Source organism: Apium graveolens, chromosome 3 (assembly GCF_009905375.1).
Source record: "Apium graveolens cultivar Ventura chromosome 3, ASM990537v1, whole genome shotgun sequence".
Taxonomy (NCBI): Eukaryota; Viridiplantae; Streptophyta; class Magnoliopsida; order Apiales; family Apiaceae; genus Apium; species Apium graveolens.
Genome location: NC_133649.1, coordinates 281,221,488 through 281,293,576, shown reverse-complemented (window position 1 = coordinate 281,293,576; position 72,089 = coordinate 281,221,488). Strand labels below are relative to the sequence as shown.

The 72,089-nt window shown below is 33.2% G+C and overlaps 6 protein-coding genes, 1 long non-coding RNA gene and 1 other non-coding gene across 8 annotated transcripts; 4 read left to right on the top strand and 4 right to left on the bottom strand.

Annotated features, from left to right (window-relative positions):
* The first annotated feature begins 15,287 nt into the window (after positions 1-15,287).
* LOC141713459 (la-related protein 1B-like) lies at positions 15,288-21,025 on the top strand. The gene is made up of 6 exons (XM_074516888.1): positions 15,288-15,933; positions 16,247-16,835; positions 16,911-17,064; positions 17,168-17,258; positions 19,048-19,119; positions 20,581-21,025. The coding sequence occupies exons 1-6, from the start codon at positions 15,571-15,573 to the stop codon at positions 20,875-20,877; spliced, it is 1,566 nt and encodes a 521-aa protein (XP_074372989.1). The 5' UTR covers positions 15,288-15,570; the 3' UTR covers positions 20,878-21,025.
* Positions 21,026-22,267: 1,242 nt separating this feature from the next.
* Positions 22,268-22,339, top strand: TRNAE-UUC (transfer RNA glutamic acid (anticodon UUC)). The gene has a single exon. It is a non-coding gene; the product is annotated as a tRNA-Glu (tRNA).
* Positions 22,340-22,379: 40 nt separating this feature from the next.
* On the top strand, positions 22,380-24,217 carry LOC141713458 (uncharacterized). Its single transcript, XM_074516887.1, has 2 exons — positions 22,380-22,487; positions 23,633-24,217. The coding sequence occupies exon 2, from the start codon at positions 23,643-23,645 to the stop codon at positions 24,033-24,035; it is 393 nt and encodes a 130-aa protein (XP_074372988.1). The 5' UTR covers positions 22,380-22,487; positions 23,633-23,642; the 3' UTR covers positions 24,036-24,217.
* Positions 24,218-24,784: 567 nt separating this feature from the next.
* On the bottom strand, positions 24,785-27,765 carry LOC141713457 (uncharacterized). Its single transcript, XM_074516886.1, has 3 exons — positions 27,569-27,765; positions 26,087-26,542; positions 24,785-25,590 (listed from the first exon to the last, which is right to left on the bottom strand). The coding sequence occupies exons 1-3, from the start codon at positions 27,680-27,682 to the stop codon at positions 24,892-24,894; spliced, it is 1,269 nt and encodes a 422-aa protein (XP_074372987.1). The 5' UTR covers positions 27,683-27,765; the 3' UTR covers positions 24,785-24,891.
* Positions 27,766-50,465: 22,700 nt separating this feature from the next.
* On the bottom strand, positions 50,466-51,266 carry LOC141715083 (uncharacterized). Its single transcript, XM_074518567.1, has one exon. The coding sequence runs from the start codon at positions 51,264-51,266 to the stop codon at positions 50,466-50,468; it is 801 nt and encodes a 266-aa protein (XP_074374668.1).
* A 433-nt stretch (positions 51,267-51,699) lies between these two features.
* Positions 51,700-53,994, bottom strand: LOC141711087 (GDSL esterase/lipase EXL3-like). The gene is made up of 5 exons (XM_074513530.1): positions 53,214-53,994; positions 52,936-53,066; positions 52,587-52,820; positions 52,167-52,422; positions 51,700-52,093 (listed from the first exon to the last, which is right to left on the bottom strand). The coding sequence occupies exons 1-5, from the start codon at positions 53,461-53,463 to the stop codon at positions 51,912-51,914; spliced, it is 1,053 nt and encodes a 350-aa protein (XP_074369631.1). The 5' UTR covers positions 53,464-53,994; the 3' UTR covers positions 51,700-51,911.
* LOC141713454 (uncharacterized) lies at positions 52,358-55,344 on the top strand. The gene is made up of 4 exons (XR_012571962.1): positions 52,358-52,491; positions 52,601-52,837; positions 52,921-53,028; positions 54,084-55,344. It is a non-coding gene; the product is annotated as an uncharacterized LOC141713454 (long non-coding RNA).
* Positions 55,345-59,612: 4,268 nt separating this feature from the next.
* On the bottom strand, positions 59,613-62,800 carry LOC141711086 (GDSL esterase/lipase EXL3-like). Its single transcript, XM_074513529.1, has 5 exons — positions 62,367-62,800; positions 60,773-60,903; positions 60,442-60,669; positions 60,083-60,338; positions 59,613-59,997 (listed from the first exon to the last, which is right to left on the bottom strand). Exons 1-5 carry the CDS (start codon positions 62,677-62,679, stop codon positions 59,807-59,809), a joined length of 1,119 nt encoding a protein of 372 aa, XP_074369630.1. The 5' UTR covers positions 62,680-62,800; the 3' UTR covers positions 59,613-59,806.
* Between the last annotated feature and the right edge of the window lie 9,289 nt (positions 62,801-72,089).

Here is a 72,089-nt window from a genome sequence, read left to right as displayed (position 1 = left end):
TATCAAATTGCCTACCTTTCTAACCACTCTTCCACTACCAAAGAAACAGAAAAGAAAACCAAAATCTACACCTCCCATAACCTCTAAGAAATTCACTCAAAAATAAAAACCTAAGCCTAAGTCACCCATTTCTAAAGATGATTATGTTCACATCTGTGACATAAAAGAAATTTCAGACATTGAACTCTATCTGGATGAGCTGGAGGATGTAAGGGGAATAGCTGCCTACAGACAGTTACCAGAGAGATTAGTGTTCAGATATAAAGGAGCTGGGGAAAGAACATGGCCTCTCCACAGGATTCTGGATGAAGGCTACTCTACCTTGATTAGAGTCTATTCAGCTATACAAAAGGATTCTGGCTTTACCAGAACTGCCAAGACTGAAATTCTCAACAAGATAGCCAATATAAGGAAAACTTGGAGGGAGCCCAATGCTTTACCCAGGACTTTACTCATTCAAGAAAGGGAAATGAAAATGCACAAATCACCTCATTGGTTGATGGAATTTAGAGATGATAAAGGAGTCAGAAGATTTTTCAGACTTGAAGACCAACTCAAGATTGCCAGCAATGAAACTCTCAAAGAAATGCAATCTAAGTTGGATGTCAGTGTTGAAGATGAAGCTGAATTCTTCAGACAACTCCAACTCCAAATTGAGGAAAATGACAAAAGGCTAGGAAAGAAAACCAGGGAACAAAGAAGAAAAAGATGATTTGCTCAGACTAAAGGAGTGTCCTTGGAAACACTGTAAATCTTCAATTATCTCCTAGTACATACACTTTTGCAGCATTTTTAAATTTCTACTTAGTTTCAATTCATATATCTGTTAAGTGTTTTGTTATCATCAAGTTAACCCTGAATTTATGCCTACAATTCTTATAGACATAAATAGGGGGAGATTGTTAGGAATGTATGTGCATTAGTTTGATGATATGTTTAACAAAATACTTAAGTAGAAATTTAGTGTCTGTAGCCTCAACGGATAAGACCACTTTGGCTATCCGTTGATGGAGTAGCTTTACTTAGAAATAAGTCTAGTGTTGTAGCATATTTCAGTCTCTGTATTTAAAATGTAATTCTTGGAAGTTGAGAGAAACTATGAGTCATGTTGACTACTAGATGATATGCAGATAGGAAGGCCAATTGTAAATACTTCATGCCTTGTAATTTTGTATAAGTGAAGTGGTATCAACGGAACACTTAAAGACCTTCAACGGATGAGAAGCTAAGCTTCAACGGATGTCTCTAAAGCTTCAACGGATAAAGTCATCAACGGATAACATCCTTCAACGGATGAGTGCATCAACGGATGAAAGCTTCAACGGATAACATCCTTCAACGGATGAGTGCATCAACGGATGAAAGCTTCAACAGATGTTCTGATGATTAGCCGTTGATAAGAGGTAGTTGTACCTACAGACATAGGCACATGGGTTGATAGAGACAACTGAGATGTGGTAGCCGAATTTCAGGAACAACAGAAAAAGCAGCCGTTCTTCTCTAGTACAAAGATGCAATAGTCAACAAAGTACTGGAGTGAACAGGAAAAGAAGCAAGTGAAGATCTTATTTTATTACTGTATTTTATATTGTTCTTCACTTGTACACTTGGTAATATATAAACCAAGTAGAAGCTAGTAATTAGATGAGAGATTTTCCAGAGCTGTTTAGAAAAATATTGAGAGAAAATTCATCTAGTTTGTACTAGGATGCAGCTGTGATCAACATTGTTTAATCACAGATTTTCTAAAATACCATCTCTGGTGGAACAACAAATCCACCAGAAAAGTTTTTAAGGTCTGTTGTGTTCTTTACATTTGTGCTTGAATATATATCTGTCTGTATTAGCTTAAAGCAATTCACACACTTGTTCTTCTTGAACACACAACTTTCATAAACTGCTCAAAACTTGAAAAAGTTTTGAGATTTACATTCAACCCCCCTTCTGTAAATCTCATTGTTAGTCCACTAGGAATAACAGTGTTGCTAAAGGAGATGATTGTCACTTCTGTGAAAATAACTGGATGATTGGAAGTAAAATTACCGAGCTTGTTTGGAAGATCTAAAGAAGAAGACCAACAATGGTCAAGCTTCAAGTATCGAGTTAGAATTGGAGCAAAAGTTGTTGCTCTAGTTGAAAGAACTCGATACCTAATTTTGCCCATAAGGCGAGATTGAGAACTTGATAAATTGTTATTACGTTCCTGCCTTTAGCGGATACATTAAATCAATTTCTTGTCAGGACAAGAAAGGTTTTCATTTTAATTAAATAAATAATAGTTGTTTATTATATTTCAATGGTAAGGCTTATAATGTTGCACAATTAGTTAACAATTTATATGTCCTAAGATGACTCAAATCAAACATTATCTCTAGCATTTTCTTTAAGCCATATTAATGAGAAACGCATTTCTGAGTTATATATAGATGGATACTTGGATAAATTTGATTTTGAATCATACGGAATATGCGAACTTTGTCTCATTGGCAAAATGACTAAAGCTTCTTTTACCTGATCAGGAGAAAGGGCCACCGCACGATTAGGACTTATATGTAATGATGTATGTGGTCGAATGTGTATGATGGCAAGGGGTGGCTTTTACTACTTCATAAAATTTACTGTTGACTTCATTAGGTATGGAAATGTATATCTTATGAAGAACAAATCCGATTCTTTTGAAATGTTCAAAGAATATAAGGCTGAAGTAGAAAAGCAAACAGAGAAAAGTATAAAAGTTCTACGATCAGAGAATACTTAAGCCTCAATTTCAAGAGTTTCTTGAAAGAGTGTGATAGTGTATCATAACTTACTCCTTTTGGAACACCTCAATGGAATAGAGATTTTGAGAGGAGAATTTGTACCTTGTTAGACATAGTGTGATCGATTATGAGTCAAGCGGATCTTCCATTAAGTTTCTGGGGTTATGCTCTAGAAATGGCTGCATATACACTTAACCAAGTTCTGACTAAAGCGGTTCAAAATACTCCGTATGAGATATAGAGTGATAAATATCATAACATGTCATTTATGAAAATTTAGGGACATGAAGCATTTGTAAAACATTTAGCCTCTAACAAGCTTGGACCAAAATTAGATAGATGTTATTTTGTGGGATATCCAAGTGAGACTAGGGTATAATTTTTATAATCCTTCTGAGAACAAAGTGTTTGTTGCTCGGGCCACTGTATTTCTTGAGGGAGAACTACTTTCTAAGAAAATCAGTGGGAGGATAATACATCTCGATGAAGATCGAGAACCACATGATAACATTGAACCAGAGTTGGAAAAAGATCAGGATGTACATTAAAATGTTGAAAGTAATCATGTCCAAGAAACACAGGTTATTCATAGATCTAGTAGGATTCACCATGAGTCTGGGAGAAATAATGGATCTCTTTTTACTCAAAATGGTGATGTGATGCTTACGGATAATGATAAAGCCTCTCACCTACCAAGATGCTATGAACCGTCCAGACTCTGAGAGATGGCTGAAGGCCATGAAATCCGAGATGGAATCCATGTATCAAAATAAAGTATTGACTTTAGTTGATCCACTCGAAGGGATAAAACCTATAGGGTGCAAGTGGGTTTTCAAGAAGAAAACGGACATGGATGGTAAAGTACATACCTATAAGGTGCGACTAGTGGTACAAGGTTTCAAACAAATTCATGGTATAGACTATGATGAGACTTTTCACCAGTTGCTATGGTCAAGTCTATCAGGATTTTGTTAGCAATAGTTGCTTACTTTAACTATGAGATTTGGCAAATGGATGTCAAAGCTGCTCTTAAACGGGAGCCTTGAAGAGGATGTATATATGATACAACCTGAGGGTTTTGTCGATCCAAAGTTTGCTAAGATAGTTTGTAAGTTGCTTCTACCTATTTATAGATTGAAGCAAGCCTCAAGGAGAATGAATATTCATTTTGATGAAACGGTCAAAGAGTTTAGCTTTATTCAAAACGAAGATGATCCATGTGTTTGCAAGAAGGTTAGTGGGAGCCATATGACATTCCTAGTATTATATGTAGATGACATATAACAGATATGAAATGACATACCTTCTCTACAGGCTATTAAGACTTGGTTGAGAAATAGTTTCTCGATGAAAGACTTAGGCGATGCTACCTATATATTAGGGATCAAGATCTATAGAGATAGATTGAAGAGATTAATCGACCTAGTCAGAGTACATACATTGATAAATTATTGCATCATTTATGATGCAAAAGATAAATAAAGGATATGTTTCAATGTCTCATGGGATAGTGATCTCAAAAGAGAATTGCCCCATAAATCGTTAGATGATAAGGGCCGTTTGAGAAAGTTCCAGATGCGTCGGCAATTGGATCTATAATATGTACAATGATATGTATTTATCATGATGTTTCGTATGCTTTGAGCATGACGATCAGATACCAGTCTAATCCAGGTGAGGGTTACTGGATAATTTTCGAGAATATTTTTAGGTACTTAAAGAGGACTAAAGATTTATTTTTGGTGTATGGAGAAGATAGGGAACTAGTTGTAAATGGTTACACTGATGCTAGTTTCTGAACCTAATTTTTGGACAGACAATGATGATTATGTGTTTATGTTTGTTTTGTGTTTTGTCTAAATATAAGTGATGTTAGCTGGAATAGTTTACAGCAAGAACATTGATGATTTTATAATGGAGGCCGAATATATTGATATTTTTAAAACAACCAAGGAGACTATTTAGGCATGTCCTTAGGCGATATCACCTTATTAATAAGATTAATGATCATAGAGATATAAATGTAAAGTGCATAGTAATGATAATGTTGCAGACCCACTGACTAAAAGCTTTGTCACAGCAGAAGCACAATGGTCATACTAGTTCCATGAGTATTAGATACATGGGTGATTGGCTCTAGTGCAAGTGGGAGATTGTTAGTGTTTGTGCTCTAGAGACAACACTATGATGTTTTATTTTAAGATATTTGGATTATTAATGTTTATGTTCTATCAATTATTCCCTTTATAATTTATTAATTCTTAATTTACTGCGATATAAATGTTAGATTAATAAATGTCATTGGAATATGATATGCAATTCTATATCTTTAAGTACGTGACTTATAAATGAGATTATGAGAATAGTATCAATATTCCTAAAGGTCCCTAATCGAATATTATTATTAAGGGACAATAATAATGCATTAAGACTGGTGTGTTTGTTGACTGATGATCACATCTCATTGATCATAGGTATAGTGATATTAAAGTCAAAGACACGGGCATATGTATATGTACATGGTGTTGGACAGACCCGATGTGAGATTCTACATGACTGTTATATCATAAGTAATTCTCACAGTGATAATGATGTAATGGTCCTTAGACCTGAAGTCATTCTATTTCTATACGAGAATTAATATACATTGATTCCATTAAAAGTTATCCTTGACCGGGTAATGATAAAAGTGGACATTGGGTATATTATGAATCGTATGAGAAATATGAATTATCTAGATGGGATTTAACCCTCCTATTTTAGGAGTGATATTATTGGCCTCTTGTGTGAGCTAGATTATGAAATGCGTGGCCACACTCAAATGTTGATTTGATATGATAGTCTACTCATTGATCAAGAAAACTTGGATTAAACTATGATAAGGATGACACATTACATGCCTCTAGTTTAATCTATAATATTTGGTTAACGGGATTATATTACATTGTACATTATTCACGAAAGGTTTAATCGATCACCAATTCAATTATTATTACTTGGGTAGCAATGATGTATTACTAGATGTCGCTCATTGTTTACGATTTTAAATTAGATTTAAAATTCATTGCCAACATAATAATAACCTATAGGGTCACACACTATGAGTGTTTGAAGGATTATTTAATTTAAATTGGATTTAAATTAAATTAAAGAAGTTCGAATTATTTATAATATTAATTAAGTATGACTTAATTAATTAGATAAATAATGATATTTGAATTTACTAATATCAATTATGAAATTCATTTGTTAAATAATTAAGTGTGACTTATTATTATATAAATAGGAATTTTGAATTAATAATAACTCCTAATTAGTTAAGAGTTATAATTCTTTTTCTACTCTCTATATAATATCTCTTGTGTGGCTGATTTTGTATGAAAGACTTTTACTAAAACCCTAGCCACCAAGAGAGAAGATGGAGAGAGCAAGAAGGAACAGATTTGTGCTAGTACACATCCAATCCTTGAGTTCAAGCATTCGTGTGGATACCGATAGAGCATAGATTGCAAGAGCGGGATGCGTGGTGATTGAACAATCTTTGGATCTCCATTATTCAACCAATTTTTATTCAACCAATTTGCAAAGCTTCTTAAGGTAAACAATATGATCTATGAATTAAATATCTATTTTTGCATGGATCCCGCGATGGGTTTCAAAAATACTGGTTTTTCACATTTTTAATTACTATTTCTGTTGTGTTTATGTGCTCAAAACCCAACAGGATCCTCCTCAAAATCAGAACTAATGTAACGTGGCTCCTCAAATAGGGGTAGATGGGTATCCATAAGAGAGCCAGGAGGGCTAAAAGAAAGGGGTCGAATCAACATCACTACCATCGACACCGCTATCTGGGTCCTGAGTTCAAACATAAAACACGCAACCAAGGAACAACATTAGGGTTATCTCAAATCTAAGACCAACTCAACTTCCTAATCTAACTTAACTACTCAACTCTACATGAGTCGAACACTCTCGTATACTATCAATTTAACCTAACACCTTTTTGTCCTAACTTATCTCATGGACTAAATCTTGTAGCTCCGATTCCAACTTGTGACACCCTCAAACTCGGGGTTAGGAATGAGGACTCACGACACCTTTAAAATAACTAAAGTATAATAACATCAATATAATAAAGTTACAAGGACCGATACAGGATAAAATACATATGAGACAAGATTACAACTACCAACCAGAATAATAAATATTATACAACCTTTTTTAGAATATTAGAAATTTCAATTCCGACTTGGAGTTGCCAAATAACCCAATTGTATCTGAACATAAAATATTACATTTCCAAAAGTCTTCCAACGATTCCTCACACCAAACTTCTACCTGAGCTGGCACATGAAATTTAATAATATGGACGGGACCGCTAGGAACACTTTTACGAGCGGTGTGCATAAGTCTGACCATCTTCTTGCATAACTATCAAGGTTAAATCAACACAAATGTTATGAGCTAGAAGGCTCAGCAAGTAACGAATAAAACAGTTCTAAATATCAAGTATGGCAGTAATTTAACGGTAATAAAGTAGATCCCTGTACTAGGGTTTCAAGGGATCAAGGTTATGGTTCTGAACGATTCAGTATTTTAACGAGCAATCTTTCACGAATAAGTTTCTATCAACTCTAGAAATCTTCAATTTACTTGTTTTTAAGAAAAACATTTCACTTTATAATATGTTATAGAAATGGTGCTTAAAGCATGAGTAAAACCTTTACTTTCATTTTTCATAAAAATAGTAACTTCGATTGAAATATCCATCCTTTACACATAATACGAGTGATCAGCCCATACTGGCCTCCATTTCGATCATAATGTACCTAAGGCACTATATTGGTCTTTAATATTGGACTAGCCCCGCTAGCCTCTTACGCACTCATCCAATCTTAAGGAATTCAGTGAAAACCTTTATATTGGAAAACTTTTGTATTTCTGAAACTTAATTTCATTTTAAACATTTACCGTCCTTTGAAATTATTTGGACTCTTTCAAGTTGAAAATCATTCTTAGGTTCTTTTTAGGAATTTAATTAGGGTAAATAAGGGTGTAAGAAAAAGAACATAGACTGGAGAGTGATCAAGGTAAGCATAGGTATAGACAAGATGCATAGAACAAGGCTATTTTGAAACAAGATGTTAACAAGCATATGATCCATCAATGTAAGGATCTAGGTCAATTTAGGTACAAACTGAGAAAAATAAATCATCAGGGCATATAGGGTATATGAATCTTCACAAGGAACATAATATAAAGTATGAAACAGGGTATATAAAAATCTGAAAGAAATTCGGCTAATCACATGGTTTATTTAAAAAGATTAAAAAACAGTATCATCATAATCATTTTTTCTATCATTTCATATCATAACAAATTTTCTTATCATTTCATTCTCATTTAACATTTATAAGAAATGGCAGAGTTACTTGCCTTAAGAGCTTTCCTTTTTAACAGAGATCGAGTTACTACCACCTAAAACTTTTTTTCATTCCCTAGTTCGAATGCCTTTGATTTCCAAATCTATAATATAACAATAGATCTTAATTAAGAATCTTATAAACAATCGACGTTTCTCTAAATGTCTAATTTTCTACCTCATTTGCGTTAATTAATTCAACTCATACCTTCTTATATAGTTCTAACCATATTGAACACATAACACATAGTCACATACTTTCATATGCACCTTATATTTATAATATTCTTATTCTGACTTATAAGGTCAAATTAAATAATCGTATACATACTCGCTTATAGATATAATATATTACCCATGTCACTTAACTCTTATTCATAAGACATATCAATACACAATCATTTCTTATTCGTCACTAACATATAAAAGTTTATAACACAATCATCATAGCATATGCGATTAACCTCTACAATTCTACCAAAAATTCGACATGATTCGTTCATAAACATACTAACCATTTAACCAAATTTAGAAAATCAGCTTCTAGCAATTATCGTATAACTTATAATCAACCTCCAACTATCCACAACACATAGGCATATAATTATCACTACGAACAATCACATGCCCCTTTATTATACAAATACTAATCCAAATTCCTTGAGTGGAAGCCAAGTTTTAAGAAAATAACTTTATAAATTCTAAAAATTAACTAACTTCAACATGCATCGAATCTCAAGCAATCAACCAATTAATAGAATCGTTATACACTATATATAATACGAACCAAGATTATCCAAAAACTGAGACCAAAATCGAATGATTCGATTCCGAAAATCTAAAAATTCAAATTTTGAGACATGCATCATTTTTTAACACACACAATCACATAATCGACTTGTTATATATCGATTCCACATCATTCGAATCAAAACTAATAAATCAAAATCGAAAAATCTCAAAACGGTTAAGAATTTCAACATGAAAGCACATATACTAATTTGTATAGACTTTTAGGGCTCAGTATAAACATCACCGCCCACCACCGGCTCACCGGAGATCACCGCCAGTGGAGGCAAAATCTCGGTGGTCCCCTAAGCTCGGGGTTTCCACCCGAAACTCTACCGATTCATCTTGTAACTGTATAATTATGTTTACATCAAGATTAAATCATAAAACAACCAAACCCATTCAAGTATTCGGAAAACCGAACCAAAAACCCGAATTGGGGTTTGGAGAATTTTCCAAGAACACACATGCTCACACATGTAGTTATAGAGGAAGTAAAACCCAATATATTGGTGGTTACAAATTCGAAAACCACTAAAATTGAGTGAAGAAGAGAGGAGAGAGAGTACTGAGAGATGAGAGAGGGGGAGAGAGAGAGATATGGGATAGATAGATAGATAAATAGAGAGAGAGAGAGAGAGAGAGAGAGAGAGAGAGAGAGAGAAGAGGGGGAGGCTGCTCCTGGATTTATATGCCCAAAGGCAGTTTTGTAATTTCAAAAAAAATCAATTCCAATTACTAATTTCTAATTTTTAACATAACTGGAAATTCGTTTGAAAATATATATTAAATAGGAAAAATGAGACTTACATACAAAATTAAATCCTAGAATATATTTCGTGAAAATATCTGTCTCCGGGTATTTTCAGAATAATATTTGAGCGGGCGGTTTATTTTCTGCGAATTTTGCAAGATAACTCAGAACATAGGAATAACTCTTGAAAAATCATTTTAAAATACCTAGACCTTAAAATAAATCAAAATCAGATTTTAAAAAAATCTCTAGGATCATTCTGGAGATAATAAAATAAATTTCATAATTTGAACATGCTCTGATAATTTTATAAAAATATTTAAAGATCAAATAACCTTTATCTTCCACATAATACATCCTTTAAAAATATTAAAAATTCCACAGTCACAAATTCAAACACATAAGGGTCAAGTAACATATATTTACATATTACAATCAATCAAATTTAATATTGAAGCCCGCAAGGGTTGACTCAGTTAGTTAAAGATGTGATAACTATTCTCTTGGTCACAGATTCGAATCCCACGGGAGGAGAATTTATGATTATGCCTTCTGTGTCAGAGCCTATCACTTAAATGCGGTTTACCTTGGTTCACGTGGTTTGCAGACTATTGTGTGAGCCCGTAGGGTTTACCTAGTGCGCACCCGAAGGGTAGCGGCTACGGGTTACCTACGATAAAAAAAATTTAATATCCGCGCATTTTTCCATTTAAACTCTATTTATAACTATTTTCACATTTATCGAATAATCGTTAGATCAAATAACGATACGATTTCACATACTCTCATCCAATTAATCATGTAAGACTCTTCACATCACGTACTTTTCACATAATCCAAAATTTTTCTTTTTCATTGGTAGCATCAAATCTAATTTTCACATAATTGTCTTTTATGGGTCGTGTCTCAACTGACAGCCTGACGGTTATTCCGACTCGATCATTAATCACATATCATAATTCGAGTCTTATATTGACTCGTCAAACTGGAATAATATATTTTAATATTCTTTTACCGATTCACTTAAATTGCATATAAATCACGTAATTTATATTTTATTCACATAATATAATTCGCGAAAATTCCAGTCTTTACAAATAAGAATTTGCTTCTTATTCTCCCTCACTTCTTCAGTGCCTTCACATAAGACTTCTATGTGATCCCATATAAGCTTGACACTGCCCATATGAGCAATCGTACCAAATATATCCAAATCAATGGAATCACATATTATGAGTTGGATATCCATCCAAGACCACTTTCTCTTTTTCAGCCTTATTCTATTGCGATGAATCTTTTGAAAAAAACCTTACAGGAATAGCAGTAGTTCCTTGAGTATTTTCCGCAATCTCAGTTTGGGGAATGAATGGTCCAAATTTCAAGATTTCAAGATATAGAGGATTTGAGGCCTTGATAAACAACATCATCTTATTCTTCCAAAGAACATAATGCCCCCTGTTAAATTTTGGGATCTTGATGCTACTTAGTTATTGTGAACTCATATTTTTTTAAAGATCTTTTACTGTATATTTGTTTACAACCTGCTCTGATACCACTTGTTAGAAACAAGGAACCAAAAACTAGGTATAGGGTGAATTACTGGTTTGAAACTTTTAAACTCTTTTTCTGACAACTGAAAATATAGGGAAAATGAAATAAGCTATTGCAACTAAAGGCATATATAAAGAACACTGAGATGTAAATCAATTTACTTTATATATATAATACAAAGAAATTGTTGCTACAGCTCCTAAGAAAAACATAAATGTTTTTCTTAGCTTCTTCTCAAGAATAGTTTCTTGAGTTGGCTCAATGTGTTCGCACAACTAAAGACGGGATGTGCACAATATAAATACAACATTGTACTGCTCAGTGTGCACATTCTTTATAGCAATCAATCATATCTTACTAGAGGACACATAATAGCTTTTTGAGGACCACTTCATTCCGTTATTCGCTCCTGATCTTTTGTTGCTTGCTTTGTTTTCTTTCTCTCCAAGTTTGGTTGTAGGCTTGACACATGTCTCTGGACCACCTCCATTTACAATATGATGTAGTGATTTATTTCTTTATTTCGGATAATTTGTACCTTCATTTTTCCTTATGAAGATGTCGAGTGAAGATTTCATGAACTCTATTTGATTTGACTATGCTATCCAGTTTACTTTGGACTTCTCAATGTAGTGTAATTCTGCATTTCATGATTTAGCATTTTTCTTGACTTCTCGGTGTAGTACAAAATTAGACTTCTCAATATAGGTCAAGTTTGGACTTCTCGACATAAGCTAAACTTGAACTTCGTGAAATGGTTGTAGACTGGACTTCACTATATGGCTTGTATTGTCTTCACGATATGACTCTTCTAGACTTCATGATATTGGACATAGAGCCCTTTATGCAACTTTACCGGTTTTATATCTTCAATTTGTTGCTTGAACAATCTTCATTGAACTTCTACCGAATTGATTTATTCTATAACTATTATGTACGAGACTGTTTTATAACAGTATGAGTTGTCTAAGATACAATTAGGACAGTACATTGAAACCTATCACTAAGACAAATTATAGACTCCATATGTTCATGTAAAGTAAACATTGTAACTTGAGTAGGCTTGTGATGATGGTATAGACATATCATATACCTAACAAATAGTTACGAATATATTTAAATTAAAATATAGGTATGCTATTAAAAATTGGTATAAAATGAGTACTAAAATAATAGTAACTGCGTGACATGGGCTAAATGACATGGAAGTGTGCAAAGTGCGTGTGTATCAACAAGACTTTTTTTTCTCTTGATACTACATTAACGGACGTTTAGGATAATAATATATTCAATATGATATAGTTGGCGACTTAGACACAATACTAGAGATATTTGATTTATTTTGGTCTGGTTCGTCTTCGATTCTCCCTTATGTTCATCATTTATTTCCTTTGGTTGATAAACAAAGATTCAAGGAATTACATGAAATACGGAAAAGGTTTCTGGAGTGATCAATTGGTCGTTACCATCTTCATAATTTGGCAATTACTAAAATTAATTCGGTTTTGCGTTCTAGATTTTTGAATTTATAAACTTTGATTTTTAATTTTATGGACATCAAACGATAAAAATTAAGAAATATATAATGGATAAATACGTCCTAAATTCAAGGATTTCGACATACAATTGTGTGAAAACTTTCGAGGAGATATGTACAATTCAATGCAAGTATCATGTGAAAAATGACATGGGCTCATGTACCATATCAATATTATATCTGCAACACACTATTTTATTCTTTATGCATCAAGTCAGAGGTCTTCTCGGGAAAAAAAAACTCTCATGTTTATATCTTACTCTGCTCAGACCCCGCTCTCAACGAGTTATACTAGGTTTGTTTAGGTTTGGTTTTATAGTCAATATTTTAATCAATTTTGATTCTCAAATTCTACAACTATGGTTAAAATATGCAATTATATTATTAAAATAACTTATTTTTATGCAAATTATTTTTTTTATTATTATAAAATTTACTAGACACACAACATGCTTTTAAGTAAATTAACAGAACGCCTAATACATTAATATTTACTTATCACTTATACCATAGCTAGGCCTGATAATTAATTAACCAAACCGACCGAAATCGCCAAATCTAAACCGACCTAACCGAATTTTATGGTTTACTAACGGTTTGGTTCGATTACGGATTGGCATTTTTAAAAACCGAATTTTTTCGGATTTTACCTCCAAATCGATCGAAATAACCGAACCAAACTACATATTTATAATGAAACATTAATGTACATATATTAGTAATGTACAAGTAATAATAAAATTATAATTTATAACATATATGTAAACTAAAATATATAAAAGAGGTAATATTAATATATTTTATTTTAAGATATTAATATATAAGTATGTGATATATTTTCATTATTTTTATTCAATAAATTATGAGAATTGGTCGCATCTTTCTCGTCTTCTTACCTTTTTTTCTTTCTCAAAGTCATAATTTTTATCTATTTTTTTAATATGATTGTAATAGAAAATATAATTCTTTATATGATACAAACTTTCAATTCTTATTAACAAGTTCAAGTTTAATTTAATTACTAACTTTGTTTTATACAAAAAACGGTTTAAACCGAAAACAACCCGAACCGAACCGTTTTTGTCAGAAAATATATTGTAGTCTTGATGATAATTTACCAAAATACCTTAAGTAGATTTATCTATTCTTCAACGGATAGATAATCACAACTATCTATCCGTTGAAGGAGTAGCTTATGTTAATAAGTATGCAGCACATTATGTACACTATAATAGATGGGGGATTTGGTAGTTTTAATAGTTTATAAGTCACGTTGACTACTAGCAAGATATACAAAATAGGTGGACTAAGTGTAAATATAAAATGCCTTGTAATTTTGTATAAGTGAAAGAGTATCAACTGCTAAGGAAATATCTTCAACTGCTAAATTACAAGATTCAACGGATGACTCTACAAGTTTCAACGGATGACTCTACAAGTTTCAACAGATAACTCAATATGCCTTCAACGAATAAGCTAGTCAAGAGGTCTTCAGCGGATATCAGATAGAGCTGTTAATGGATGCTATCAAGAAAGTTTCAACGGATGACACTAATATAGTGTCAACGAATAACATCTGTGAAGCTTCAACGGATAATCAACAAGATAAAAGTTGATAGTGACTTGACAGAAGCTAACAGAGTCACATGAGTTGATAGTGTACAAAAAGAACGTGGCAGCCTGATTGCAAGTTTTATAAGAAAATGAAGCATTTTAATTTTCATGCAAAACAAGCTCGTTCAAAGATGTTGTATCTAACTTGGATTGCATTAGACAGAGAAATGAAGAAGCATGTGCTTGGACCTAACCGATAGGAATATTATTCTTGTCTTATTGCACATGTAAACTTGATGGATATATAAACTAAGTGTAACAAGTATTTTACAACAACTAAGCATAACAAGTAGAACAAGAAAGAACTAGATTTATTTTTTAGAAAGTATTCTAAAGTTTTAAGTTGTAACAAAAAATTGTAAGCAGTTGTGTGCATTTTGCATCACAAAGATTTATTCAAATATACATCTCGGGTGGAAATCCACCAAAAAGTTTTTAAACTTGTGTTTATTTATTTTGTGTTAGTAGAATACTCTAATAGCTTTATTTGTATTCTTGCATATTCACAAACACAATTGTATATTTCCAGAATAGTTTATTAGAAAAGCAAAAAGAAACCAGAACTTTATTCAACCCCTTTCTATAATTTTGTTGTTACATTGTTGGGAAATAACAGTTTTAAATGGATTGGTTTGATTTAAATTTTTCACATAATGATTTAGTTTCGAATTGAATTTTAGAAAACGTGGTAATTTTGATTTGGTTCGGTTTGAACCGCCCAAATCCATCGATTGCTCACCCCTAACCATACTTACCCATTTAAGTCATTAATTAATTTTATTAAGAAACCCCGAACCGGATATTTGGTCATTTAAAACCTACGACCTACCTTTTTGACCAGCAACCAACGACGCCACAAGAGTGAGTCCTCCAAAACCAAACCAAACTCTTTTAAAACGGTAAAAGCGAGAGAGAGATCGAGAGAGATAGGAGAGAGATGAACTAATCGATGCGCGTATGTATTGAATTTGTTGTATCTCTCTCACCCCTTTCATTCATTATTATGACACACACCTTGTCTAATCACACTCTCTGAAACCCTACTCATATTACCCCCCAGTCAATTTTACCCCCCAATTCAGTAAAACTCATAAAACACACCCCATATATATATATTTAGCCCTAATTTTTCACTTCTCTTATGGCCGCCGATTTAACTACTACTACTCCTTCTTCTCCTAAAAGCCCTAATTTTCATCGGAAATTACTCCCCTCTCCCTGGACTCAAGTCGTTCGCGGCGAACCCGACCTGGCTACGTCCCTCCCGCCGGACTTAATTATGAACCCGCCGGCGGTCACCGCCGCCGCCGACGAGATTTCTGATTTTAGTAACGACAATGTCGCGAAGAAGTCTGTGTGGAAAAGCGTAAACGACGTCGTTGAGACTGGTACTGTTATGGGCGGTGTTGCTTGGCCTACTATCAGTGAGTCAACTCGGGCGAGTCCGAAAGTTTCGCCCAGTTTTTCGAAGCCTTTACCTGATGGCTTAATCTCTCTTCCTCAGGTTCATTACTTTAAATTATTTATTTATTTATTTATGGTTTCTGCATTTTTTTTATGATTAAAATGTATAAGATTGTTTCTTTATGTTTTTTGGTATGTTTTGTGATAGTTTAAATTTATATGTAAATTTACTTGTGTTTTTCGAGAGTGAGTTTGTTTCGTTTATGAATGCGTGTTGCTTTTGAAGTTTTATACGTAGGTGGTGGATATTAAGTTTGAGGAATGTTGGTTTGTTTTAATTGGATGGTGTGATGGTAGAAGTATTCGTGTTTTACTTGAATTTGATTGTCGTCGTTTTATTGTTTTTAATACAGGAACCAGTAATATCTCCCGTGCCTCGGAAAGAAGTGACTGCTAATGGACACCATAGTTCCAATCATACTCACAAACAGAATCATCGCAAAAAAAATAATAGGAAAAATGGGAATGCCGGGGTTGGATCAGGGCAGGGATCAGGGCAGGGTAACTTCAGTCGCCCCCCAGGCCCACCACCCCCTCCCCCTCCACCTCCATTTCCGATTCCTTTTGGGAATCTACCACCACCTGGGATGGAGTTGCCTATTAGAGAACCTTCTCCGTTCCTGGGTAATAACCTGGATACTAGACCAATTGGAGGCGGTGTTGGGTATCATCCAAATGATCATTCTTCGCAACGACATCCTTCTAGAAGGAGTAATTTTGGTCCCCGACCCCGTGGAGATGGAGGATATAACAATGGGTATGGAATCAGGCGTGACCAAGACCGCGATTGGAACGCTTCTGGAAGAGACATGCATATAAATCCGATGGTTCCACCACCACCACCACCCCCTCCTCGGGGTTTGACAAGACCACCATTGCCAGGACCTATGCCTTTCATCCCTTCCCGGCATGTGAGACCATTTGGGAATCCTATGCCTTTTGGTAAGTTTAAAGGGCTTGATATTACACCACATTTTTTCATTGGAGCTAATCAGCTAATGTTTATTTTTTTTGTAGATATGGTCCCTCCATTTTTATATGTTCCACCAATGCCTCCGGACTCTTACAGGGGTGTCCCGCTAGTTCTTCCACCACCACCTCATTTATATTTTCCTGTTATTGATCCGAATCTGCGGATTTTGCTACTCAATCAGATTGATTATTATTTCAGGTAAATTAAGTAGTTGAAGTATAGTCCTTAGATAGTTAGATGACATCAAATATGTAATCCTGTTATATCGGGATTAAGCTTGTATTATATTTGTTTGGTACAGTGATGCTAATTTGGTCAAGGATGACTTCTTGAGGTCAAATATGGACGATCAGGGATGGGTATCTATCAATTTAATAGCAAACTTTCGTCGAGTAAGTATTATTATTATTATTATTAGTATTATTATTATTATTATTATTATTAATATTATTATTATACATGTCAAAATTCTCCTTGAATTAATTGAACTTCGCCGAGTCGAGAAAAACCTGGGTATCTATCACTTCTATAGCAAGCTTTCGTCGAGTAAGTAATATTTTTTATACATGCCATTCTAATTGACTTGACTGAATTTGTCGGAGTCAAGATAAGTGTGCCTCCCCACATGTTTGTTTGTAGAGGTGCAGAGGTTTGCTGTGCTATGATTATTTTACATGTATTGAATAAAGAAGTAAAACCAGGCTTCCCGAGTAATTTAGTATCTTCTATTTTGTTTTTCATACTTATTATGTTAGTGAACAGTCGCAATCAATAGAGGAAAAATCCCGTCCTTTTCTTTGCACTTCATATTTATATAATCTCATGCAGTTGAAATATTAATAGTGACAGAAGAAGGCCTTTACTGAATCTTAAAGTTTCAACTTATATTAACTGGGGGTAGAGGTGTATGTGATAGACTATGAAACAAGGGATTTTTGGTTTAAATTTATATGTGTGTGTTTTCTATCTTTCATAGATATGAGTAAACAAACTAGGTGTATTGGTTTCAATTTCAAACTGATTTTTTTATATGTTTGAAAGTTCCTTTCTATAACGTTATATGTTTTCTTGTTTTCTTTTCCTTTAAGTGTATATGTAAATTTATCTTGAGCTTGACTTTCTCGTTGCTCTTCCAGCCTCAAAAAGGGTCATTAAAAGAACACACACAAATATATCCTTTTTGGTAGGTAATATTGTTTTCTACTTGTCTGGCAAGTTAGCACCTTGCAAAGTAAAGATCTGTCTCTTAATTTTTCATTCTGCGTTTACATTATTAAATTACATTCTTCCATGTTAACTGAAAGATCTACAAATGTGATTATGTTTGCCGTAAAAATTTTGGTGATGAGCATGTAGGAAGATTTTTTTATTGAGTAATTTGTTTTATATACTGTGTAGTGAGTGTTTTCGTAAATGAACAGAAAACTAATTATTTTACAGAAATATAAACCAACCTTACAAATTGCAAGACATTCTAAAATTTGCTTAATATTGGAACACTTTTTTGTTCTGAATGGTTTCTTTATTTAATTTAGAAAAAGAGAATGAAAAATGATTAAGAAACAAAAAATAAAATGTGAAAGGCTATTGTGCCTTGCTCTTTCAGGTTGCGGTACATTGTAGTTTTATATCTGCGTGTGGATTCTAAGTGTTCTATGTAAGACAAGGTAATTTGTAGATTTTGTTTCAGAAAAGGACAAGAATATTAAGATCTTTTCTTTTAGTAAAATAATGATTTGAAATGAGAAGAAACGGGCAAGGCACATCCGGAACAGATGAACAGTTGCTCGCCAATAAGAAGTTACCTCTAGATGCCTTCTCTTTCCTCAAATTGTAGTAGTCAGATTCGTATCGAAGTTGAAATAATTTAAAAGTTTGTGTATTTTTATTTAAATTTCTCTTGTAAGGCCAGAAAGTTCTGGTCAAGGCAATTGATTTAGCTAGCAAGATGTTGGCGTTGTTCTAGTCATATTACCTTCAAACTAAGAGTTTGTTTCGCTTGATATTTTTCTAGATTCATGTTAATACTACCACTTTGATATCAGATGACGGTGACGAAGTCATTTTTAGTTACTTGAACTTTGAATCCTTCAAATATATCACTCGCTACAAACTGGCCATCTTCATCAATGTTTGTTTTTATTGGCTGTAAACACGTTAAACTTTTTTGTGGTATGTCAGGTTTCAAAATTGACAACCGATGTTCAGTTGATTCTAGATACTTTGGCAGCATCAACTGTGGTGGAAGTACAGGTAAAGTTTTACATGAGGTTTCAGATAAGATATTACCTGATTGAATGTTCTCATTGACATTCATAAGTCTTGTGATGTGCTAATATATTGTTAATTTGTGATACCTTTGTGTAGAGTGTATATTGCAGACTGTTTGTATTTATTTAGTATGTGTGGATAGCTTATAACTTTTTAAAGTATTATTTAGTTGTGTTCACAAGCTCTTAAGTGTTGGCTGTTCCCAAGTAATTTTTTTTTAGTTGTGGCTTGTGAGATAATTCAACCGTGTGTATGGGTTACTTCTACATGTTCTCAAATCCGGCACGGCATGCCGCGACCAATACCACTATCATGTCCACATTACTCGCCAACAAACGACCTTAAAAAGCAAGAAAAGTACATGTAATTTTTCCAATCACAAGGGACCTCCAATATGATCACAAATAACAAAATAGAAAATTTCTAATTATGACTGGAGAGTGAGAAGATGGATTGCTGAAAATGCCTCATATCCTTTGTATGTGTGGGCAGTGTCTCCAAGGGAAGCATTGGGGATTAAGACAATAGTAAAGGAACAAAAGGGGGACTTTTGTGTTTTAACTTTTGTGACCTAATATGTTATTTGGCTGCCTGCATAATTTACTCCATATGCAGCAGAGTGTATTATTTCTTTACATTTAAAAAATTAACACTTGAAGAAGTTGTTTGGGGTTGCAACTTACAATTTATGATCTGATCGGCAGTAGTGCAAGTTATCCTTTTATGTATTTCACATAATAGTGAAACTGCACATGTGAATTAATTCAAGTGTTTTTGTTATTTAAACTTTTTAAAACCTGGGAATAGAATATGAAGTGCTGCAATTGGAGTAAACTACACAGGCAGGTTAAAGAGATGTAAAAATAGCAAAAGTCCCCCTTTCGTTTCTTTCTAAATTTATATCTTAGCCCTAAATCCCCTTCGATGCCTTACTTTTCAATATCACCATTGCAGTCACTGACCAGACTTCATGGATTTTGGTGTCTTTACTGTAATCTACATTTTTTAAAAACTCTGATCATAATTTTTAAATTTTTCTACTAGTTATTATCGTGCAGGCATATAATTTGGACCGGGTCATCCATTTCTCTTGTTTGATATGACTGTCCGCCCCTACCCATGGAATTAATATGAATGTTAACATGCTTTGGTGCATGTGTAGTTGTGATATGGTGAACTACGTACATATTGTTGTTTAAAGGTGACGGAGGTCTTCGGGATACTCTACATATGATGTTATTAGTTGGTATGGTGATGCAGCAAAATATGTACATGTATACAATTTGTGCAGCATTTTACCAGTGGAAGTGGGTATGATAGCAGTCAAGTGATTTTACATATAGCAGTGACCCCCTCTTTTGTGTTGGGTTATAAAATGTATTTTCCCAATTTCAGTACAAGCGCTCTTCAGTGTGTATGTTCTCAATCTGTTTCGTGATGCAGGGGGACAAGATTAGGAGACGTGAAAATTGGAGCAAATGGATTCCCTCGGTTGGTCAGGCTTCCCCAGACATTGGCTTGCAATCTCAAAGTCCGTCAACTGATGTCATGCTGGCAACTTCCATTCAAGAAGTCCAGTTGGACAAGGTTACATCTAACAATGTCACTAGTACGGACAAGACCGTAGAACACTCAGATGCAGAACCACGTAGAGTTACATCATCTGATGAACCGATTACTCAGTCAGAATCGGTCGAAGGGTTGATATTAGCTGAAACATCCAGTGAAGGATGTACCTGAGCAACAGCCATCTTGAGTGATGCCATCTTCAAAGATGGAATTTTGAGAATTATAATAATTATGTAGAGCTATGTTGGGTTAAAGTTGAATATTGATTGGGAGTTCTCTACTTTGTTATGATTCTTTTGGAAAACCTTTACATCTTATATTTAATACTTGCTTTTGTTGGGTTTTCCAGATAGAGATTTTGGTTGATTTTGAATGGCCTTTTTACCAGGATTGTAAGACCATATCCAAAGAGTGTGTTGGATCTTGTTTGGATAGGTTTGAAATTAGTTACGTGTAACTTTAAAGTTCATTTATAGTACTAAGTAGTTAAAAGTTGAAAAGTGGAGGAAAAGAAGGGTTACTTGAGAGTAACTTGAGATTTTTGAGCTGACTTTTTAAAAAACAAAGGTTTGTTATACTTGTGATTCTGGTAATATGGTTTTTCGGTACATTTTTGCAGGTATATATACAAATATGATGGAAGTAAACAGATTTTCAAATGGAGTACACGTTCTATACTATAAAAGAGTCATAATAATTTCTGCTGGTGATACGAATATGTATTATCGATTCTGTAGTAACTTACTTTGTGGACACTCTAGCAGGGTGAACAAAAAATCGATCAGATAGTGAAATTGACCCAACTCATTTCTTATTTCAATTGAATAAATTGAGCCGTGAAATCAGAAATATAGTTGAGTTTATAATTTATATTAACCCGAATATATTGGGTTTGGTTAGGATTTATTAAATTTTAACCCTTATTCGACCCAAACCAAAGTCCAATAAATTAAAATTATAGAAGTGTCCATAAGTTGGAGTCAATTTTGCACTTCAGTGATTGTTATAGTGTTGTAATAGATGATGCTTACAATAAGGTTGGTAACTAATTATTTTAGTCTACTAATAATATTCGAACTTTAAATTATAAATATTTTCTCTCGGATGACTTGCAAGTGTGGTAAATATGGTAAACTATTATTATTTGAACAATATAATACGTTTATCAAGGTACTGAGTCTTGTGCGTTCCTCGTCAAATAATTATTATATAGAACGATTCATGTACATCCGTATGTATGTTATGTGAAGACAATTCAAAGTTGATTACAATGTTTTAAATTGTACAACTTTCGTTTCTCAAATTACTTTGTGATTTAGACAAGATAATAACCTGATCCCCGACACGACACAGTCCAATGTATAAATTTTAAGGTTGAATTAGATATATTTTTTAGGGTTAACTGAATATAATAAATTGGGTTAATTTATTTGGTCTAACCCAGCCAACCTGAACTGAAGAACGAAATAAAGAGGGTGAGTGAGGTAAGATAAGAAAGCTACATTGTTAAAGCTAAAATTTTAAAAGTATTTATTAAAAACGTTCTTGATTTCAACAAGCATCCGTTGTCGTCCAGCGGTTAGGATATCTGGCTTTCACCCAGGAGACCCGGGTTCGATTCCCGGCAACGGAACTTTTTTTTTTCTTTTTTCTTTTTGGTTTTAAATTATTTTATTTTATTCTGTTTTGTTTTGTATTTTATAGACAGAATAATCGTAGCTAGGTTCTCTCAGCCCCTCAAAGACAGAAGCACTGGTTAGGCGCATCTGAAGTGAAGAAAGGTTAGTCCAAAAATTTATATATTATTATATGTATCTATCTATTTATGTATTGTATGTATTCACATAATCACATCTAACAGACTCGCATCTCCGTTTAAATTCAACTCCGAAACAAAATTCGATATTGTAGCTATGCTGTTTGTTAAAATGCCCAGCTCATTTTTCTACACCTATTGATTTTTTTAATAAATGAATTTAAGTTGATTGGAAATCCGAAATGCTCACTTTAAATCTAAATATGTTATTCGTGTCTTGTTTTGAGATTTTAGGATTACTCGACTAGTCTTTTATTGTCGAATCTGTTTATATAAATCATAAATCCTACTGGTATCGTTAGAGAGGGGAAATGTGAACAAGTGATTTATTGCATCCTTCTAGGCAGAAATGTGATACACGTTAGTGAGGCGTTTATCGGGAAGTTTGAGGCGTTGATCTTTTTATAAGTTAGGTAGGATATTTGTGATACTAGTAGTTGTTTTGTTTTAATATATTAGTGAGGTCAAATATCAGTAATTTGCATTGTGTAGTCTGTTAGAGTTTGAGTCTTGAATAGCCTTGATTTGGTATAACATTTCGGTTGGTTTAACATTTGTTTCCTTGTATCTATAGAATTGTAGGATGCAAGCTGGTTTTTTTGACATTGTAAGATACATTGAGACTAAATTAAGAAAATGAAAGCAACAGGGAGAGAATTGAGACTTGGTGATTGCTCTCACCCTAAACAATGAAAAAAATATCGTAGTTGAAATAAAAATCTACTTTTGTTATGTTGTTATGGAGTTTACCTTCAAACATAAGAAACTCACTTTCCAAATTCCTAACAGTTAAAAATCTGTAGATAAAATAGAAACGGGGAAACTTGTACATTCTTATTAAAGAATTCTAATGCTCTATATGGTCTTTATTGTGATATTTTTCTCATGGTTTTAGTTTGATCTCCAATATTATATCACCGCCTTGGCTTAAGACTTGACAGTCTTTCACATTAAAAGTTCTCATGTATGAGATAAATGATAAAGAAAGTGATATAAAGAATATGGCCTTTAAAAAGAACTGTAGCTTCTTGTTTCTGTTCAGTTGAAATAAATTCATAATTTTCACTTTTTTCAGACCTTTAACTATTTGAAAATACTTCTTGATGTTAGGATTCTGAGAATGGCTGGTAAAGCGATAAAATTTGTAGCAAAATCAGTGGGAGATTTCCAGTATCCTTGGAGAGAGAAGCTTCTGAAACACCAGGAAGATCTTTCAAAGGGAGTTTGGGGTTATTGGCACCTTGGGGCTTGGAAACATAGTAGTATTAGTGCCCGCCATCGAGCCCGAGTCCGCAAAGAAGCTCTGCTTGCTGGAGAAGACTGGCCATATGATCCAAAAAGAAAAGAAATGAGAACAAAGAGGAAAGGACACAAGTGTGATAGGATATCTGCAGAGAAGCGAGCCAATACTGCTGAATTGATGCAGAAAATGCCACAAATGTTGGCAGATTTCAAAAAGCGCAAGTGGGAAAGGAAGATGAATGAAGAGGATGCCGAGGCCAAGAAAACTTAAAGACAGAATCCTGTTTTTAGAAGCATCTAGTCCTAGCTGAATGATATCATGATTAAAGCTTTGGTTCTAAATGTTGAATTTTAACTAATAATTAATGGAGACACAAGTACGGAGACTCTTGATTGTATTATAACAGTGTTGCAGTATTTCGGTTTTTTTCAATCATATCCCTGTTGCTTTCATACTTTAGAATTTTCCCTCGATTTGCAATGCACCTAATGAACAATTCCCATCCCCTGTGGTTGGCACAGTATGTGACCGAGATAAGAGGTTGCACTTGCACATTCTCATTTCTTTTATTGCATCATCGTATGCTGTACATATTTTTGTATAATATATGATAAGGTTTATGTCATGGAACACGAAAGTATATGATAATGTTCATATTGTACCTCACCCGACTATAGATTAAACATGCACAATATCATTTTGAGCTGTTTCAATTTCAATGGAAGTTGATCAACTCTGAATTATTCTCACTGGGTTGTTTGAATTTTAACTCATTTTAGTATGTGGTCCAGCATTCAGTACACATGTAACATAACATATATTGCCTACTTGCCTGATATTGTTTGAGTTTTCTATTCTCTCCGTGTCGTGGTCATACATCATTTTGTAATCTTGATGTAACAAAGTAAATTTACACAAGAACCACCAACACATGAAAGAAACTACAAGTAATAGGTAGTTCCCTTCCTCTTTTTTTCTTTTTCTTTTTTTAATTAAAAAAAGCCTAGTATCAAGTTTGAGGAACACAAGTATAAAATGTGCATTAATCAATCATTCATCGAGTCTGAGACTAAGATATATCATAAAAATATCAATATGCCCGTCTACTATTCACAAAGTCGAAATTTTACAGTGACCATGTAGAACGCAATGTAGCGACAGGAAATCGAGTAGTCCCGTCGACAACATAAGCAAGACCCGGTTGCAAGCTAAATCTTTCACTCAAATTCATTTTGAGAAAGGCTTCCACCTTGAAGTGGTCCCAACTTTTTGGACCTTGGACCAATCCACCTAGGCTTAAACCCCATCCAAAGTCATCATCTGGTGTATCAGCCATTGTAACAGCCCACTCTACATGTCTTGGATTTGATTTTTTCATCTCAATCCAACCTCCCATCTTAGTACTATCATCAAGCTCTGTCTCTACTGTGAGCGCTATTGATCCCGAAGGAAAATCTTCTTCAGTATCTGTCAGAAATGACGAACTAGATGTTCCAACCGAACTTTCAGGATGTTTGTCACGTTTGAATATTCCTACAGGAAACACCATGGTTCCAAGTTTGACCTGCTGCTTTGAAAATCTAGGAAATCGATGTATGCCTAAAAGAGACAGTTTTGTACTTCCTGAAAGTTGACACATAACTTGCCCAAAGGTGCTGAAGCAATGGCCAAGTCCAGTTGAATCAGACTGCATTCCTAGTTCAGAGACAAACTGTGCCAATGAAGCAACAACATTTGATTTTTTAACCATTAAGCCAATAGCACCGCCACTCTGCTCATTCAAGAAAGGAGGACCAGAAAATGAATATTTTGTTGGCCGCTTTTCCTGCAAAATAAAATTATCAAAGCACAACGAGAGATGAGAAGGCTAAAAATAATTTATTGCAACAAAAACAAGGCTGAGGTAAGAAACTGGAATCCCAGGATATTTGGCAAACTTTATCTTTACAAGTGATTTGTATGCAACAAAAGTCGCAATCACGTATATAGAGGCCAATCTAGCTAATCTAATGTACGACTTCATTGACAGCTTCCCGTTTGCCTCTTAAAAAGTGTAACAATCAAAAGCACTAACTACAAGCCGACAGTAACTCAATAAGCATGCACATATTGGTCAATATTGTCCACTCATGATTAGTTGCTAACAGAACTTTTATGTTAAGCGTGACTAATAATTGCACATCCACACAATGCAAAATTCTCTAACTGCATGACACCAATTAGTATTTAATCAGATTCTAAGAATCAATAGAAACTTTAATATTATATTATAAAAACCCCAGGAATAAAATTTGATACACCTGACACTACCAAGTAATTACCTGGCAAGAACTTTTCTTGATTGCAAAATCTTTACATTGAGCTCCCACTGGGGTAGAAACAATAGAGAACCAATCATTGATATTTGCCTTGTAATGAACTTTTTCCAGGGAAAGTGGACTGCTTAGGACATCGCCTTGGTCATTTCCTCTTGTAGCAAACTCTGCAGTGAGAGTATCCGTTTCTCGAATAGTTGTCTGAAAAGTGAACAATGAATTGACACCTGTTCTTATTCCTGCTCTCTTAAATGCATCTTGATGCTGTTCATCAACGCGATCAAACATTAATAAGGCTGCCAACACATCTATATCCCCCCTCAGTCTAGTGCTGACTTCTTCAAATGGGCTTCCCTTGGAAGTCTTATTAAGCAAAAGCAATCGTTCCACTTTGTCTTGTCTGTCCCTAATTTTCATAAGATCTGAAAATGCTTCTCTTTGCAACCGCTTCAAGATTTCAATCTGAAAAACATATTATGGAAGAGATATAAAGCCCCATCAAAAATCAATTAATGTTTTTCTATTTATGCAACAACTTGTTAAATTTAACAGCGAAACAGAGACAGATAGGATGGTGCAAATTTGAAAGCAATATTTCATAGTCGACAACAAAGTAGGATCTACAAAATTTTGCATGAACAAGCCAACAAAGAGTTTTTGTATAGAAAACATAGTATCTGTTGCAAGACTAGCAAATTTAACTGCCTTACGTTATATGGCTGTTCATACAAACTTTCACTTTCCAAGTACCTTTTTGATCATTCGGTTGTCTAAAGGAAACCCTTGGTCTATAAATTAGTAGCAACAGAGTAAGTAAATCAAATTCAAATTTCGTACTGTCAAGCCAATAATATCAGAATAGCTCTTATAAATCTTACCCAGACTGTGAAAATAGTATCTTATATTTCAAGCAAAGACAACATTGTGATAGTTCTAGTATTAGTCTCAACCAGTTTGCAATTCTATAGATGATTAAAAGAACGAATCAACAAAACGATGCATACATTACATGATATGCTACTGTCGACTGTCGTACAAGGAGACGAACCTATTACAATACAAAGGGAACTTTTGCCTTATTTAATGACTAGAGTCAGCTAATTAACCACAAAGTCAGAGAAAGGCACGAGATTCTGCTTATTTACAAACTGAAATGTAGCTTAAAATTAATTCTTAATTTTGCAAGGCTGTGAAAAATTGTGTAAATAACTTGAGCTTCATAGTGAATGACTACCAAACAATTGACCTGCCTATCCTATTTAACGAAGCTAAAGTGTTTGTTCAAAGTGTCAAACAATATTGCATTAGTTACGAAAAATACGACAAATTAAAAATTCATAAAAACCTAAACCAGAAAAACTATAAACACAATTAAAATAGTACTATATGCTCAACAAAAATGTACTATAACTGAAATATATTTAAACACCCGCAATTAAAAACTATACAAGAAAGAGAAATGAAAAATAATCGGAAAAAAATAGTTACTGGATTGCGGCGATTAGAGGCGTTGCAGCGGCGGAGAACGCCGTCGGCGAAGTCCTGCGTAGAAGAAGCAAGGTGTTTGATTTTTTCGACCATAGAAGATATGGCTGTTTCCATTTTTATAAGCCCCGCTGATTTCGAATTCACGAAAGAGGGCTGTCTGGTTACTGCTCAGTCGACTAAAAAATTTTAATGGACGAATTACCTAAAATACTGCTCACAGGTTTGATAGCGCTTTTAGTATTTTTTTTAAAAATAATTTCAGAAAATATTGTTTGCAACCACAATCACATAAGTATTTTTTTTAATTTTTTTTTTTTGAAAATTTACTAAAAATTTTAGTTTCATTTAAGTTTGTATGATGTATTTGAAATTACATTTGATGTTATATCTGATTGTAAAATCGTTTTTTTGCAAAAAAATAAATTTTTAAAAAATCATACTCCCTCATTTATTTTGATCTATTATCAAAAGGACCGGGGACAAAGGTTAAAAATAATAACAAAATAGTGGAGGAAAGTTAAAAAAGTGAGTACAAATGATGGGACCGATTAATATTTTATGTATAAAGTGAGTATAGTGTAAATAAGTAGTAGATGAGTTTACTTTTATATTATAAAAATTTTACAACATTTTGAAAATTTTTGAAATGTAAAGAATTGGGAGAGATATCCAAAAAATTAAAGTGCAAAGAAATGGTTGGGACAGAGGGAGTATTTGTTTACAAAAAGCTTGAAAAACTTATTTTTCATAAAACATTTTTTTAAAGAACGGTTTAAATATCGACATAACTTGATAAGAGATGTGTTATTTGATTTATTATTGAGAGCTGAGATTCCAAATAAAAAAAACGATTGTTAACTTTCTTACTCCTCTGGGCAAATTAGATCAACTCTTAGACCAACTGATGTGTTAGTTTACGGTTGCAATGGAGGAAAACATACGTGTGTTGATTTAATGGGAGTTTCTTCTTTGAGTGAATTTGAGAATGGACTCCAAAGGGTCGGGCGGCTATAAAAACAGCTGAAATAAAAGTGTGTAAATATGATCAGGCATGCAAAGATAATCAACACGTGTTCATATCTTTTATATTTGACACATTTGGATTCTTGGCATCTAATGTTGTTTAGTAATTTATCAGGAGAGTTTACAATATCATGAATAAATGTTATGACTACAGACTCGGCTGATTATATATTTCGTAGGATTGGATTTGCTATTCAACGAGATACTGCGGCACAGCTTGTTGCTCGCTTATCTCGTATACTCATCTAAACTTTTTTTATCCCATAAATTTATGAAAAAAAAGGAGGAAACAAAATTTGATCATCTAGAAATTAATACTCTCCCTGTCCCACTGAATTCTTTATATACTTTTTTCTCATGTTTGACAAGCATTTTAAATCAAATATAAAATATAATTTTAGAATTTATTTTAGAATTTTCTTTTTATGTATAAAAATTTAAACATTATTATTTTATTTAAAAGAAAAAATATTTTAAATTATTTAGGAAACCATGTTTTACAGGAGTTTTAAAATGCGTACCGATTTCTCATCTCCCACCGTAAATAACCTAATGAGACTGAGGGAGTAGGAACCAATTTTAAATTGACGAATTAATTTACGAATTTGAAAATTTGACAAACTTTTCAAAGTTCAGTGTTCAAGCTCTTTAGAATTGAAGAGTTGTTGGGAGGAATTAATCAGAGTCTTTACATTCACAAGCAATGACTAATTTATCTCTGTATTTTAAAGCTGGGAGGAATTGAACCAGAGTCTTTATATTCACAAGCAATCACTTTACCGCTACACAACACTGTTACTTAAGTCTTTAGTCTTTTATCATACACTTAATATGTGAGTGTCGTAAATAACGATAATTTATTTAATTTTAAACATGATTACTAAAATATTTGTAGAGTTAATTTTGAACAATTGAATTTGAGACATAAATTAAGCATAGTACATAAACGAATCATTCCCTTATTTATTAAACAATTTTTAATTTGAAAAATATGTCTCATACGTTTTTAATATATATATTTTTAGTAAGAAATAAATTGTGCATATAATTAAATTTTTTATATGTTGAAAAAAGATACACTTATATAAATAATATATATGTGTGCACTACATATTTAGATAAGTTATAATTAGCGTATTTCGATTTATTTCGAATTCAAAATTAAAACTTGACCCATTTTTTAAAAATATCGAAATTTGACTAAATGACCTGACCGTAAATACCACGTCACTACCTAAGTTTAAATTAAATTACGAGTTCGCCTAGAAAATCTTACCAACAAAGAAAAGTTTTGTGATATTTGATGTTGATAAATATTAATATTTTTGAGGTCTTTATAGAATCAAGTCAATTGATAATATGTATCAAAATTACTAGTTTCAAAATCAGAATTTTACCCATTTTGAAAAAATTCTCGAATTTGACTACATGACCCTGCCAAAAATACATCATCACTATCTAGGTTTAATAAATTTAAATTACGAGTTCGGCGAGAATATCTTACCAATAAGGATAAATTTTATAATATCTTATATTCATAAAAAATAATATTTTTGAGGTCTTTATAAGATCAGTCAATTGATATTATGTATCAAAATTACCAACTGGCTGGTTTTACATTATTACATCTGGAACTTGACCCAATATTTAAATATATTCAAAATTTGATATGAGATGAGATGTCACAAGTTCAGTTAAAACTATGAAAATATACTAAATCGATTTATTTATTAATATTTCACTTTAAAAATTAGGTTTAAAATATTATTCAATGATGGTGAATTTATAAAGAGTTGCTCCTAAAATTCCTATATTTTCATTCTCTTTAGAAAAAATTAAACTACAACTATAAAGTAAAATTAATAATTTTCATTAACATTTTATTTGAAAAATGGTAAGACATTTGATGCTTATTCATAAAAAAATAGTTATTACATTATTTAATTAAAGATATATTTATATTCAAATATTTGTGAGACAAATTCTAAAATTTATATTATTCAATTTGATATGGTTATTATAAGTAACCATATACATAAAGTCCTTATTTTTTGTGGAGTTTTGGAGTTCAAAATCCTAACTTTATATTACAATCCAATCTAATGGTTGAGGTTTTATGTTTCTAATAATTTAAAAACTAAAATAATAAACTACATGATATAAATGTGTGTTATGGTGTAATATCATTAATGTTTAATAAGTTGAATATTTAATTGTTCTACAATGTGAATACATATGTTCTTCAAACCGATCATTTTTTATAAAATCATATATATTATGCAATGTTCAACTCGTCAAATGTATGAGATTTGCAAGATATTTATTAAAATAGTGATATTTGTCGAACATGCATGATTCACATTATAATACGTTTTACAAATTTTTTTATACTATTTTACTTGCAGAATATATATGGACTCCCTTACTCAACTAAAAACAAGGACTCAATAGAACTTAATTTATATATGTATATATATATATAAGAAACTTCGAAAATCATAGAATTCAATATTTTGAAAAAAAAATATATATTTAAAATTAGCAAGAATAAATTTACAAAAAAAATATCTAGTGTTAGAAAATATTGTACAACTATTTTGAATTATTTGGAAATTGGTTAAAACTATAATGTATTGTACTATTTGATTTAATCCATGTTATGCTATCTAAATAAAAAAAATTAGTATTATTCGATATTTTGAAATGATTAAAAAGTTCAACTAATATTTAAAAAAATCATCAAATTGAAAATATTTAATTTTATAAAAATAATATACAATGTTATCAAGTTACTATAAAAAGAAATATTAGAATCATAAATAAAAGAAACTTCAAAATGATTTGAATGATGATATTAGTACAAATTTATCTTCAGATTCTAGAAAAAAACTTTTGAATATTAGTAGTTAGTCTTTACGATATATGAATCCATGACTGATACTCTGTTGAGTAAAAATAGATACTGTTTGATTGTCAGTGCTACTACGACTACGATATATAAATAATTGTAATTTATTTTTTAGATAATTATAATTTTTGAATAATTATAAATACATGTTATTGAGTAATTTACTGAATAACAATTAGATATATATATGATCAAAATATCTAGCATATAAATAAACGAAACCAACATAATTTATTCGAAAATATAATAAATAATAATTTACATGCACACACATGTGACTGTATCTTTACCAATATTAAAAGTTTCAATTTTAATGGTGTATTTCAGAGTTATTGATATATTAACTAGAAGAAAATAACAAAAGTCCTTTATGTTCTGGAAATAAGAATGATCAATTAAATTTAAGTTTTTTTTCAATGTGTTAAAAAACTAAATAGATTATGTCAATCTTAATTTATGATATGACAATTATTTGACATCTTATAAAATTAGCTTTGTATAATAGAGAGGATTAAAAGCTAAGTACACGGACGAGATCAACTTTAGTTAATGAATTAAGAAATTAGTAGTGATATTAAATCAACATAAACGTTGAATTAAAAAAACCTTTTTTTACAAAAATAAACGTATATTAATTGTAGTGTAAATTCTACTTTGTTGAATATTACGATTGCTGACCACTTTAATTATGCATTACTAATCATTTCAAATTAAGCAAGGTAATTGTAAATTAGTAATGACTTTAGTAATAAAATATCTCATTACTCCGGGTTTATTTGACCAAAACTCAAAAAATTTACTCGACTCTGCAATTATACATATATTTTAATTTTTAGTTTCTTTTTACACATTGATAATATTTGATGGATTAATTTCAATCTTTTTTTTACACGTACAGTGACTACCCTGCTTAAATTATACGGCACAAACAAGATTATATGTATTATGATTAATGAGATATATTAAAAACGTTATGAACGTTATTAATGTTTTACATGAAAATCATACACATTGATAGATACTCAACCTGTATATGATATATTTTAGACGTTATACAATATTTATCAATAAGAAAACGATCAAGAATTTTACTAATATAATTTTATGATGTACAAAAAAAATCTAGAAAATGACCCGTGCCTCGCACGGGTTATTATGCTAGTTTATGAATTTAAAATCTTGACAACATTTTCAAAATTATGCCGCTAAGAAGGCCATACTCTAATTTACTTACTCATATTTATTTTACCTTTTTCTGCAAGACAAATCGGAATTGCACTTCTCCGAGGTGAAAATAAGGCTGAAAATGTTTTTTAGCCTTTAAAAGTTTTTCTTTTCATAGCAAGGACAATACAATATAATACTCTGTCCCCCATGTAGTATACAGGACGGGAACTTAACACGTATTTTAAGGTTTTTTTGAAGTAACATATAGTGCCATTAATAGATTTTAAACTTTTTTTCTTCTTAATATAAAAAATTGTTATTTAAAGTCTAATACAAAAAAGGGTTCAAAAATAAATTATGAAAGTATAATTTATGTTTACCGCGTCGAATATTGATTTTTTTTAATATATAATTGGATATAATAGAGGGATTATTTACCAATTCATATTCTTAGACATTCTATGTTAATCACATGAAAAGAAAAAGCATGATCCATTTTAACTTGATTTTTTTTTCTGTAAAGGAAATATTGAACCTTTACAAAGCAGCTTTCAAGAAAAAAGACATTCAAGCATCATTATTAGAATAATAATATAGAGCTACTGGTTTTTTAACAATCATATCAAATTTATTAGAATGATAGGAACATTACATGCAAGTGATTTTTAAGTGTGATTGGTTTTATATTTTTTGCTAAATGAGTATGATTGAGTTAAGGAGACAAATTTAAAATTAGAATGAATAGACAAGTTTTTGTGGCAAATAATAATGTATGAGAAACTTGACAAAATGAGTATCTTGTTGTAATCTGTAGAAGTTGTAAACGAAGCTATGAATACAGATCGTAACAAAATATGTTATTGAATATGGAGGACAAAGTTATGTAAAATGTGTATCTAAAACTCTGAAAATATAATATGGAGAAGTTCTGTATTACTTATATACCATACACCAGCTGGATCCTAACAGAACGTGATGATGTGGCACTAACTAATGAAAATTTAATAATTAAGTTTCAATGCCCCCTGAAGATGGAGGTATAAACACTCCAATCTTGGACAACAAAGTGTTGAAATAAGTAAAAAAATATATTTTTTGTTAGAACATTAATTGAATGGGAACGAGTAGGATACGTAAGCTGCAATAAGCCTTCCAAGGCCTTGTCACGGGTGAAATGACAATCCAGCTCGATATATTTGGTACGCTCATGAAAAACGGGATTCTTGATTATATGCAGTGCTGTCACAGTGTAGAACAACTGGTTTGAGAATAAAAATACCCAATTCTTCAAGCAAACGAACAACCCAAGTGACTTCTGCAGCAACTGAAACCATGACACAGTATTCTGCCTCATCAGAAGAACGAGAAATGGTAGTTTGTTTCTTGGATTTTCAGGTGACAGGAGAATTACCGAGGAGTAAAATATAGCCTGTAACAGAATGTCTAGAATCAATGCAAGATGCCCAATTAGCATATGAGAATGCTTGTAAGGTAAGCTGATCAGTGGCTTGTAATAAAATATCTTGAGAAACAGTCCCAACAAGATATCGAAGAGCATGATGTAAGGATTGAATATGTAAAGTGCGAGGAGCATGCATATACTGGCTTAACCTTTGTACTGTATAAGACAAATCTGGATGAATGTTGGTCATATAATTAAACTTTCCAATTAAAGATCTGTAAACTTCAGGATTATCAACCAAGTCACTTTCAGATTGTGATAGTTTAAGATTCAAAGAAAGAGGAGTACAGGAAGGTACATAATAATCCAATACTGCATCAGCTAAAAGATCCTTGGCAAATTTCTGTTGACACAAAATAATAGCGTCAGTGGTGTGAGTAACCTCTATACCCAGAAAATAGTGAAGATCTTCAAGGTCTTTAATCCCTAACTGAGTATCTAGATGGGTTTTTAAATAAAAAATTCCAGTAACATCATCTCCCGTAAAAATCACATTATCAACATAAACAACAGCTATGCAAAGAAGACCATTGTGTCATTTGATAAACAAACTATAATAATTTTTAGATTAATGAAAGCCTTGAAATAACAACTCTTCAACTAGCTTAGCATGCCACTCTCTAGACGCTTGTTTAAGGCGGTAAATAGACTTTCTAGTAAACACACCAAATTAAGTGGATTAGAAACCCCTTCAGAAACAGTCATATAAAATTTCTCCTTTAAATGACCATGAAGAAAGGTGTTGTTCATGTCTAATTGATGTAAACGCCACTTCCGTGTAGCATCCACAGAAAGTAAGAGTGTTACAGTACTCATTTTAACAGCAAATGAGAAAGTCTCTTCATAATCGACTCCGTACTTTTGATTATAACCTTTATCTACGAGGCGTGCCTTGCAACTTTCCAAACTGCCATCAGACTTAAGTTTCACTTTGAACACCCATTTGGAACCAATAGGTTTCTTATGTGGAGGAAGAGGAACAAGATCTCATGTGTGATTGGTTGTTAAAACTTGTAATTCACACTGCATAACAGCCACCCACAAAGGGCTAGAAGCAGCTTCTGTATATGACTTTGGTTCAAACATAAAACATGTAGATAAAGGAGAAGAAGGTGTGGTAACAAGATTACACCGGTGTGTGTTTAAGACAATATTACATTTATAATCAGACAAAAACGAAGGTGGTTTACGTAACCTTGTAGACTGTCTGACAGGAATGATAACAGTAGAAGACTTAAAAGGAGCTAGTAAAGATGAATTAGAACTCAAATCATAGATGATATAATCTGGAGAAGAGTTAAGATGATCACCAAAAGAAGCAACTATAGTATCTGCAGAAACTGCAAAAACATGACCAACAAGATCCCCAGGAACAGTATCATCAGTGGTGAAGCAAGGATTATTCACCAAAGGTAAATAGATTTATGATGAAAAATCAGAAGAAGTATCATGAGAATGAAAAGGGAAATGAGATTCATGGAAAATGACATCTCATGACACAAAGACAGTATTAGTACCATAATCAAGCAATTTATATCCCTGTTGTGTAATGGAATATCCTAAGAAAATACATGGTTTAGATCTAGGATCAAACTTACTCCTATTTTCAGCAATAGTAGAGGCGAAACACAAAGTACCAAACACCTTTAGATGATCAAGAGAAGGAAATGTACCAGTTAATTGATGGTAAGGTGTATCATTTCCAATGTTTTGTAAAGGGATTCGGTTTATGATATAAGTAGCACACAAAATGCTTTCACTCCAATATTTGGCTGGAATATTGGACTGAAAATACAGAGATATTGCAGTTTCAAGCAAATATCGATGCTTACGCTCCACAACACCATTTTGTTATGGAGTATGACTGCAACTGATCTGATGAAGAATCCCCTTTTTAAGAAACAACTCCTTCATGACACCAAAACACAGCTTAGGGGCATTGTCATATCGAACTTTCTGAACTTTAGTTTTATACTGAGTTTCCATATGATTAAAAGAATCTGACATAACTTGTACATAATCTGGTTTTGATTTCAACATATGTGTTGGTGAGACTACGTAGTTGTATGTACAGTTACGTGATAACTCAACACGATAACAACACTAGAACATGACAGGTTAATAATACTACGTCTACACAAGAAATCAGGAAGAATGAAGACAAGGCATATACAAAAAATCAGAAGTTTAGAAGAAGGCCTGAAGTCTGTCTACAGGTCACTGAAAGAAGTTCATTAATATGATCATGCCTCAGTGAAGAACAAAGGTTAAATACTTTCAGGGTTTCAGAAATGTTGAAGATTCAATATACAAGTGCTACCGGAAGATTTCAGTGTATTGGCATTGATTGAAGATAGACAATGTTCGAAGCATAGGAATCTAAAGAATTGAAGACATGGTATAGACATAGGTTAATGAAGACGTTGTCTAGAGTACCAGAAAGGATTCTAGTGAAAGTACAATTGTTTATTGACAGTCAGTGTCTGAAACGATAAAGTTGAGGCAAGCTTAACAATTTAATCAAGGCTATAATACGAAGACCTGAATCGGGGTTAGTCGTCTGTGAACCAGACCAGTTACACTAGGCGTCAACAGCTCGTGAAAGGAATCTGAGTATTATTTATAGAAGAATTGTTAAGTTGAGGAACGTACTTGGATTGAACATTTATATGTTAAAGTACGAGAAGAGTTACGCTAAACATCTCAGGGGACTGGCGAAACTCGGAGTTTAATTGTTAAATTAAATAAATTTATTTAATAGACTTTGATATAATATTTTTAATAAACTTAAAATGATTTATTTTATGAACTTTAAATAAGTTTATTTTATAAATCTAAATTAGTTTATTTATATAAGTTATATTTAAGTTTATTTTATAAATTAATTTAGTTACAATTTAAACTTAAATAAAAAGAAAAGAAAAGAAAAAGAAAAAGAAAGAAAACAAAAAGAAAAAGAAAATAGAAAAGAAAACAAAAAAAAAGAGAAAAGAAAAACAAAAAACAAAAGGAAAAACAAAACAAAAGAAAAGAAAAAAATAAGGAAACCACAGGTGACAATGGTCGCCACAGGAGGAGTGAATTAGTTTTGGTTAAGTAAATAAACCAAAGGTTGTAGTAGTATAGTACTAGTCGCCATAGGAAGTAAGCACCTCCCCCTGTCGCCACATAGCCCCCTTGTCGCCACAGAGCATCACTGGAGTCACCACACGAGACCCGTCGCCACAGAAATTCTCTCTCCTTAGCCACACATTTTATTGGATAAAGTCTACACTTTACAGCAGAAGAAAAGAGCCGTTCATTTTTGGGGAGTCATTTTCTGTTCATCTTCTCTCCCAAGAGAGTAGTGAAATGGCAGCATTGATTTACAGAGAAGTTCAAGCTTTTTGTATATCCGTTTAACTTCTCACCGGAGTAACGTTATAATGCCCGATTCAATTCTTGTATATTCTTAGGGGCATTATAATCGTTACCCGGTAATTAAATTCTAGTACAAACAAAAGCTAAATTATTGTATAGAATTTGATTTGTAAATCTTTGTAGTAGCTAGGAACTTTGTTGTTCTTAGAATGTAGCCGGTTAATTTATTTACCGGAGTGTAGCAACACCCTCGTGGATTTATATATGAATATATATTTCTCCGAATATCTTGTGTTACTCATTTTTATCGTTCCAAACACTATTCCTCTCAAGAACACAAAACCACTAACCGAGCACTAAATATTTTATCCGCTAAAGATTCAAAAGAATTTTTAATTTAGTGATTATCGTATTCAACCCCCCTTCTACGATAATTCGGGACCTAACAATTGGTATCAGAGAAGACTAATTGATTCACAAATCAGGATCCTGAAATTAATTTATTTTATTAATTTTTCATTTACATAAATTTATTTTGTGAATTTGATTTAGCAAATTATTTTATAAATTTAATTTAAATTAATTTATTTTTTGAACTTAATTTAAATAAATTTATTTTATAAATTTAACTAAATTAATTTACTATTTAAATTTTAGTAAATAAGATTTTCTTAATTTAAATTAATTTTTATTTGCTGCCAGTTTTAGTGCTTCCTTTTGTGTTCAATTTATTGTTGTACAAGAAGTGAACTTAACAGCTCCAGTTTAGTTTGTTTTGGCAGCCCTAGGATTTGGTATGTTGTGCACACGAGGGAAATCAAACCAATTAAACTAAAAACAATCTCTTGTACATATACTCGTTGGCAGCCACCATGCGCATGAAAAGGATCACACGCGCGAGAAATTTCTTGACACGCGCGGGATGCAGAATTGTTCACTTTGGCAACAATAAATTGATGTATAGGTGTACATTTCGGGTTACTTGACTGGAGCAGACTCAAGTCACGCGCGGCAAAATTTGTGTTGTGCAGGTGGAACGACCTGGTATATCAAATAAATCTCTCATGTTTCCACTCGAGGTCGCCATACATCTGTTGCGACCTGATTTTATCGCCACAGAAAAGTAACTCGTGTACTGCGCATGGAACATCTGCTGAAACAGTCGCCACAACCGATATCTGCACTCTACAGTCGCCATAAACGAGGTCGTCACAGAATTTTGAGACGAAATTTTTTTTAAGGCAAAAACTCTTCTGCGATCTGTGCTCACTTGTAGAAGGCTGGGTCAACTTAAATATTCTTTTTGCCCCTAATTTCTCTTTTCTGGTTTATTTATTTTTTCTATAAAATTTAAAATTCTTTAATTTAAATTTTTCTTAGATAATAATTTACGTTTTATTTAATTTTTAAGAAAATTCGAAATTCTTGAAAATTAGATTTTACGTAAATATTAATTTTTGATTAATTTATTTTCTAAGAACATTAAAAATATTGAAAATTTAAATTTCTCTTAAATATTAAATTAAGGGTACTCAAGGATTGGTAGACTCAGGATTACTCTGGGCTTTTAAAGTGGATTTTAATCTTTTGAAGAAAACGAAGACCATGTGCTATTCAGACGGAAAATTCTCGAATACGGAAATTGAAAATAATGGTTTTCTCACTCCAATGAAAATGATTTGAAGACCTACAGACGAAAATTGTGGAACTTCCTTAAAGACTTACTCCATAGGATACCACTGGGTTTTCAGACGCATGAAATGAATGAAATTTCTACGGGTACAATTTTTCTCGGAGATTTTAAGACAACTCTATGATTCCAAATTATACAGACACACAATGGTTTGTACCAATGCTATATTTATCCGGGAATCAATGAGATCAAACAGGCAGAAATTGTGGAGGTCAGAGAGAATAGCGGGGATATACAAATATCTCAGTTACATGCAAAAAAATTGGAACCTCGGGACAGAATGTAAGAGTTACGGATAGATGAATCAAAGGAGGGTCAGGTAGAATTACTTGAGGGACTGGACGTCAGGGCATTGTTTCACTTGTCAGGGAAGTTTAGTCGCATCAGATTCATAAGGATTACGTAAGCTATATCCAAGGATCAAGCATATCTATTCTGAAGCAGAGACTCTTACAGATTCAGTTCAAGAGGTAGTTACAGACTGAGGTTGGGACATAAACAAGATTTGATAGCTACAAGTTTGACAAGTAATATGTGTTAAGTAACTATCAGGGGTTTTGCTACAACAGAACAAGAAGCTTGACAAACAAGGATGAGTAGGGATTCAGTTGAAGAGTTGAGACAAAGGTGGAATATTTTCTTAGGGAAGCAGCCAGTCAAAACTTATAGTGCACGGGAAATAGTTGGGATGTATCAGATGACGAGAATCATGAATATCTTTCTTTCATAGCAATCTCTGAAGATGATCCAACTCACATATCTCAGGTTTCAATTTCATGAACCACTACAATATTTTGCTCTCAATATTCAATGCATGATAAGATCTTAGTGTTTAAATTTTTAACACTCACACAAGCATGATAGCATCACACATAGATAATGCTGAACTAGTTCACTAGATTATTTTCTGGTAACTAGGATTGATGTTTAACTTGTGCATGTTACATTAGATGATCTTAAATAATTGTTTGAATATTTGTTAAACATGATTAATTGCTTTAGTGAGGTATATAGTTTCCCAGCATATAAGACCTTTGTTTATGCTCTCTCTTTATCCTATCACATTGTGATTTATTCATTTGATCTGAATTGTTTGTTAAGATGTATTAGTTTATATTTGGATTAAGATAGCTAGATGAGATACATCAACAGGATTGGACTAGATAGAATTAATGATTTATTTGTTAATTCTGTTTGTTTCATATCATGTCTGTCTTGCTTAATTCTTATGCATAATGTTTCTAAATGAATGCCATAAACTCCTATTTCAATGCTTATTTTCAATGCCATGAATGCATCTCTTAGTACTTGCATTAATTGTAGAATAAGCATGCTTAGGATTACAGTAGGGCAAAGACTGTTAGTCCTCCTTATGAAAGGTTGGAATCATTTAGCTCCTAGCCTAGAGACAATTTTGTCTAGGGTATCAAAATGGAGAAAATGACCAGTCAAAGATAAGAAATTAGCATGATAAGGTTGCAGCTGCTGTTATCTCTGATTATAATAATATCTCTAATCCAACTAGACCCAAACTGATAAGTTGGGTACCAAGAACTGTTAATCCATTTGTGAGTGCAGGATATAACAGGTCAATTCATTAATATATATTCTTGGTAATTAATACTCAAGGCATATGATCAAAGAAAGAGCCTCATAATCAAATGTGATTGACAAAAGCTATTCCGTCAATAATCTTTGGAGATGACAACAAAGGTTTTCATTACTGGACAAGCTATACAGATAAAGGGATGTCATCATGAACTCAATAATTGCTATCACTGATAACAACTAATTATTGGAGTCATTGATAACAATTGAAGCAACTTCCTTGCTAGAGAATCAAGGCACAAATCCTCTTATCAGACAGTTCTGCATCAAAGGACAAAATGTCAATTCAATGAAGGATTAGTGTCTCATCTGAAGCAGGAAGGTTGAGAAGCTTGCTCTTCTTAGAGTAAGGACAGGATATGCTCGTGGCTAGACTATCAGGAAAGGTGAAGTCAATGGCTTCTGCTATAAAGCTTCATCTGACAAAAGTTTAGCTATGGCATTGGAAGCTCTCACCCTTGAACATCAACTCAAGGAACTCTTTTATGAAAATGGGTTAGTGAGAGGACTGCCTCATCTTGAATTCAGAAGATGGTAAATGTGAGGCATGTCAGAAAGAGAAGTCAAAGACAACATCACATCAAGTAAAGATATACCTTAGTGATGGTGGTTGACTACTCTTATGAAAAAAGTTGTTGTTCGTGCATTCTCAAGACAAGACATCACAGATGGTGATTGATCATATCGGGAGATCAAACTGGAAGTAACTGTCGAGATATATTCAGCACTGGGAGCTCCGTGTCAGAATGGAGTGGTACAAAGGAAGAACCGGAACTTGATTAAAGCTACAAGGGAAATATCAAGCTAATCAAGATCTTCTAAATACCAAAGGGCTGGAGTAGTCAATACAGTTTGCTACAAGTAAGATCAGGCTTTGATCAGGTTGTATACATGAAGACCACAAATGAGTTAATGACCAACAGAAGCAAACACTGGATAACCTCAAAGTGTTTGGAGAGAATGTTCTACAGTTAGGATATTTTTCATGGCTACTTAGTGGAGTCTACAACCTACAGGGCATTTGTGGTTGATCAACAGAAGATGATTGACAGTCTAAGTGCACAGTTCAACAACTCCATGCTCCAAGTTGTTAAAGGAAAAATTAATGGTATTGATGATTCATATCCAAGCAGTGGAATGACAGTGTATAACACAACTCATTATTTCAATGAATCCAGTCAGCAAGGGTAAGGATTTTCAGGAAATCCCAACAACAACTTAGGGGGAGCAAAAGAAGGATCAACTAGTCAGACACAACACCACATTGAAAAATCAAGAGGACACTACAAGAACATATATGTTGAGACAAAGGGACATTTGATGTCAATATTATTCCCAGATTCTAGTTCTTAAGTGATCCAGATAGTGGCGTAATGATTAGAAGGGCTACTGGGTATCTCTAGTTTTCTATCTAAGGAAGAAACTAAGAAAGTTACAGGAGCTCTAATAGATCCGGATTGATTGGGTATTTACAAAGCAAGATGAACTCAATTAGTCAGGAAGCATATTGTAGGGAAGCTGGTATCCAAACCAAATGACAACATTGTAATTGCTACAAGGATAACCAGAAGTCAAACTGGATGATAATGGCATTGTTACGAGGGACAAGGGCAAACTGAATGCTAGGTTATTATCAGGAAGAAGTATCTAACAGATAGCACCGGTGACGAGACTTGAGGATATTACGACATATCAGGCACCTGATGCACATTTCACTTGGAATTGGACTCTAGTAGATGTGTACAAGTGCATTCCTGGTTGGTGAGTCAAAAGAGGAAGTCAATGCACAACAGTTCATGGACTTGGCAGTTGCAGATCTATTGGACTACGTATATCTCTTCTTCACAAGCTCACTTCAGGTTGGTATGAACTAGTATACTACTCAAACAATCGTCAAGGACATGATATGACACTCTAACTGAAGTTACAGTTTAATATAAACTAGTAGAGTCGTCATATTAATAACTCTCTTATCACTAGGCACAAACATATTGTTTTATATGTGCAGTGATATAATGATAATGTTATATGTTGGTCTACTAACAAAGACATGTGGAAGATTATTTGCTAAGTAATTGCAGAGTAGGTATGGAGGAGCATGTTGGAAAGTTGCAATTCTTTTTAGGTTTACTTCAAGAAATCCATTAGAATAATTCTTTTAGGAGCTCAAGCAAGCCAAAAGAACAATTCTTTTAGGAGCACAAATAAACCAAAAAAATGATGGCAATACAAGTAAGTTAAGGATCTTTTGAAGATGCAAAATTTGGAAGATTTTGAACATGCCAAGACTACTTACCAACAGAAACCACTAAAGCTTGATTAGTGCAACTCAGGTATAATGACAAGCTATAGAGGTATGAAGAGCTCACTCTTTTACTCAAATGCTAATTGACAACATGTAATGTTCTCAAGAGGCCAAAGTGCAAGGTTTCAAGTGGATCCTGAAGAATCCAATCTTATAGCTATTAACAAGATTTAGATATCTTAAGGGACTATCAACTCTTGGAGTAAAGTACCCTAAAGATATTATGCTTAACATGTTTGGCTATATAGATATAGATTATGCAGGTTGTAAGTGACAGGAGAAGCATCTCGAGAAGCTGTCAACTTCGTGGAAGAAGATTAATTTCTTATTATGATGGGAAATAACTTCAACTCCAGCAACTATGTGGAACACTCTAAGTCAAGGCACCTTCACACCAGGTATCATCACTTTAGAGAGAATGTCATTTTAGTCAAAAAAATATTGACAGAAATATTTATTAAATCATTTGATAAAGTTAATTTTTCAAGACAGCTGGTTTATAAGTGTGGGATATCATTCATTGCATATCAGTTGAGAATCCCATTTGTAAGGAATTCTTCATATAAGTTCACAATTATTAAATCTTCAATATTTAAAGGACTTGTGAATTTATCAGTAATCCAGTACCTCGTACTTAGTGCTACTATCTTGATTATCATGATTACAATGTTAGATAAATTTATGGTAGTTAAGTATTATAGCATTAAGTTTGAATATTATCTTAATTGATTTAAATTATGATTGTAGACAATTTCATTCCATATCAGTCTCATAATTTAAATTATATTAAAATAATATGCAGCATAATTATTTGTATCATGTACGAATAATTGTGGTACTTTTAGTATTAGTGATATTATTTAGAATTTTTGTTCTAAGTAATCAATGCTTATTTCTAAAATCACTGATATTGAAAGTTAAAGTATTTTCTAAGTCATGTGTATAAAACTCTCAATATTTTATATGCTTAGAATGTATTTCTAAAATTATTAATTACTCAGAGAGTGATTGCCATGTATATAAGTCATATATCCTATTGGTGATTATTCAAGGATAATTATGAAAACATTTAAGTGCTAGTATCTAACTCATAGATATTTAGTATTTATTTATTTCATATTTATTTTGGGTAGTTTGGATTATGGAAATTGAAACAATTAAATGAGTTTATTTGCTCCAGAATTCAAACTAACTTAAAATAAATAAGCAGCATGATTGATTATAACTAAATTTGTCAACAATTGATATCTAGTATATTGATTGTAACTTATATGTTATAAGTTAATTATGAGATTTTGGTTTTAGTGAATTTAGCAATGTTTACATCTCAAAAATTCAATGAAATCAGAATCATGATTGTAGCATGATTAGTTGTGTGTAAATTGTTGACTTATATCAGTTAATGATATTTAGTTAAGAGTTTATCTATGAACTAATTGTGAAGTATTAGTATTTGTGACATTACTTAAAACTCCTTTAAGTAATTAATGCTTATCTTCAGTCACTTATACTAATATAGGAAGTGTGGAAATTTTTCTTACGTACAACTATGGTTAAAATGTTTGATTGCTTTCTTAGAAATAACCATACGTTGTTAAGTTAGAATAACTTTTATACTTAATTACAAATTCCTAAACACTTTGATAATAGATTCAATACTCAATAGATCAAATTATATGGAACTTAGAATATATTTCTAAGATTTCAAACAAGTCAATGTTGGTTAATGTTGCTTTATTTATCGAACCAATATTATTTGAGATGTTACAGTTGTTATGAGTTAACAATTGTATAGCATATGAAATCGAATGCTAATGTCTATTTGATAGATAATTGGTATTTAATTCATTGATATCTTATTTTAATATTTAAAATAGGATGCAACATAATTATTGGTATCTAGAATACTTGACAAGTATCAGTCAATGATATATTGTTAATATTTTGTTGCAGATAATTGTGAGATTTTGAGTTCTAGTGAATTTATATGAGTTGCTATATCTGAAAGATTCACTATAATTTGAAATCAGCAGCATAGTCAGTCTTATTAAGATTATTTATCAATAAACAATGTTGTTGATAATAAATTTATAAAAATAGATTATGGAGCTTTTGAAATGAATGAGAATTGCTTAGACTTTACCCTAAGTGATTAATGCTTTTACAAAAACTCATTCATCTTGAAAGACAAAATCTTTCTTTCACTTCTTAATACTGCTAGGTCATGGGTCTGTGTCTTTTTCATATTAAAAGACATGATTATTTATCTTTATGCATAAAAACAGACTTGTGCTCTCGAACAGTTTTAAGAGTAAAATCAAACTTCTTTCTACATTGGTGATTGCTTATTTCATTAAAATCTTTTGAAATCACTATTGTACATCATTTCTCTCAAAGATTAAATGCATAATTTTCATTCATTATAGATCTTAAGTGCATTTTATCTCTATATTGCCATATGTTCTGTGAAACGGGTTCAGCCTCCAATGGCCTTATTTCATTTGATAGTCATGAGGTTGAAAACCCACAACTTCTATCCTAGACTGTAAAGACAAACACAGAAATGGAACCAACCAACACTCTCTTACCCCTAAAATGAAGTATGAATGAGCGTGAGGGAGAAAGTGCCTTAGTGCACCACATAAGGAAGGTTCTGAAGTCAACCTAGCAGCTCTGTCTCCTACAAAGTTGAGTAGTATTAAAACTGAGGCAACTGCTAGCCCCCATACATCTTCTCAAAAAGATGTAATGGCTGAAAAGGCATAAAAATAGTTACTAGATTCATCCTCTCAACAGGATGCGTCTATTAAAATTCGTCTGTCGGCCAGGGTATCCGATGTAGTGTCACCACCTCAAACATAAATAATGCTTGATGCACAAGGAAAGGTTACACACACAAAAGATGAGTTGACGGAAACAAGAGTTTCGACCATTTTAAGGTCAGATTCGATTGTTCAAGGTTCTTTCATGGACCAATTGCCTTTACAGGTGTTAGGAGAGGATACTGATCCAATAGCCATATGTCAGTGGTCAGTGTCTACCTCCCCAGGCTTAAATCCCCTGGATGCATCTGCGGATAGTGGATCTGACATAGGTGCAGATCGGCAACTTGCTGACAATGATTCAGATATTACCTGATGAGTCACAAGGAAATGTCTTCACAGATATTAGAAGGAAACTTTGATCTTTATGCTAAATTATTTGGATCATTGTTTACCTTCCCAGATTTCAAATCTGGAACCCTAAAAGAGAAACTAGCAACTTGTAGATTATGACTCAGATTCATCTGACGAATCTAACAAGGATAGGGATTTGCGAACTCTTATTGCACCACCTGTGACCTCCTTAAGGATGGCTAAGGTGATTTCCTTGCAGGTACATCTGAATTTTGGAGCTATGAGATGAGTGATACACTTGTGAGAATGAGTGTAAACACGAGTGGAGAGAAGAGTGAAACACTTGTGAGGTTCACAAAATAAAATCACACACTCACAGTGAGGAAGAAAGAGAAACACCATATCCCATTCCCTATCCCTAAACATGGTTCTTGATACTTCGGATCTCGAATCTGTTTATGATTGGAACCTAACTCTTAGGGACCTAACATTTACAGATTGGATTAGAATACTTCGGGAACTAACAAGTTGGGACACAACAATTGGTAACAATGGGTGATCTCACTTTTAGGGTGTATAAGGAGTTGGGAAGATTGGTGAACATGATGATCAACAGTGAAGTCATTCTTACAGCATTTAAAGGGACATGGTTGATCATACTCTGACTTGTTATTTCTTTTCCAACCAAGTAACATACGAGAACTCCTTCAGACAATATCATATATTCCTTCTCTAAGGGGGAGATAAAAGCTTATATAATAGTTTGGATGATTCCTCAACTAAGGGGGAGAAATAGCAGGGGAGGAAAGAAAAAGGTAAAGCACATGTACACTACACCACACCATTGTTGTTTGTAAATACATATCCTATTGTACGGGAGAGGTGGTAAAACATAAGGTGATTTCCTAGTAATCAGAAGAAGTGGTTTGGTTCATCACTATTCTTCATAAGGGGAGAAGCTGTTTTCCAAAAGGGGAGTACCATAGTTCTTATCTGCAGATCCTATTATATGGGAGATGTGGTAGACGAAGGTGATCTCCTTTATGCAGTTAATTCTCATAGGGGGAGAAGCAAGAGAGATATGCGCTTCTCAACAGGAAATGTGGTTGTACAAAAGAAGCTGCTGATGATTACTTCAAGACTGAGAAGTATTATCTGGCAGAGATTTGAAGAACCAAGAAAATGAAGATGAAACTACTTGAAGATCAGTTCAGTGCTAAAGGAACAAGCATATTTCATTTAAGTTACTCAAGAAATCTGGAAATGCAGTATTTGATCCAAAAAACCAGTAACATTATTTACAAGTCCTGGTACTTTATTTTTTCTAGTTGTTAGTTGAGTTATCCTCTCTATTTAATTTGTTTGTTAGGTTTAACAATCAAATAAGGGGAGATTGTTGGTGAGACTGCGTAGTTGTATGTACAGTTACGTGATAACTCAACACGATAACAACACTAGAACATGACAGGTTAATAATACTACGTCTACACAAGAAATCAGGAAGAATGAAGACAAGGAAAATATAAAGAATCAGAAGATTAGAAGAAGGCATGAAGTCTGTCTACAGGTCACTGAAAGAAGTTCATTAATATGATCATGCCTCAATGAAGAACAAAGGTTAAAGACTTTCAGGGTTTCAGAAATATTGAAGATTCAGTATACAAGTGCTACCGGAAGATTTCAGTGTATTGACATTGATTGAAGATAGACAGTGTTTGAAGCATAGGAATCCGAAGAATTGAAGATAGGGTATAGATAGAGGTTAATGAAGACGTTGTCTAGAGTACCAGAAAGGATTCCAGTGAAAGTACAATTGTCTATTGACAGTTAGTGTCTGAAGCGATAAAATTGAGGCAAACTTAACAATTTAATCAAGGCTATAATACGAAGACCTGAATCGGGGTTAGTCGTCTGTTAACCAGACCAGTTGCACTAGGCGTCAACAACTCGTGAAAGGAATCTGAGTATTATTTATAGAAGAATTGTTAAGTTGAGGAACGTACTTGAATTGAACATTTATATGTTAAAGTACGAGAAGAGGTGCGCGGGGTATACAGCTAAACAACTCAGGGGACTGGCGAAGGTCGGAGTTTAATTGTTAAATTAAATAAATTTATTTAATGGATTTTAATATAATTTATTTAATAAAATTAAAATGATTTATTTTATAAATCTTAAATAAGTTTATTTTATAAATCTAAATTAGTTTATTTATATAAGTTATATTTAAGTTTATTTTATAAATTAATTTAGTTACAATTTAAACTTAAATAAAAAGAAAAGAAAAAGAAAAAGAAAAAGAAAGAAAAGAAAAAGAAAATAGAAAACAAAACAAAAAAAAGAGAAAAGAAAAACAAAAAACAAAAGGAAAAACAAAACAAAACAAAACAAAAGAATAAAATAAAGGAAACCACAGGTGACAATGGTCGCCACAGGAGGAGTGAATTAGTTTTGGTTAAGTAAATAAACCAAAGGTTGTACTAGTATAGTACTAGTCGCCACAGGAAGTAAGCACCTCCCCCCTGTCGCCACAGAGCCCTCTTGTCGCCACAGAGTATCACTGGAGTCACCACACAGAACCTGTCGCCACAAAAATTCTTTCTCCTCAGCTACACATTTTATTGGATAAAGTCTACACTTGCAGCAGAAGAAAAGAGCCATTCATTTTTGGGGAGTCATTTTCTGTTCATCTTCTCTCCCAAGAGTCTCCCAAGAGAGTAGTGAAATGGCAGCATTGATTTACAGAGAAGTTCAAGCTTTTTGTATATCCATTTAACTTCTCACCGGAGTAACGTTATAATGCCCGATTCAATTCTTGTATATTCTTAGGGGCATTATAATCGTTACCCGGTAATTAAATCCTAGTACAAACAAAAGCTAGATTATTGTATATGATTTGATTTGTAAATCTTTGTAGTAGCTAAGAACTTTGTTGTTCTTAGATTATAGTCGGTTAATTTATTTACCGGAGTATAGCAACACCCTCGAGGATTTATATATGAATATATATTTTCCCGAATATCTTGTGCTCCTCGTTTTTATCGTTCCAAACACTATTCCTCTCAAGAACACAAAACCACTAACCGAGCACTAAATATTTTATCCGCTAAAGATTCAAAAGAATTTTTAATTTAGTGACTATCGTATTCAACCCCCCCTTCTACGATAATTCGGGACCTAACAATATGAACCCAAGTAAAACGACTGTAATCATCCACAATAGTTAAAAATTGATTACAACCGGTATAAGGCTTGACTTTGTAGGGTCCTCAAATGTCTATATGTATCAATTTGAATGCACTTTGAGTTTTAATACTACTGAGTTGAAAAGAAGCTCTGGTCCGCTTGGCCAATGGACATATTTGGCAAATGAGCTTAACAGAAGAATGTTGAATCTCTGAAAGGGTTGGAATAGTCTTCTGCTTATCAAAAGGTAGATGCCCCAATCATAAATGCCATATGCTAAGATCTTCCTTAAAACTCAAGCATGCCCTGCTATTAAGAGCTGCTTCATGAATCCTTGTTGTACTATAAAGTCCTCCCTGTGAACTACCAAGAAGAATGTGCTTCTCTTTCTGCAAACGATCCTGTATTATACAATGTTGACCATCAAATTTAACTGAGCAATTCAAATCCCTGCATAATTTCTGAACGGAAATTAAATTGTACTGAAAATGAGGAATGTGCAAACATTATGAAGAATCAATTAATGATTAACTTCCACAAAACCAACATGGAGAATTGTCACATGTCTACCATCTGGTATGACTATATTTTCCTTTCCAGCTACAGGTTTGTAAGTTGCAAACATGTTTAAGTGAGAACAAATACGACCAGTAGCACCGCTATCAATCAACCATTCAGTTTTAACATACTTAATAGCCAACAAACATAGCGTACCAGCTAATAAAGCATGTTCTTGAGATGTCTATGTACTTGGTGATCCGAAAATACCACCAGATGTAGTAGAAAATGACTGCTTGTTAAGTAAATCAATGAGTTGTTGATACTGAGTTGCGGAAAGAGATTGACTTGTAGAAATGTCGATTTTGTCATCAGAAGTAGAAAAAGACAATGCTTCCATTTTCTTGTCCCTATTAGTCTTGAAATTGGCAGGATAACCATGGATTTTGAAGCATCTATCCACAGTGTGACCTTTCATTTTGTAATGTGTACAAAAGTAGTTCCCTCCTTTCTTAGCATTACCATTAGTACCATAAAGTTTCCTAGTTCCAGAAGGAGTAGTGTTCTGCTATTAAAACCCAAAATTGGCAGTGTTGTTACTTCTAAAATTCCTTCTATTTTCAGCCATGAATGCCAGATAATCAGGTTGACTAAAAGCCTGAGATAACTCCTGATGTCTTTCTTCCTGTGAGAATACTCTAAATGCATTAGACAAGCTAGACAGTGGTTGTTGCATCAACACATTACCTCTAACAGTGGCAAACTTATCATTCAGTTTCATCATAAATTGCAAAAGTTTATGATCATGCTGCATCTGAAGCACTTTTTGTGTCACATTGCAGGTGCACTTGTTACAGATACAACATAGTAAAGGACTAATATCACTCATTGAATCCCATATAGTTTTGATCTCAGTAAAAAATTCAGACACACTCTTAGATCCTTGATGTAATTCAGCCAACTGTTGCTCAATGGAAAATAGTTGTGTCATTGAGGTATAACCAAATCTATCCTCAAGGTCCAACCAAATTTCCCTAGCTGTCTTAAAGAACAATACACTCCTGGAAATTGTATCATCTAATTTGCAGAGTAACCAAGAGCACACTAGATCATTATATCTCTCCCAAGTTTTGAAGTCAACAGAGGTCACAGGTGGTTTAATAACAGTACCATCAACAAATCCTAATTTATTTTTGGCCGAAAGACCTAACCTAATCGATCTCTTCCAATTACTGTAACCTGTTCCATTGAACTTTACTGAAACGAGCTGAGATGTATTAGCATCCGAAAGATGTATGTGAAATAAACTTGAGGAATCCTGATTAGGTGATACGAGAGGTCTACTCCAAGGACCAGTACTGCTAGAGGCCATTGTTAACTTTTATCGACTAATATTGATTCGAAGAATTGAGATTAATAACAAAAATAGAATCAAATTGAGAAATCAAGAGAGATTAGATCTAGATCGAGAAAGTGATTAGATCTAGAAATACAAGAATAACAGATCGATGAACAAATCGATAAAATAACATATCAATAAATAGAACGACGAAGATATTAATCGTAATTGAGATAAAGCTCGTAAACACACCTAAACAGATTATACGAAATGATTTTTAAGAAAACAAGTACTTTCAGTAAGAAATGAATCATTCTCGTAGAAATAATGAATTGAAAACACCTGAGATTACACGAGAATCGAGCGGAAGTGAAGGATCAATCGCCATTGAAGCTCTGATACCATGATATACGAAGCTATGCATACAGATTGTAACAAAATATGTTATTGAATATAGAAGACAAAGTTATGTAAAATGTGTATCTAAAACTCTGAGAATACAATGTGAAGAAGTCATGTATTACTTATACACCATACACCAGCTAGATCCTCACAGAATGTGATGATGTGGCACTAACTAATGAAAACTTAATAACTAAGTTTCAATAAGAAGAATAATTCTTTAGCTGTTACTAAATAAAGATATTGCTAAATGTGAAAAATAATGCTATTGGAATCTTAAAGGAAGCTGGTGATCTCTTTCTTGAGAGCCTGCTGGACAAGTATTTTGTATGTTGTTTCTGTTGGGTGAAAACTGTCCCAGAAAACGTAGTTGTTGACATCTGGACAAGGGCATTTACATAAGAAAGCCACTTCAATGGTGCCTGTGCCACAGCAGCCTCTGTTTGCTATTCTAAATCCTGCAAAGCATATCACTCAATAAGCATTCGAATTCTCAATAGGTTCTTGGTTCATTCTTAATAGATCATGTACCATATTTCCGAGGGTTGTGGATGAGTTCCATTAGAGAATTGTACACATCCAGGTAAACAATCCTTGCGTTAGGAAGACGGCTGTTAAGAGACTTCATTTCATCTGACAGTTTAAGGTTGAATAACTGTGCTAGTTCATTGTAATTTTCTGCACACTGTCTTTGCACTCCTCCTTGTAGTGTCCTCTGTGATGGAAGACATCCAATAGGTGGTATTCCAAATACACCTATTCGACGAGCACCCAATTTGTACAGCTCCTTTATATTTAGAGATTCAGAATCTATCAAATATAGATGTCAAAGTAGATCTACAGTTCTTACTAAATGGTGAGTGTTATCACTTATAATGTATCTCTAGCGTTAACTATATCATGGCATGTTTCTGAAGTAACAAATTTTGTGGTTTCGTGCTATATGTGTACCTGCGCAAAGCCAGATGCTGAATAGATCAGAAGATCAGTATATGAAGAGTAGTCATAATGCAGCCTCCTGATAGGATTGTTGAAATAAGTGTTGGTAATGTCATTGCTGCCTGCTACTACAACAAACAGGCTGTTTCTCAATATTGTGCTTGTTGTCTCAGCTCCCACTGCCACTTTCAGCTTTGTGATGTACTCGTTAAACAAATCTATCTGATCTGATAACGATATAACTGACTGTTGTTTTAATAAGAGTAAGAGAAAACGAAAAATGATTAATAAAGATATCTGAATGTTCTCTTTCAAGAGGCTAAAAATAATAATATCATGTATGCAGAGTTGAAATGTGCACCGCAAGCTCGGATGTTAAAGGATCAAATCCTGCACCCCCGGAAGCAAAGTTCACTCCTGTTTTGAGATCATCAGTGCTGAGACTTGGGTCAAGGTATGGTGGCAGTAGCTCTTTTATTCCCAATTCTTCAACTGTATCAAGAAAGTCACTTATTAGGTACTTGTACAAGTGCTGCATTCATTTCAAACTTAGATGCAAATTAACTATATCACTAAAGTAACTTTAAGGTACTCATACCAGTGATTGTTGTGTGTGTGTGTTTGTGCTTTCTTACATACCTAGGAAATCAGAAGGAACTTTTCCATTACAAAACCTTCCGGTTGGTATTCCACCGACAAAATCCCTCCCATAAGGAGGATAGTTGACCTTAAATATGGTTTCAATATAGTTATTGTTTCCTGTATCAACTATAGAATCTCCAAACATAAAAACAGCCGGAATTGTTTTATTTTGCGGTAGCTTTATGAGTGCTCCTGCTGCATTGCATACAAGGATCAAAATAATGACACGAAACCACGACGTTAACATTTTGGATATTGGGCACACAGGACACAGAAATGCACTCTTGTGGAACTCAGTGCAAGCTACTGAAACCTTGCCAAGTTCAAATAATAAGAATATGATAGTACAAAGTATGTATACTGTGTGCTGTTGGGTAATCTGTAGTCAGTCTATGCGTATTTATGATTCTTCTGCAGACATGAGTTACTTATTGGTCTCAACTCTCAACCGTCACGTGTTTTCAGCATTTTCATTTTCACCTAATATTTAATCATGAAATTGCTATGCAAATTCCTGCTGAAAAAAGAACTATATCCTCTGCTATATTTAATTAATCAGGTCTCTGTTTGAAAAATTACTTATATAAGCATGTTGCGATCTTCTGCGATACTAGTTGCAGGGTACACGGCTCCCATTCCCATATCATAATGTCTGTATGTAGTTGCAGTTTATTCATGAGTATGGCATGGCGCCAAACTTTGTAGATTATATATACTCACTGGAACTCATACTTTTTGCAGACAACTGTTGAATGAATGATCCATGTGCAACTACCAATCATAAATGAACTGGTTGCCTATTTCTCGTGTCTTATTTATGATTCAGAATTCAAAAGATTTCAAATTTGTTTTGTTAACATGGACCAGGTTGGACTATAATTTCAACATTTTCCAGGACACGGCCCAATGATACTTTATTTTGAACATAGAAGAGATCAGATCATTCAATGAGGGTAGTTGCGGAACCACACCACGTAGTTACGGCAACAATAGAAGTCGAAAAAAAGACGGCTGCAATATCATTGGAAGTCATTTCAGACCGCTGACACGGTCGGATTTGGGGCAAGAACGGTCGGCTATAAGTTACACTACAAGAAAAAGAGTCGAGATCGACCGCCAAAACAGTCCGTTTTCATGAAAAAGCTGTCAGTTTACTGTTAAAACCGACTGTCCGGTCGATTTTAGGCTCGACTATATTCGGTCAGATTTATGACAGTCGGAAATCACTCTATAATTATAATTATAATAAATGCGTGTGGTGTACCTAAAATATCAGGGGGAGTTTTTGCGTTGCTAAATCTGCTGGTTGATTGATGGGCAGAGAAATCTTGACCATAAGGTGGAAAATTGCACTTAACAAAGGTGTTCAAGTAGTTGTTGCAACCCTGATCCACGATGGAGTCTCCAAATGCTATGAGTGTACAACAGATACTGCTAACAGAAACAGAGGATGCATTGTTTACGTGAACAAAAAACTATGTGCAATTATCCGAGGACTTTAATTAAGATTGTCCGTGTATGTGCTAGGGGATATATGACGAGTGTTAGTTTAGATTTTAGCTTAAAATTAAATCACAGTTGATAATCCCAAATCATCCCGGGATCTCTTCCTTGTTAAATCCGGACTCAAACTCTGTTTGAGCAGAAACGATGACTGCGTGCGGTGTAATTGTAGGGTGGGGACCTACAAAACAGAATCGGAGGGGGTGACCCCCCGCGACACCTCCAGCGTGAGAATGAGAAGGAGTTTTGAAGGAGAAAAGGTTAAAGGGGGGAAAGATACGCGTGAGAATGAGAACGGGTTTTGAAGGAGAAAATGTTAAACGGACTATGTGGACGATAATGATGTTACCACGTGTTCTGATCTTCCACTATTACTGTTAAATGGACCTGAACTCTTTTTATTGGGCTTTGAGCTCTTACTTCCGGATCAGTGATATTATAGGCTATCAATAGTAATTAATATCTGACTTAGAGGAGCCATCATCAGCCCACTTTAAGTAACAAAAAAGAGTGTTTGCATTTGTTGAAATTTTATTCATTCAATTCAAAGTGAGATGAAACAAATTAGTTGTGGGGCTGATTTATGTGTCACATTATTTTCTTTTTATACCTCATTTTTATATTCAAACAATGCAAATTTTATTTTATTTTAAGTCATGTAATATTTTACGTCAAAATTTATCACACAAATAAATTGACATGCAGGTTTCTAAATATCCAAACCTGGGAGCACTAATAGAACTCTTGTATTGCGGGAAGTGAGAAATTGACTCTGTTTATTAATTAGCAAACAAAAAGTATCCAAGTTGTTTTGAGTTCAAATATACTCCCTCCATCCCTTATTATGTTTTCCATTTTGACTTTTTACACTGTTTATGGTAAGCAATTGATTACTAATTTACGTCTAATTTATAAGTTCAAATATAGTCATGAGTGATCTTGTTGGATTCGTATTTATGAGTAATTTAATATAATGAATTTTTTATATTTAATACTAATACAAAATTAAAGATATTAACAATCAAAAGTGTGCATTAGCAAACATTTCCAATACGAATAGGAAACGTTTTTAGAGACGGAGGGAGTACAAACTAGCTGGTTGATTTCTAATCAATAACACTGTATGATTCGGTGAAATGTTAATATTAATGCAGTAAGCAGGCAATGATGTAACATCGGAGAGCCGTGAAATGCGGGAAGCCATATACAGGGGAGAACACAGTTCGGTTCGGTACGGTTTTTGGATAAAATCGGAACTGAAATTGAAGATCTTCGGTTTTAAAAATCAAAAACCGCAACCGCATCCGTATTATCGGTTTCAGTTTCAAAAATCTCGGTTCGGTTATAATTTTTCGGTTTCGGTTTTAAAAATCGGCAAAAAAATAATTACAACGTGAATATTAAAAAAGTTCGCTTAATTGAAAAAGCCAACCACATCATCTAATTTTTACACAAATTAAAATAGAGAGTGATATATTACAAAATGAACATCTAAAATCCAAAAGAAGTGCAATAAAAATTCATTATCCATAGCTTATATTCTGCATGTTCTTCCCTTCCCTCTCTATCCTCTGCGTTCACTGTGAAGCACACTACTCGGCATTATATCAGTTATTCAGTTGGATGCATAAAGTTAATTGGCGAATATTCACATTAGAGCATCTCCGATATGGGTTGCTAAGGAGGTTGTCAAACTTATGTGGCATGACAGTCTTGGTATCTATTTATTGGAGTTGAGAGGTTGCCAAAAGGTTGGCTACCAAGGTTGCCAAAATTTGGCAACCCCTTGGCAACTTCTTAAATTAGCAAAAAGTCATAAAAAACATCTAAAGTATAATTATTTACGTCTAATTTATAAGTTCAAATATAGTCATGAGTGATCTTGTTGGATTCGTATTTATGAGTAATTTAATATAATGAATTTTTTATATTTAATACTAATACAAAATTAAAGATATTAACAATCAAAAGTGTGCATTAGCAAACATTTCCAATACGAATAGGAAACGTTTTTAGAGACGGAGGGAGTACAAACTAGCTGGTTGATTTCTAATCAATAACACTGTATGATTCGGTGAAATGTTAATATTAATGCAGTAAGCAGGCAATGATGTAACATCGGAGAGCCGTGAAATGCGGGAAGCCATATACAGCGGAGAACTAAATATAAAATTAATATAGAGTGATCACATGTGCAACCTTTAAAGTTGCTTAACTATTGTAACAAAATTTTAATAAATGTTGATAAGAGTGACATGGATGTGAGAGAAAATTAAAAAATAATATATTTAATGATTTGTCATGGTTTAACAACTTTATTATTAACCTCTATTGGATATATTCTTACAAGTTAACCTGAGACTAAAGCTGCTCACAACAATTTCTAAATGAAATGACGAAAGATTAAAAATACTAAATGTGAGCACACTGCCATAACATTTGTGTACTCCCAGACCAAACAAATCAATTGCAAAAAGCCATTACAGAAGCTTGGCTACACTGCATAAGCATACTAAATTTTTATAAGCAACTACATGGTGAATATTTAAATTATATTTTTATATTTTTATATGATAAACACACACATATATATACATATATATAATGTAATTTATATTTTTATTTATTAATATGTTATAACAATTGGTTCGGTTTCGGTTTTTCGATTCGATTTAACTCCAAAACCGGAATCGAACTATTAGTAACTGTTCGGTTTTTCAGTTTCTTGCTTTTAATTCGGTCCGATTTTAATCGATTTTTACCGATTTCGGTTTCATTTCGGTTTTTATGCTCAGCCCTAGCCATATGGAGCTGAGTGGGGGACTAACTAAAGCATGCACAGTTATTAATTAGACCGAAAAATCTAGCTAATTTGTCACCTGTTTACAAATTGGCTATTTAATTATTTTCTCATCCTCTTATATATTGGGCCGTTTATGAATTTGGTAACCCGATTAAAATGACCTAACCCATCCCTCTTTCAATTCAACCCATCAAACCCAGTAATGACCCGTTTGGGAACCTGAATTTCATTTGAAATTGTGGATTTGATCAAATAAGTTGTTTGGTAATTTGAATTTGGATTTTATTTGAAATCCAGGACATTCAAATATTAGTGTAAACATGAGAATTTGAAATGACAACTCAAATCCTGTCATTTGAAACCTCTCATTTGAAATGAAATGTAAGTTTTCAAATGCTCTCTAAAAGAATTTGACATTTTATTTGGTTTTAAAAAAAATTAAATTAAATTAAATAGGTTGGGTACATGTTCTTGATTTTTTCTCCCAACACAACTCAAACCGATTCAAGTGATAAATATTGTTTGATAATTTACATATAACCAAGTATAATAACACGTGCGAGTCACGAGTAATTTTCTAGAATTTTTTTATACATAATACAATTTTAATGTTATTAATTATTTTTTTATTTTTAATATTGTACGATGTCTAAAAAAATATTTGGTGCAAAGTAAGACCAAATTTAATAATTTACTCATTATATATACTAGCTTAAAACCCGTGCGATGCACGGACGGATTGCACGGATTTTTTTTAATATTATATTATTTTTTAAATTTTTTCTGAATACAATTCTTAATTTTGTTTATTTAAAACTTTAAATGATATGACTTCATGATAATTATATTAATAGACTTATATGTTCATAACTTTTCAACCTTTAAACTTATTTAAAGTGATAACATTGGTAAGGGGGAAATGTTATTATAAAGAAATTATCATTTTATTGAGGATAAAAATATAATGTCTCTATTATGTTCGGACCGTAAAAAATATTATTTTAGTTTGGTAATTACTTAATCGATTAACTATAATTCTATAAAAGATATTTGAAAAAGAAAATATTACTGATTGAACACTATAGTTTTATTGATAATTTTATGTGTATTTTACAAAAAATAATATTTATGATTTAATTAAAATGTGATTTTTTAGTTCACATCGATAGGATACGAATTATACCTAGTCTAATATTAATTTGGTTTATCTCGGATCAGTGGTTTACATTATTTTATTTTAGTCTGATGCTCAATACACCGATCAAATCAAACTAATTATTTTTAGTTTAATTTTATTTTTTTAAGTCTGGATCAATAAGATAATTTTGTTTAAGACGGAATAATTGGTATATATGATTTTGTTTTTGTTGGTCGAATTATATTTTTAATTTTTTTTTTTATCGTAGGTAACCCGCAGCCGCTACCCTTCGGGTTGTATTTTTAATTTTGTTATGTGTTAGTCCGAATCAATAGTATAATGTATTTTTTTATGCTGGATAAATAAAATATATTATTTTATTTATCCAAGTTCATTAGTATAATTTTTTTAGGAGGATGGATAATATTATTATTTTATTTTAGTCCGATTCACATGATATATCAACTAAATCTTAATAATGATATTTAGTTTGCTTAAATTTAATTTAGCCCGAAGTAACAAATTAGAATAATATAGAACTCGATATGAATTAAAATATAAATTGGTAGAAAAAGTTAAATTTAATATAAATTATAATTATATAGAGTTTGATATAAAATTGAATTGAAATTGATAAAGTAATAGAATAAGTTGATTTCAATACCAATTAGAATTAGAATTAACCCAATAATTAGAATTAGGATAATTTAGTGAGGGTAATTAAGTAATTTCAGTAAGTACGGACCGACCGACTACCAAACTTTTAATCTTTCGTCTATTATAATATAGTATAGATATATTTCCGTTTCTGCTAGGCATACGGGAAATCCACTTGTTCGAGGTAACAATTAGGCTGGAAATTGATATTTTTTCAGCCTTTATAAGTATTACACCCTCCGTCCCACTGAGATGTTTACGTTCACTATTAAAAAAAATTATGAAACTATATTTTAAACAAGCATTGAAAAGTACGACGAAAAATAACGTAAACAATCCAGCGAGGGAGTAGTATTTTCTTGTTCTCAGAAGTTCAGTTCCAAATTTGCATGATAACATGAACCGGATTGAAATGCAATTTCAACATTTTCCGGGACACGGCCCAAACCAATGCCACTTTATTTTATCGTCTTAAAATAATATTCACAATCACAGCAAACGGCTGATGTAGTTGATCATAAACTGATGTACAATAATTTCATATCCTCTCTGTGTTGGATGATAACTATCCCAGAACAAGTACTTGGACCTATCCGGGCATGTTTCACTTAATTTGTTGCACAACACCGATACCTCTATATTTCCTGTACCACAGCAACCTTTATCCACAACTTCAAATCCTGCTCCCGACGAGCAAAAGATGAAAATTTCAGTAAAGATGAACTTATTAAACAACAAATTGAAAATCTAGAATAAATTAAGTACCGTAGTCTTGAGGATTCTGCATGATGTGTAGAAGAAGATTGTAGATATCGACATATACGATTTTAGAGAGTGGAACTTTTTGGCTAAGAAAATCAAGCTCAGATTGGAGTTTGTTGTTGTATATTTCTGTAGCTTGGTTGTAATTTTCTGCACAGTTTCTAAGAGGCCCCCCTTCTATACTTCTTAAGGCAGGTACACATCCGATTGGTGGCGCACCAAATACCGCGATTTTTCGAGCTCCAAGCTCATAAATTTCCTAGTTTAGTAACCGTAGTAGAAGACATGTTCATTATTATAGATTAACATGCGGTTTCCAGCAATGTTAATATTGTCTTTCATTCGTAAACATATATAAATACCTGAATAAAATCAGAAGCATACGAAACCATAAGATCTGCATATGAAGGAACATCATAATGTAATCTCCCGATGGTGAAGTAAGTGTTGGCAATGTCATTGCTGCCTGCGAGTATCAAGAAAAGACTGTTTGCTAAGAGGTTTCTCGTGCTTTCTTCTCCAACTAACTGTTTCAGCTTACTGATGTATTCTTTGAACATTTCAAGTTGATCGGAAGATGATAATGCTGACTACAACAGTTTCTCCAAGTTAAAATCGCGAATGATATTAAATTTCACAGATATAGTAGTTTTAACTATTATTCATCAATCATCAGTTACATATTGTCCTTACCGCTAATTTCGATGTGAGGGGATCATATCCCATGCCACCTGAGGCAAAACTTACACCTGTTAGGAGATCTTCGCTGTGTGTTTGAGGGTCGAGATATGCTGGCAGAAGCTCTTTAATCCCTAATGCTTTAGCTGTAATCAGCGGCAGACGAAACAGATTTTTTCAGTGGGCACTAGGCATACAAGAAAGTTTTGTCAAAATTTGATTCTTAAATCATTCTATCATCACCCTGGACCATAAGAAAGTATAGACAAAACAGGAGCACTTCAGTTTATTTCTTTGGTTACATAGTTAAGTTAAATTGTTTCGGTTAACTTCAACTTTGGTTATACAGTTAAAGTTCACGTATATGATAACTTGTAATCCCAGTAGGATTATCCTACTAGAAATTTGGAATAAAAATGATTAAGTTTTTTTAAAATTCTTGATTTTTTAGATTTTTTGATTTTTTCAAATTTTCATTGAATAAACATGAAAACTTTACTCTCTTTTTTCCAAATATTTTGATATTTTGTCGGATATTTTAAAATATTTTCTTAATTTTTATTTGTTTCTTTTGAATTTTCCGTTAAGTAGTTAACGGGGCTAACAAAAAATGACTTATTTAAAATTTTCTAATTAATTAGTTATTCTTTTAAAAATCATTTTCGCTCGGTAGGCTACTAGAAAGTTATTCCTATAATGCGATGAATTTGCCATTTAACCCACTCCCTATATTTATAGTCCAAGATAAAAATCTATTTCTAATATTACGTTCCGTTAGTGCAATAAATATTGATAAAAATATTTTTTTTACCAACATTACCTTTTATTAATATACCTATATTTTTGAAAATAAATTAGGATATTCAATTGGAGAGAGCAATAGCGGAACACTATGCTCTAACTCGTATTTAGATCATCTTTAATGCTTAAAAAACCCTAAACTAAATAATCTAACTTGCATTTACGTGTCAATTTTAATTAATAATATATAAAAAAAAATGCATTCCAAGCCCCCAACCTTGTAGCTCCTTAGCAAAATTATAGACAAATATTTTTAGTTGATTTTATTTGTCCAACTAAAAAAATCCTCAAATATAATTTATAATATTTTACAAAATAATGATAATTAATTGTTATAACCAAAAAATTTATAATTTAACACTGAAGATCCGCTCTTTGTTTTGTAATAATAAGTTAAAACTAGATGACGGGTCAAGTAATACTTGATGGGAACATGCAATACTGATTAAACATTAAAAGGATCTAAGTTATACTGAAGAAGCATTGACGGGGGTACGTAATATTGAAAATGTCAGTTAATATTAAAAAAATCTCATACATACTTGTGCATTACATTTAGCGGGAACCATTCTCATATGTCGGTTAAATTTATACTCCCTCCGTTTGGTTAAACTGTAAAAAAATATAATTTAGTGAACTAGAGTACCTACAAGAAACGTTAAAGAGCAGGTCCACATAATTGGATCAAGGTAATTGGTTTACCACATAATCCCACATTGTACGGACAACAATAAATTTCACAAGAAAGACGATCAGAATAACAGTGAAAGTCATTTCACAAAGGTGGGATTTGAGACGAGAAGCGTACCTAAAATATCCGGGGGAGTTTTTGCGTTGCTAAACCTGCCGGTAGATTGATGGTCCGGGAAATCTTGACCATAGGGAGGGAAATTGCACTTAGCAATGGTGAGCAAGTAGTTGTTGCAACCCTGATCCACGATGGAGTCTCCAAATACTATAACTGCCTGAATGCTTTTATTTTGTGGTAGCTGCTGCACATGATCATGAGCTTCTCCGGTACTTGTGCACCGCACTTGTACAACAACAGACACTACCAACAGAAACAGAATTGGATACCTTGTTGGATATATTTTTGTAATGGCTAAGAGCAGTTGATCCATTGTTAACGTGAACAGAAAACAATGTGCAATTCTCAGAAGACTTTTAGAAGGTGTGTATGTATATTACGTGAATCAAACGAGATTGCATATCTAGTGTTTGATGTACATAGTACCACAGATTTAACATGTGTATGTGGTCCTTCCCGTCCCTTTAAAAGATATTTTTATTTTTCAACCTCTTTCAATTTACAGCTCATGTATTGTCCTTAAAAAAATTATTGTGAGAAGCTTTCAGGCATAAAAATTCTGGGCACTCAGAAATTTCCTTGGGAAAAATTCAAAGATATTTTTTCTGGAAAAAAAATTCTTAAAAAAAGTAATTGCCGCAAAAATAATTTTCCATGTTTTGCTATAATAAAAAAATTATGAACAATTTGGAAAACATAAATCGGAAATTCATTTTTCAGAAATCATCATTTTTCGAAGAGGATTTTCATGTTTTGAAAAATATTTTATTTTATAAGAGAAATAAACAAAAAATACTATACTTTTTTTTAAATTTATTTGCGATTTTTACTATCTTTTTAAAATATTTGCGAAAATATGATTTGCAAAAAAAACAACTAGATATGCAGCTTTACTTTTGTTGAAAAATAAAAATAAATGGTTGCATTTGAGGTTGCTTGTGATTCTGTTCGAAATTTGCATCGAGTTGCAAAACGTATATTTACATAAAATTATAAAAAAAATCGTATTTTTGCGAATAAATACTTAAAAAGTATATTTACAAAAAAACCTTTATAAAAACCAAACAAACACAAAAAAATTGTAAATATTTTTCAAAAAATTTGAGCAAATACGCAATAACATTTTCATGGAAAAAAAAATTCATACATACATAAATGTTGAACTATTCAAAAACCCAAAAAAAAAACAATTTCCAAGAAACAAACGCCTAGATTTCCCTTATCTTGCAAGGCCTAGAGTTAAGATGGTTGTTTGGGGAGCCATCCCATAATCTAATTACAGTAAAACTTAACACCAATAAATTTTGAGAAAATGAATATTCACTGAAATTTGTAATTTCCATGCTGCAACACCGTAACGTTCACGGGGTGTCATAGAAATTAGAAAGGTTAGCTTAAGTTGTGTAATTCTAGTCACCGGGGTTAAATATGATTTGGGTTCTCTATGTGGTTTAGAGGTGTCAACAGCCTAGTAAATTTATTTTAGATGAAGTGATCCAAAACCTACATCCAAGTTATAGTAAAAAAAATTACATCTAATATATTAAATTAAATAATTCTTTTTTATTTATGAATACTTTATTCTTAACTAATTTAAAGGGGTTTTTAATGTAATATGCATGATTTTTAATGTCAATTCGAGAAGAGATGAATCAAACCAGTTGGTCGAGTTATAATTACAACAGGTATATTCGTTCAGTATACTTTCGAGTTTTCGCATTAAAATCTGAAATTTGAACCCGACCAAATTTATATTCATATATTATTTGATGGACACTAACTCGTAACTTATAATTTGTGTGTATCTATTTGGTTTAGGGAACCGGTCCCTGAAAAACAGTTGCCGGAGACGGTTGTTTAACAAACTGCAGGTTGAGCACCATTGGATGTTTCATCAGACGGCTGGGATTAAAATAAATATAAGAGGGGACCGCTGACATTGTCCACGGTCCCACGGTCCGGTGTAATGACCAAAATGCCCTCTCACACGGACCGCGGACAATTTCCGCGGTTGGGGTCGTTTTTTTTTTTGCCCTTACCTAGCAAACGCAGCAGCAAAACAGAGAAATCACAAACCAAAAACAAAGACACAGAAAACACAAACTAAAACACCGACTCAAGCACATAGACTCCGTTAGTAACAAAATCAGAGGTGGTGATTGGAGGGGATTGAACACTCCGTTAACATTTTGAATCGTGTCCGTCTTCGTAATTACAAGTATGTAATCGATCCTTTTTTCGTTATCAATTTGAATTCTTTATTTTTTGTTATTTATATGATATGATTACATGGTGATTGTTGTTCATTAAACGGTAGTTTGTTCGATTAATCCCTCGTAATTGAATAATAGGGTTGCTTCGTAATTGATTCTTAGAATTTTTGCTTCGATTAACTCCCTCGTATTGTTTGTATCCGAAAATTAGGGTTGATTTATGATTTTGAATTTGGGGCATAATACATACGAATTTACGTAGGAATTTTAGAAATTATTTGGTAATTAAACTAAAATTGAAAATTAATTTTGAATTTATTAATATTTAATTCGAATTTTGTTATTATTTATTTAGTAATTCAAATTTTTTGGTAATTCAAATTTATTTAGTAATTCGAATTTATTTGGTAATTCAAATTTATTTAGTAATTCGAATTAATTAATATTTGTTGTTTTGATGGTAATTTCATTCGAAATTTGTAATTATTTAATGTCAATTTTGTTGGTAATTCAAATTTATTTGTATTTGTATTTGTTGTTTTGATGGTAATTTAATTCAAATTTTGTTATTATTTAATTCAAAATATTTGTTATTTAATTCTTGTTTAATGTTGAATGCATGGTGATTGAATCCGATTTACAATCCGATTTACAATATTTCCAGGTATGGCTAATTTTGATGATATCGGGAATATGTTGTCGGGTCCGAACGCGCATAACGTTATTTGGGATAATCGATATCACGTTAGTGAGTATGTTAGGGACGGTACAGGGAGAGAGGAGTTGTAGAGCTATTCTGGAAACAAGTCATTGCACGATTGGAAGTTAAGAAGACCACATAGGGAATTGTTACACATACTCGGGTTTGGGATATTTGTAGACCCCCATGTTGTCTTGGCTACTGACACTCGGTTGATATCCGTTTTGGTAGAGTGTTGCCGACCGGAGTCGAACACTTTCTTCATGAGATAGGGGGAGATGACTGTTACACTGGAGGATGTCGGGTTTATTCTAGGGTTGCCAGTTCAGGGGGACACACTGACTTGTGGGGTGATAGAGAACAAGGCTGCGTATTTTGTTAATAACTGGTTTGAGCCTTTGACCGAGGAGGATGTTGAGGAGGCTTTGTATCGGAATAATATCAGGCTATCTTGGTTGTTTGAAAGATATGGTATCCAGAAGCCCGAGAAGAATAATATGGTGGTCACGGTTGTACATACTAAGGCGTATCTGCCATTCTTGATGGGTTGTATCCTCCTCCCTACCATCAACCGGTCTTTTGTTCATGTTCGGTATATGCACCCACTAATTAATATGCAGTAGATTCCTTATTATGGTTGGGGTGCAGCTGTGTTAGCTCATCTATACAAGGATTTGGAGAATGCTGCAAAGAAGGACGGTAAGACCATTGCTTGTTGTGTGTGGGTGTTACAGGTTTGGTCTTATGAGAGATTTCCTCGTATTGGCGTGCCTTTATGGTCTCCCGGTCAGGAGGATTATCCGGTTGCTGAGGGATGAGCCTATTCTACTCATCAGGGGGTTTCAAAGAAACGCAAGAAGACAGGTCCTCACCACAACTTACCGTTCTATAGGGGTGAGTTTGATGGTATTGCTGGTGATGAGGTGGTTTGGAGGCCATATGCTAGATTCAACGATATTATGGACAGTGAGATGATACAGGCACAGTTAGCTGGGTGTGGTCGAGTTCCCCTTGTATGGTATGATGTGGTCGAGTGGCAGCATCCGGATAGGGTGAGCAGACAGTTTGGTACTAGTCCCCAGATTCCACGAGCGCCAGTGAACATGCTTGGCTATAGGGGGCCTAAGGAGGCCACGTTTGCAGGAGAGGATTGACTTGTACGGTGGTTCATTGATATTGGCAAATGGGCCAGGTTCTGTTCAGATTTAGATGAACTTGTTGATGACTCAGTTGACATTGCTTTTGAGGCTGATTACAAGGCGTGGTATGCAGATGTTGTTGGGATTCGTGGCACAAACACAACGGAAAAATCAAAAATAAATATGAAAAACGAAACCCCAAACGCAGGATCCATGCGAAACAAGACATTTAATTCAGAGATTAGATGTTTACCTTAATAAAGCTTTCTTACTGATTGTGATGAACGTACAGATCTTGATGAACCAACACAGCAGCCCTCCTTTCGAAAATCTGTTCTCCAAGGTATCCACACGAACGCCCAATCGTCCAACGATCACCGGAGCCGGTACTAGCCGATTTGGTTGCCTCTTCCTCTCTCTCTTTCTCTCTAGCCTCTCTAAGATGTAGAGCTGCTAGGGTTTTTTCTAAAAATGAAGTAACTTCTTTTTCTAAAAATATACATCTTAATGTATATATATATATATGGGAGAGAGGATTTAGGCCTAACCCTAATCTTAATGGGCTTTTAAAAGGACCCATTCTGATTTTGGATTTATATTATTATTAAATTCGAATTCATATATATACAATTAATCAAGTCTTGCTTAATTAATTTAATAATTAAATTTGAATTAATAATAATAAAATATTTAAATTCATAATTTAAATAACACTATATTTTAAACGTTCTTTGTGTGTGACCCTTTAGGTTATTATTACGTTGGCAATAATTTTATTCTCTAATAATAAAATTATAAACAATGAGTGGAATCTAGTAATACATCATTACTCCCCAAATAATAATAATAATTGGTGATTCAATTAAACCTTTCGTGAATAATGTACAATGTAATATAATCCCTTTAGCCTTATCTTATAGATCAAACTCGAGGCATGCATTGTGTCATCCTCTGTTAACGTTTAATCTTACTTTCCTTGATCAATGAGTAAACTATTAAACAAATCATTATTTGAGCACGACCATGCATTTTATAGTCTTACTCAATCAAGAGACCAATAATATCACTCCTTTAATAAAGGAGGGCTAAATCTCATCTAAATCATTCATATTTCTCATACGATTCATAATACACCCAATGCCTACTTTTATTATTACCCGGTCAAGGATAACTTTCAATAGTATCAAAGTAAATTAATTCTCGTATGGAATTATAATGATTTCAGGTCAAAGGACCAATACATCATGATCACTGTGAGATTAACTTATGACATTACAAACATGTAGTATCTCACATCGGGTCAATCCAACACCATGTATTTAATACATGTTCCTGTGTTTTGACTTTAGTATCACCATACATATGATCAATGAGATGTGATCATCAGTCAACAAACACACTAGTCTCAGCGTATTTATTATCGTCCCTTAACAATAATACTTGACTAGGGATCTTTAGGAATATCAATACTGAAAGACATATGTCATAGCCTACTCGTTTATTCGAGTATTTAACTCAACTCAAATAAGAATGTAATAAGTAAATAGTGGATCAATCATCAGAGAGATCTCACAAAGTAACATATGTCAAAGATCAAAGAAACATTGTTCATCTGCAGACTTGAAGATTCACTGGAAGAAGTTCAAGAATTTGATCATGCCTCAGTGATGTAAATCAAGATCGTGGATTTAATCAAGTGACAGAGATCTCGTCAAGGTATCAATTTATTACAAGGATTCAATCAGAATATCAAAGTCAAGACATGAAGAAACGTCACGGAAGTTAGTCACTCATGAACCAGACAGTACATCGAGTGTCAGCATTGAAGTGGCGGAATTGATTCATAAGTCTCAGTGACTTTCAGAAGATTGTCAGAAGAATGGATGCTGCTCAGCGTTAGTATTAATTCTCTATTAATTAATTAAGTCATATAATTTAATTAAGAAAATAAATTATATCTGCAAAGATTAATTTATTGATTAATTGAATTAAATTGATTAATTAATTTAGAATTAATATTAAGGATTTACAGAATTTTAATTGATTAAAATCTGTTTTAATTCTAAAAAGACAACTGATTGTACTAGTATGACAATCGGTATGACAATTGATAGTCATACCGAAAGTCATGCTAATTCAGTTGATTGTCTTGATAGAATTATTATTTAGATTAAAATCACTTATTAATTCAGTAAGACAATTTCATTTGTACTACTATGACAATCGGTATGACAATCAATAGTCATACCGAAAGTCTTGCTAGATCATTTTTAATTGTCTTGCTAGTTGTAAACATTGTCCTACCGAAAGTCTCACTAGCTTAAATGATTGTCATTCCAATTCATTTTTCGGCTGTGTTGTTTAAAAAGAAGCAGAAGACAAGTTCATTCATCATCAATCAAACAGATCACAATATACAAGAACAAAAAGAAAAAGCAGCAGATAAATATTACATCTCATCTGCAACTTCAAGATTAATTTCTAGATTGTAAAGTTAAAGCCAATCAACTAGAAATACTTATCTTGTTCTTGTGTATCTATCTAGCGGATTAAAATCCCTAGAACTTAATCTCAAATCGCATTTAGCATTTGATCTTTTAATTACAAAAATAGAAAAAGTTCATGTCGAATTTATTCTAGATTTGTAATAATTGATTTGAGATTAATCCCTTGTAACCGATACCGTAGTTGTAACACCTTTCAAGTTTAATAAAAGTTTTATTTAACTTGAATTTTGTTTCACAATTTTATTCCGCATTTTATTCGACTAAACGGTATTGTTTGCATTCAACCCCCCCTTCTACAAACAAATTGGGACCTAACAATTGGTATCAGAGCCTTCTGATTAACGTACAAATCTAGATCCTAGACTTTTGTGTTTCTTTCACTTCTTGAATTTTTTATTCACTCAAAAAAATTCATAATGACTACACAAAAAGTTGGAACCGTTAAAATTCCACTTTTCGATAAAGAAAATTATGTTATGTGGAAGAAGAAGATGCTACTGTTTTTACAGGTTGCTAACCCCAAATATTTGCAAGTGTTGAAGAAGGGTCCAAAAATTCCTATGGTTATGGAACCAGAGGTAATAGAAAATGATGTGGTGATCACCAAAGCGAGAACTTATGTGAAGGATCCTGAGGACTTCTCTCCTGCTGAAATAGAAGAAGCTTCCCTGGATGCTAGCCTTCAATTAATCTTAGTAGATTCCCTTAATCCCCTGATGAATAGACATGTGATGAATTGTAAAGATTCCAAACATATCTGGGAAACTATTGAGATTATTAATGAAGGCACAGAGGAAGTTAGGGAGAACAAACTAGAAATCCTAACCTCTGAATATGAATATTTCAAATCAAATCCAGGAGAAGGAATCACTGAAGTGTTTGAGAGGTACAATGCATTGATCAACAACCTGAATATTAATGGTAAATACTATTCCATCAGGGAGGTCAACAAAAAGTTCCTTTTAACACTGCCAACTCATCTCGAACATAGAATCACTGCCATAAGAGAAGCAAGAGATTTGAGTGAGATTTCTTTGGAAAGGCTCTATGGTGTGTTAAAGACTTATGAGTTGGAGCAGATTCAGCAGAAGGAAGTTTACGGGAAAGAAAGAGTGGTCAGCACGTCTACTGCTCTAGTAGCTGATGAACAACAACAACAACCACAATATCAACATCAATCTCAACAGTCAGAAAGAATGGTACAGTCTTCCAAGGTTGAAGATAATGTGATAGTAGCAGAATTTGATTCTCCTACTACAAATCAATCAGGAGATGATTATTATTCCTTGGAAGAACTGGAGCAATTGGAGGATGAGTCAATGGCCCTGATTGTCAAGAGATTCTCAAATGTCAGATTCAAAAGGAATCCCAAGTTCAAGTACAAGTCCAACTACAACAAATTCCAGAAAGGTGGATCTTCATCCTCTAACACCAGCAGTGGTGGTTATAAAACAGGGATGGTTGATCGAAGCACCATTCGATGCTTCAACTGTAATGAGTTGGGACACTTTGCCACAGAATGCAGGAAGCCAAAACAAGCTAGGAAGAACTCTTATGATTCTAATCAGAAGAGTAAATCTGAAAGGGCGTACCTGGCAAAGGGAAGAAGCTGGGATGATACTGACAGTGAAGATGAAGAAGTTGGGAATCTTGCTCTCATGGCTAGTAATGCAAGCACCTCATCGTCAAGAAAAGAGGTAAAACTTTCTGATGCTGAAATGGTTTATCATCTAAGAGGTAACTTAGATTGTGCTCGTCGTGATAATGAATTGTTAAATCAACAAATCAAAGACCTTGAGAAAGAGGTCAATGAATTAAGACTTGTGCACATTAATCAAGATAAACTAAAAGAACAAGTATCTTTTCTAGAGAATAGAGTTGACTGTTATAGACAACTCGAAACTATTCTCAAAGACAAGATCACCGGTCTTGAGGCTAAGGTTAAAGCTTACTTTAATTCTTGTTCGAAGTCCAAAGAGTTTTACAATAAGCAAGCTGTTAATCAAACACATGGAATAGGTTATGATTACAATGCTGCTATTGGAAAATTAGGCATAAACTCCCCTCCTCATGTATGTGCTAAAGGCAGGGAAGTACCACATGTGCTTAAGGGTGTTGATGAACCCCTCTATAAAGAATCAATTGCTGAACCATTTGATGAGACCTCTTTTATTATTCAAGAAGAAATCCATGCTGAAGATAATGCTTATGAGAAAGCTGTCTCCAAGTCAAGTGTGTCAAAAGTTCCAGTCAAGGTTGTGAAAGCAACTGAGACTAACTCAGACACACATGAGTTGGATAGAACAGATGCCATGTCTACCATGCATAAGTTGCCTATTGTTAATCCTTCTCATAAAGCATGTGGTGTTCCTGATTGTATGTCTTGTGCTTTTAATCTGTTGTTTGCTTATTTTAATGGTAAGCATGTTTCTAATGATAAGACTACTCCTCGTCAGCATGTGAATAATAGAAAGCATGATAGGTCTAAGACTGCTAGTCCTACTAAAGCTAGAAAGGAGACATTTGTGCCTAAGCCTAACCAGAAATTTGTCAAGGCTGTTCACAAGGTCAAATGTTCAGTCATTGAGAACGTTGAGAATATTGAAATTAAGAATGTTGTTTTGCCTGATAAAGGCCAATTTTACAAGTATGCCGGACCCAGCCAAGCTTGGGTTCCAAAGAAGTTCTAATCCATTTGTATTGCAGGGCATTAAACAGGTACAACCGGTAGTGTGGATTCTTGACAGCGGATCGTCAAGACATATGACCGGAGATAGAGCCCTGCTATCAAATGTGATTGAGAAAGCTGGCCCAGTGGTTACCTTTGGAGATAACAGCAAAGGTTTAACGGAGGGATATGGCTGTTTGCAAGCTGGAAATGTTATCATTGAAAATGTATATGTTGTGCAAGGACTTGAACACAATCTGCTTAGCATTAGTCAGTTCTGTGACAACGGCTATAATGTTTTATTCGACAAGCTGAAGTGTCAGATTCTGCACAAGAAAAGTGAAAAACCCTCCTTAATGGGAATCCGGAAAGGAAATCTGTTCGTAGCTGACATGAACTCTGGAAGCAATCTTGAAGTCAATTGTTTCTATGCAAAGGCATCGTCAGATGAGAGTTGGCTATGGCACAAGAGACTTTGCCATCTCAATTTCAAAAC

What these genes read in the sequence shown, in the direction of transcription:
- LOC141713459 (XM_074516888.1), top strand. Translation starts at nt 15,571, where the DNA reads ATGGCCGCCGATTTAACTACTACTACTCCTTCTTCTCCTAAAAGCCCT. An exon ending in CAGATTGATTATTATTTCAG is followed by an intron (nt 17,065 to 17,167) that starts GTAAATTAAGTA and finishes TGTTTGGTACAG; the next exon opens with TGATGCTAATTTGGTCAAGG. An exon ending in CAACTGTGGTGGAAGTACAG is followed by an intron (nt 19,120 to 20,580) that starts GTAAAGTTTTAC and finishes TTCGTGATGCAG; the next exon opens with GGGGACAAGATTAGGAGACG.
- LOC141713458 (XM_074516887.1), top strand. Translation starts at nt 23,643, where the DNA reads ATGGCTGGTAAAGCGATAAAATTTGTAGCAAAATCAGTGGGAGATTTC.
- LOC141713457 (XM_074516886.1), bottom strand. Translation starts at nt 27,682, where the DNA reads ATGGAAACAGCCATATCTTCTATGGTCGAAAAAATCAAACACCTTGCT. An exon ending in CCTCTAATCGCCGCAATCCA is followed by an intron (nt 26,543 to 27,568) that starts GTAACTATTTTT and finishes TATGTTTTTCAG; the next exon opens with ATTGAAATCTTGAAGCGGTT. An exon ending in TCAAGAAAAGTTCTTGCCAG is followed by an intron (nt 25,591 to 26,086) that starts GTAATTACTTGG and finishes TTTATTTTGCAG; the next exon opens with GAAAAGCGGCCAACAAAATA.
- LOC141715083 (XM_074518567.1), bottom strand. Translation starts at nt 51,266, where the DNA reads ATGGCCTCTAGCAGTACTGGTCCTTGGAGTAGACCTCTCGTATCACCT.
- LOC141711087 (XM_074513530.1), bottom strand. Translation starts at nt 53,463, where the DNA reads ATGTTAACGTCGTGGTTTCGTGTCATTATTTTGATCCTTGTATGCAAT. An exon ending in CTTTAACATCCGAGCTTGCG is followed by an intron (nt 52,821 to 52,935) that starts GTGCACATTTCA and finishes TTAAAACAACAG; the next exon opens with TCAGTTATATCGTTATCAGA. An exon ending in CCACAACCCTCGGAAATATG is followed by an intron (nt 52,094 to 52,166) that starts GTACATGATCTA and finishes TATGCTTTGCAG; the next exon opens with GATTTAGAATAGCAAACAGA.
- LOC141711086 (XM_074513529.1), bottom strand. Translation starts at nt 62,679, where the DNA reads ATGGATCAACTGCTCTTAGCCATTACAAAAATATATCCAACAAGGTAT. An exon ending in CCCTCACATCGAAATTAGCG is followed by an intron (nt 60,670 to 60,772) that starts GTAAGGACAATA and finishes AAACTGTTGTAG; the next exon opens with TCAGCATTATCATCTTCCGA. An exon ending in GCAGAATCCTCAAGACTACG is followed by an intron (nt 59,998 to 60,082) that starts GTACTTAATTTA and finishes CGTCGGGAGCAG; the next exon opens with GATTTGAAGTTGTGGATAAA.